The sequence below is a fragment of the Fistularia commersonii genome, chromosome 20, assembly GCF_037954325.1.
Source record: "Fistularia commersonii isolate RoL2024-O1a breed Wild chromosome 20, RoL_Fcom_v1.0, whole genome shotgun sequence".
NCBI classification, from domain to species: Eukaryota; Metazoa; Chordata; class Actinopteri; order Syngnathiformes; family Fistulariidae; genus Fistularia; species Fistularia commersonii.
The window spans coordinates 1,248,914-1,310,632 of NC_141303.1; the positions used below are offsets into that span (position 1 = coordinate 1,248,914).

The following is a 61,719-nucleotide window of genomic DNA, read 5'->3' on the forward strand; positions in this document are numbered from 1 at the left end:
AAATTTCGAGTCCGGTTTCCACGACGAGAAGATTTGAACAAGAATATTCCCCCCTTCTTCCACGTTAAAGGTAAACGCTCATCGCCTTTAGCGATGCGCGAGGACTTCCAGCGGCAGCATCTTCTCAGCCGGCCACACATAAACAAGAAACCTGTGGAAAGTTTCCCTCCGCCTTCACCTTCTCTACATTTATTTCTGTCTATCTGGCCTTCAACCCTCTTGTCTTGTTTTTTAGGAAAATTCCGCCGGCGGTAGCCGCCCCCCGGGTCTCCCACGTGACCACCTCCACCGCCACGGAAGGCAAATTCCACTTTGTGTTTGTTTTAAACAAACAGATCACTCGCCGCTTCGTCCTCGGAGGCGAGCGTCCGAAACCTCCCCGCCCCCGATCTGTTTCGTGACCGGAGAGATGTTTTTTTTTTTTTTTTTTTTTGGTGTCGCCGGGCTCGCAGGAGCGCGGCGTCAAATCAGGACAACATTGCCATCTGCAGGAAAGCAGCAAGACGAGGGAGGGAAGGTCCACGTGCGGGAAAAGGCTATAACTCTTAATACCGGCAGGCTCTGCTTTCGTCCCGACACTTAAGGGCAACTAAATGAAATCCGAATCCGGCCTCCTCCGCCTCCTCCTCCTCCGACTGGAGTCCGTTCTCCGTTCCCGGCTGCGGTGAGGAGCTGGACGGGCGCCTTGTTTGTTTAGCTAACGGCGGTGACGCCCACCCACAGGTGCCAAAGCTACAGCGGAGCGCTGGGCCAGCTGTTTACGAGCCACGCCGCCCCGCCTGAATGCCCGATCTCACGCGGAGAGAGGAAGTGGTCGAGTTACCCGGGAGAAAATTCGGGGGGTTTGTAAAAAAAAAAAAAAGCCTTGAATTCAGCAGTTAGCATGAGCGAGCTAGCGAGCGATCGTTCCTGACCGGGAGTCCGTCCCCGTGTTGTTAGCGATCGGGAAAGGGACAACGATAGCGGAGAGGACGCTACAATTCTAAGCCGGTCCAGATCCCTCAGAGGGTTCCTCTCATTTGGTGCAAGAAGGTCCCCGGTTGGAGGCTTTCCTTGCGGTTTCTCCAACGCCAAGAACATACGGCAGGTCCGTCGGAGACCCGAAATGGCCGAAACGTGTGAACGAGAGGGTGAACGGTCGCATGTCTCTACGTGACGTGTGAATGAATGACTGAACGGCTGGACGTCCACGTGACGTGTGAAAGAGCGAGCGGCTGTCGGTCTCTAGACGTCTCCGTGGCCTCGTGATCGTGCGAAGTGAACTCCGCCCGATCGCCGCAACCCCGCGCGTCGAATGAGCGCTACGGATCATGAATGGATGAATTCATCCTGATTTAATCGCGACTGCATTGTTACCCGCGGCGCAGAAACCCCCGTCTCTCTGGTTCAATCACAACACCGGCGCTTTGGCAAGCTAGCGAACACGAGCTAACGGCCGGGGGAGAAATACCTTCGCGTGCGTCGTGACGCCACGGAGACGCGTTTTACTCGGAGATGTGAAATCGGTCGGACGCGTCCCGCGTTTGGATCCCGCGAAGGCCCACCTTAGCACGGCCGGGCCGACGCCAATAAGTAATGGAAAGGGCGAAGGGGGGAGCGGGCGGCTTTGCTTGGCTTGTTACTAGCAGCACAACGGAGCTCAGTTCACACTCAGCTGTGGCATATTTGGAAAACTTCAAGCGGGGCGGCGAGAAAAAAAAAAAAAAGCGAAGGGGGGGCACCAGAGAGGAGGGGGCATTTAAATCAGTTCCACTCTCCAGTAAATTACAACCCTGCATTTTTAATTTCCTCTCTCCATACAATGTTATTCAATGGCATCCAAGGCAAACACGGGCCCCTGCAGCCCGTGAGCGGCTCGGCGGGACAAACTGTCCTCTCATGCAGCGGCCGATACCTGTCGGAGGCAGAAGAAGCCGGATCTAAATCCCCCCCGACGTGGAGGTGCGTCCAGGGTCGCTTCAGGAAGTCGTCCGAACAGAAGAAGGTAGGATTGTCGGCCACCTTCGGGGAGCTAAAAAGGGCGAGGACGAGCATGAAAAGGGCCTTATGAGATAAAACGAGGCCCGGGGTCTCGAGGACGAGCGTGAAAACGGCCTCTTTTACCGTGTTTGCGCCGGATTAAATCTTCCGGCGGGGTTTAAAACCGTCCCGACGGCCGAAACGTAACTTCAGATCCCGAGGACGGGTCCCGGCGCCGTATCGGACCCCGCCTCCCAAGACTTATTTCATGCCAATAACGTTACAATTACACGGCAGAGCGCCGAGCCGAAAAGGACCCGGCCGCCGAAATCACATTAAGAGCTCGTAAGTCTCACGGCGAAGCCCGCTTGCTTTGCCGGGGACACGTATCTAAACATCATCTGAAAACCGTGGCTCGATGTGATTAAGCCGCCTCTTGTCGCGGTGTAACCTTTCAAACGGAATTTATCCGGTCGGCCAAAGAGCGGGTCGGGTTTCGTCCCGCCGGATGTGTCATCTATGCGTTCGGTAGATGTGTTATCGTGTGAAATGTTTGGTTTTACTTCGCCGGAACCGGAGTCGGTTTCGGAACCGGTCGGTTTGACGAGGACGTCGGACCGACGTTTCAAACCCAAAGGGGGGAAACCTTTTTTTTTTTTCGGGCGCCCGGCTTCCGCCCCGGCAGGCCTCTCGCGTCGGCGTAATCCGGGGAGACACCGGAAAACCTCCCGTCGGTTTAAACGGACCGGCGGCTCCCCTCGGGCTGCGTCGCCGTCGCCGCTGGGATTTGATTTCCGCGGAATCCGGCGGGAGGGGCGGCGTCCGTCCTGGCTCCCGGCCCGCGCAAACATTTTAGCTTCCCCGGACGAAAACACCGACCTCCTCGTCTTATTTTTAACCGCCGTTTTTCTCGGCGCTTTCCTCCGAGGGGTCCTCGCCGTATTTGTGCTGCTGTTGCAGAATTCCGCCAAAATTCCTCCATTACCCCCCCCCCCCCCCCCCCTCCCCCTCCTCCTTTCTGCTCCAGTGTTGATTATTTAGCTTTTTGTCTTTTCTTTCCTCCTAAATGTGTTATTCATCCTGTTCTGTGTGTCTCCAGGCACACTTCAGAGCTGGAAATAAAATAAACACCCCCTCCGCTCGCGCCCCCGTCACCAGGCCTCGACTGCGTCTACCTGTAACAATAAACAGCGCCGATTTCTGGGCTTGTTTATACTCATCTCTTGCCGTTTCGAGGACAGAAGCACAACAGGAAGCGGCCGGTGTGTGCGCCGCCTCGCCGCCTCGCCGGGCCGGACGCCCACGGCGAGGCGCGGGGTCGGTGGACGCTACTAGACCGTGATAGAGCGGAGGCCGCTGGCAGGTAGCGTGCACTCTGTCTGGCAGCGCCCGGCGTTTACCTTGGAGGGACACCAACCATCTGCATGCTATAAGGGCTAAATTGCCAGCTTGATGTCCAGCGAGCGAGAAAAAAGCGTTCCACATACATTAGTCTGTGTTTGTCTGACTGTGTGTGTGTGTGTGTGTGTGTGTGTGTGTGTGTACGGCCGGGCGAGAGACCCAGACGGAGACAGGAACACAAAGCGGCTGGAGCGGGAGGGGCGGCGGCGCTGCAGTAGCCATCCCATTCTGCGAGATTAAATGCAGTTTCAGTCATTTTCCATTTTACCGGCTTCATTTAAGTCAAATCTACTCTGTCAGATTTGTATTTTTTTCATTAACAATGAATGAAGTTACTAGAATGTGCGTTTAATTTAATTCGATGCTTTATTGTCCGCAGATGTGGAAATTTGCCGATAATGTAACCAACCTATATTTTGGATATATCCCGTCACTGCAGCTAATATCGGCTCCGCCGCCCCTCCCGCCTCCGTCTGACGCACTCTGGCTCCCAAACGGGCCGACGGGCGCCAACCGTGGCCGATCCCGGCGATTATTTTGTTTCCAAGAGGAGCACCACACACACACACACACACACACACACACACACACGTGCGCGGATGCGCGGCGAGAGCTGGATAAGGTGTCGGAGGCGGCGCCGCGTTCCTTTGGGTTCAGGCTTCACAGAAGGAAACCTCCGCGGGTCAGACGGGCCGTTTGATACTCTGACATTAAATTAAAGCAGTGCATGCCGTCTCACACACACACACACACACACACACACACACACACACACACACAGCTGCACGACGCAGAGGTTAGCATGCTCCTCCAGGAGCGTCACCCGACATCCCGGCTTTTGCATTTCTGCTCTGTTTTCCGGGTCGTGCTGGTCTTGGTCGGCTTCCGGAGGATTCTAAGAAGGTCCGGCTCCGATCTGCTTCCAGAAGTCGCCTCCTCCGTGGAGAACTTTCTGGGTTTCGCCCCCGCGGGTAGCGAGCGATGCTAACGCCTGTGACGTGCACGTTGAAGGCCTCGCTGAAACGAACCGTGAGGAAGCTGCCGCAGCGTTCATGTTTTTGGCGGCAGGAAGAATAACCATCAGACGGGTCGGGGTGTTTTATCTTCTCCATGTGTGTGTGAGGAGCTCCGTCAGATGATTCCACACTTATTCTGGCCGAAATGCAGATGTTCCTCTGCGAGCCCTGGAAACCTGGACCTCAATTCTCATTGGTTGCGTCCATTTTGTCGCACGAAAACTTCTGATAAGTGACAATTGTTTAGCCGTTCGCTAACGCCAGACTTAAACTGACAAAAATGAGATGTTCCTCTGCGAGCCCTGGAAACTGTTCTGAAGCCAGAAGAACTTGGACCTCTTTCTCACTGGTTCCGTCCATTATGTGGCAAAAAACACCTGACCAGTGACCAAAATGTCGCTCCAAAGTCCTCACTCCTGTCTTGAACCCTGTTAGCCATTGGCTAACGCCAGACTTATCTTAACCAAAATGTGGATGTTCCTCTGTGAGCCCTTCTAAGACCAGAAGACTCTGGACTGCTTCTGTCCATTTTGTCACACGAAAACATCTGAGCAGCGACCATAGTTTTTAAAAACGGTGCTCCGCAGTCCTCAGGAAGCGCCTCTCCTGAACCCTGTTAGCCGTTAGCTAACTCCAGACTTAAATTGACCAAAATGTTGACATTCCTCTGCGAGCCCTGGAAAGTTCTCCAAGGCAAGGCAGGCCAGAAGATCTCAGACCTCCTAGTTGCTCCATTTCTCGACGCTTCTGCTCATTTTATTGCGAGGAAACAGCAGACCGGCGGCATCGCGAGAAGTTTCTGGGAAGGGTTGTGGCCTCTGAGATCCGCCGATCACCTCCGTCAAATGACTCCCTATGGCAGGGGGTCAGGAACCCGTGGATCTTCTGGTGATGCCGTATGGCTCCCAGACAATTTTGAGTTGAAAAAGAAAAAATCAGCTTGGAACTGATTTTAAAATACTTGTGATATTTCTTCATAATAATTTTAGGGTTAGATGGAGAAAGTTGATTCGCTGTGGCGACCGCTGAAGGGAAAAGCCGTAAGAAGAAGATTTCTTCATAATACTGTGTCATTTTAAAGTAAACAGAAATTAGTTTTGAAGATAAATTTAACGGGTCACCCATCGGTCGGGTTGGGAACCAACGGCTTCCGAGCACGTCTGGGTGAAGAAATTAATTTTATTAAAATAGCCTACTACTTTATCTGCATCAACCCTCGTAACGGAAAAGATGGCGACAAAGAAAAAAAAGACGATGATTATCGTGCAGACGGAGGAATTTGCATTTGGATCTGCGGTTTGTCAAATATGCTATGATAAAATTGCATCGATGAAACGGTCAAATATAAAGCAGCACTTCGAGCAAATCCATGCAGCACCAGAGGTCGCATTAAAAGTAAGACGTATTTCATTTTTTGTGCGTCAAAAACACCCCTGCCCTATGGAAATGCAAAAAGACCCTGCCAAGGAGCTAGAAGGCTTCCAGGACCTGAGAGCCGCGGCCCCTGGTGAAGAGACGGCTTAGTTTGGTGAAAAGAGCTTCACGATCACATTTACAAACATTTGAATCACGAGCGCCCCCTACCATGAGGCAGGGGAGCTGCGTGCCTCACCTAGCGGCTCACCACAGGTGTTTTCCCAACGCTCGGTACCAGAAACTAGGAACAAGCATACTGTTGTTGACGAAAAACACAGCGCGTAGGAAATGTAGTTAATATAGCACAAGCGTTTCAATATTTTCAGATTAACAGCCACCTGGTCGGCAGGTGGACCTCAATCTACGGTGAGGCTCGACAGTCCGCGGCCTCACCGCACGTCTCCGCTCTGTATTTGAGCAGTAAACGGGGAAAACCCAGCCATTTTTTATTAAAAAACAACCACAAATCATCGAGACCCTGCCTGGGAGCAGGAGCCGATCCTCCTCGAGTCCGACTTCCTGGTTCCTCGGCCGCGCAGATGCGCCAAGAAACCGACTAATTCCTTGAAAGGTTCTGGGAACTGCAAAAAGGGCTGAAGATGGCGTTTGCAAAGCGATAAACTCCATCCCACAGATCAATCTTTCCATTTCAGACAAACTTCCGTCGAGAGCTGCGGTGCGTCTCCGACACACACACACACACACACACACACACGGAGAATCACAAACGGCGTCAGGAGGGAGTCGTCCGGGGTCAGCGTGCGTCACGTGACGGAAGCCGTACGTGTAATTACGCGGTTCGACCACCGCGGAGCGCCGGCCGCCGCGTCCGCAGAGCCGCTCGTCCGAAGATGCGTCACATTTACGCAGATTCCGGCGAAGGAAGTCCGCGGGGAAACACGCCCCGATAACGCAGCTTCACAGGACAAACACCGACGCTCCAAACAGAAATAAAACCCCGAACTCGGATCGATAATTTGATGGTCGCGGCCGGAGGGGGAACGACAGAAGCGCAGATTCGGGAAAACAAATCTGTGTTCCACATCTGAGACGTTTCCAGGGGGACGGGAAGCAGCGAGGACGACAATAAACTGTCTCCGCCTTGTTAATGTCTCCTGGCACATCTTTTTTTGGGGGGTTTTACTGGAGTTTTTTTTTTTTTTTTTCTTCCCCATAAATAAAAGACAGACACACACACACACACACACACACACACACACACACACCGACCGCCTAACAACCAGCAGAATGACTAAAATAACTAAATGAAAGTTTAGAGAGAGGCAGGAAAGACGTGATCATGGCCACATTGGTGCACACACACACACACACACACACACACACACACACACACACACTGCCAGCGGGCAGTTTGGGTTAAGGTCACTTCAGCGGCGGTAATTAGGGAGGGGCTTCACATGGGATTCGCCAGCGGGGGCGGAGACACGGGGCGAACACGCCATTACGCCGACAGGATATTAACTTAGGAACCGCACTCGGGGAGAAAATAAATGAAATAAAACAAAACAAAGGCTAAACATTACAAATGTCATCCGTCACATTTAAACACAGGAAGTCATTACGAGTCCAAATTACCGGTAATTATCCGAGCATTATGCAATACCTGAGGATTTATCCGTTAGCCTGGCGTCAGATCGCCACGCCGATCTCTGTTTTTTTTATGACTTCAGAGTTCCTGCGGCGCAAAGCCGGGAAAAACCTGAGGCGGGACGGCCAATCAGAGACGGCCAATCAGAGACGAGCGGGCGGAGAATAAGACGCCGTCGTCCACCGATCACGCTTCTCGCTAGCTTCTTGCGCGTCACCTGTCGCTGCTGACGCGCAAGAAGCCCGGCAACCGGCGACCTCCTGCGTGGAGCTTCGCCGGACGAGGGGCCGCGATTGGCTCCTGGAAGCCGTGTGACCTCCGGCTCCGAAGCGCCGCCAGGCCACATGGTTCGAGTCCTCGGTTTAATTTGATTTTCCTTCCTTCGGTTTACGAGAAGCGGCGATGTCGTTACGCAACGCAGGATATTGCGGCGCACAAGCGTGGCAGTTATCGGCGCGACCCGAAACTGTCCAGACGCGTGAAGGAGAGGGTGAAAGGTCACATGACATTTCAACGAGAGCGCGACCTCTCACCCCCGACCCTTAGCGCACGATTATTGCTATCGTTAGCGAATGAATGAATGAACCAATGAATGAATGAATCTCCGATCACATGACCTGCCCTTGTTTCCCGTTCGCTGCTAAACTCGGCTAAACTTTGGCTTCGATCTTCAGGCGGGCGATCCATCACGCTTTAAGAAAAACACGCCGAGGGAACACACACACACACACACACACACACACACACACACGGATGACAAAGACACACAGATAAACAGTGTTTGGTATGAAAATGCAGTTATGCCACAGAGCTGTTACAAATTCAGTAAATCTAGCTTGGATTAAGGGGCCGGCCCACCCATCCACACACACACACACACACACACACACACACACACACACACACAGCGGTTCAGTCAGATGCACAGTGGAAGACTCATAAATAATATTCCCAGCATCTCGAGCTGGACAGCTGCCCCGCAAGTCGACTGACAAGAAAATTAAAAGCTTTCATTACCCGGGAGTCACGGAGGGGAAACGAACTTTAACAACTGAGACAATCACAGTATGAACGCCGTCTGGCCAATCCCGCGCCGGCCCCGGGGCCCTCTGATTGGTTTTCCAGAAGGATGTGGGACTCACAAGTGTGGCAGCTGCTTAAAATAAAGTGACAACTTTTAATGGGGTTTCAAACCTCAGCGAGTCCCTGCATCCTGCCAAGTCCCGAGTGATGACATGCATCCAACCCCCGCTTTTATCGAACAGGACAGGGAGGAGTGAGCGTGTTCTCTTCGCGGCGGCCATTTTCTAAACGCGCACGTTTTCGTTTTTTTTTTTTTTTTTTCCGTCCGCCGGAGCCGCGCTCACGGGGTCGCGTCGATTCTCGCGGCGCCTGGGGGTCCCCTGGCGGAAAAAAGGGGGATTTTAAATCGGTTTCCTGCAAGAGGAAAGGGAAAAGAAGTCCTCGGGCACGCACACGCCAGGGCGGCTGTAGCGGAGGAGCTAAAAGAAGGCAGGGATCGACAGGAAATGCAAATACGGCGAGCCTGAGTGCCGCGATCCTCGACTGCACCGCCAATTTCACGATGGTACCGAGTCAACGGTTCGTCGGGCTTCCCGAAGGTCGGCGGCGTTCGGTTGAAAAGGTCCCGGGCTTCAGTTGAGGAGCGAGTAGAGCCCTGCAGGGTCACCGGGGTCCAGATTCTGTCCTGGACCGGAGCTCTGGGAGTCTTTAACCGTGGCAGGATCTCCAGGTAAACACTTTAAAAAGATTTGGACCGGGGGTGGGCAAACGTTTTGGCTCAGAGGCCGTATTGACTTTTAGAATTTGACAGACGGGCCGGGTCGGCACAAGATACCATATATATATACATAAAAAAAAAAACGCATTTGTTAACGGTACATATCAGAATCATCTGACATTAGCTTGAAAATAAAACCAGCTTGGTTTTGAAGGCTCTGACATTCGCCTGCATTTCACGCACAAACCAGTTTTTCCCTTGTAGCTTCACGTCCAGCTCATTCAGTAAAGGCTAAATCACAAAGCTAATCTGTGTCATTCAGCTCAGGAAAATTCTCAAGTAGCTCCAAAAATGAAATAATCTCCTGTTTGAGCTCCAACATTCATTAATCCTATCATTCAATCATTCACATTGAGTATGAAATCTGTACTAATCTTTGGCGGGCCGGATTAAAAAGACCAACGGGCCGGATGAGGCCCGCGGGCCGTGGTTTGCCCAACCCTGATGTAAACGATGTATACATATATAGGCATATATATGTACAGTTGTCTAGAAGCCGCAGGTGTCCATGTTGTAACATGAGATATTTACGACAAATAAATGTTTTGATTCAATTAAATAGGTAGCAGTGACATCCACAAATACCACATACTGGAAATTCTTTTTTCTGAACAGCGACTGATGAAAAAGATGAGTAATAAAGGAAAAGTCCATCCATGTATCCATTTTCTTTGTCCTCCAGCTGATCGCTATCTTCTTCTTCCTCCTGCGCACTAAAACCGTTGAAGTCGTTTTCTACGGTGTCGGAATTGAACGGCCTCAGACTTTCACTGGAATTCCATTGCTCCGATGTGATGAGGCGAAATGTTTTGATGGCGTGAAGCCACGCTGGGCTAGCCGGCTCGTTAGCCCAAAATAATCCATGAATTAGCCGTATCGTTGTTTCGGCCGCGGTGTCGGGAAATTATGATAAGTTTCATTACAATTGCCTTTGGCTTCAGGTTTGTTTGACAGGTGGGCTTTCATTCATTCATTTATTCATTCATTCATTCATTCATTCACTCTCTAATGCACCCAACCTTCCCTGGTGTGGAGCCAAACCATTAGGTAAGAGGTGGGATTCACCTCTCAAGAGGGAGACGTATCACCTTTCACCCTCTCATTCACTGAAATTCAACTATTCACTCATTCATTCACACATCAGAGACATGCAATCATTCACCCTCTCATTTACATGTAAAATAGGGACATGCAACCATTCCTCCTTTCATTCATAAGTCAGATAGACGATCATTGACTCTGTCATCTTCACATCTGGACAGTTTATGGTCTGCAATGGACCTCCTGCATCTTTCTGGACTGTGAGGAACCCGGAGGAACCCCAGCAGACACGGGGGGAACATGGAGAGTCGTCCATTCTAACGTCGTCCCTTCTAACAAGACCGGAACTGACCTCTCACTTGTATGTCCTAAGACAAACGTACGGCCCGCGGGCCGGTACCGACCCACCAGGGGGTCCAATCCGGCCCGTGGAATAAACTTACATTTTGAAAAGATACATAAAAATCATCAACTACTATTTTGAAATAAAAATGCATTTCCCATATTGTATGCTAGCGATGCATTGTTTTAGTCAGCGTTAGCAACACGGCACAGCACGGCGTGACTCCAAACCTCCAGCAGATGGCGGCGACGCAGCTTCCAGGTCTGTAAATAGCATTTTTATTTATTGTTAGAAATGTAGCTGCTTTTCCGTCGGACCCGACGCCCTCATCGGCAAGATGTCGGTGTCAGAAAAGGGAAAGGTGGACATGAAGTGAAGGGTTTCCTATTTATAAGAAACCCGTATGCTCGGTGTGGATGCAGCGAGTTTCGATGCTACGATGAGACTCGTCGTGGAGAAAAATATAACAGAATGAAGTGAGAAGACACAAATGAGGCATCGGATGGTTCAAACTTTTCTTCATGAGGTTGTTCTTTAAGTATTTTTTTAATGGAACAGAACCAAAATGAGCTCGACGCCCCTGTCCTAAGACGTTTCCGTCATTTGTGGAGAACCCGGCATGAGCATCTCAGAACGTCCCCCAAGTTGATAAGAAACCTAACAGGTTTGCGGCGGTGCCGAGCAGAAGGTTCAGGAGAGACGACCCTGGAGCACCTTGGAGATGTTTGTGGAACCGTCCCAGAAAGGAGGCGCCTCCTGACAAGAAGCAAAGTACCTTCTCTCCTCAGGAGGATCTCCGCCTGATCCCGCTCACCTTTTGAACTTCCCCAAGAGCGCTCGTTTTTTTTTTTTTCCAAATCCGAGCAGACGCGACCGACTTGAACCAGAAGATAATCGTCTTTCCTTAAAGACGACCAAAGAGCTGCCACAGTCTGCAACTGAAAGATACTCATTATTAATGCTGTCATCTCTACCGCGGAGTCAGCTCCCTCCTCCCCACCCGCCGGGATCGCTTACCCGAACGGGGGGAAAAGAAAAAAAAAATAAATAAGCTGTCACACAACAATCCATCGCCAGTTCCCTTTTCTACACGGCGCAGACTTCTCGACTCCTTGACAGGGTACTTTGCGTCGTCGGTTGGAAGCCGCGGGAGAAACACGTCGACGTTTTGTTTCGACGTGACGAGCGTCTCTTCGAGAAGGGAAGCGATGAAGAGAAGCCCGGTTGCAGAATCCAGTTTGTCCTTTTGTACCTTCAAGGGTCAGTCGTGAAGCAGGTAAAGCTTCTGTGCTTGGAAGCCTCGATTAGCCCCTAGAGGACGGCACTGGCTCAGTTGGTGGACCGGATGTCCTCCGATCAGAAGGTTGACCCTTCCATCCCCAGTTCCCAAGAAGTGTCCAAGTTAAGCAAGTTAAGCTCTGCTTATCCAGCAGAGCTTAACTTGCTTAACTTGGATCTTCAGCTCCTTTCGCATCGAAGAAACTTCGCAGTTCCTTGAACCTTTTCAGAAACGAGACCCGCTTCTACTCCGAGGCTGGGTCTTTTTCCAGTTCCTTAGGAACTCATAATGTATGACAAAGGTGGTTGGTGATTGGTCGAGGTCATAAGTCACTCCCATTACCAGGTACTTCTTGCAGAGTAGCTCCCAGAACCTTTTTTACAAACTGAACTGTTTCTTCATGCATTCGGGATCACGGCTCTCAGTTCCTTGAGCACTTTTAGCTCCCAGACCAAAGCGGGGTCTTTTTACATTTCAAGAAATGGAGCGACGAGGAGGTCCGAGTTCTTCTGGCCCGCTTCACTGCGGAGGGGTTTTCAAGGCTCGCAGAGCAACATCTACATTTCAGAGGTAGCTAATGGCTAACATGGTTCAGAACAGGTACTTCCTGCGGACTGTGGACCGCCATTTTTAAAAAAATACGCTAACTGGTCAGATGTTTTTATGGGACAAAGTGGACAGAACCAGTGAGAAAGAGGTCCCTGATCTTCTGGCCTGAGACGCCTCAGAGGGACTCGCAGACGAAGGTCTACATTTTGGTCGGTACAAGTCCAGAGTTAGCTGGTGGCTGCAAGGTTCAGAAAAGGTACTTCCTGAGGACTGCGGACCGCCATTTTTAAAAACGTCGGTCACTGGTCAGATGTTTTCATGCGACATCTTCTTCGGTGGTTTCTTTGAGTTAAGGTGAACGTCCCACCGGCCCCTACCGCGACTCTTACTGCGCGCAGGAATTCAAAACTAAACCAGATTCGGGAACCAAATTCAAGCCGGACTGTTGACTGTCCAAAGGCCATCATACGTGACTTCTCCTGATAGGGAGCGAGAAGGATACATCCACACTTCCTCTGCAGCGGCGCTTACGGGGCACTCAATTCAAAAAATGTCAACGGCGTGTTATTCCCAGGCTGGAAGTGTGGAATAAACGTCTCTGCGGTTTATTGAAACGGACTTTTCATCAGATATGAGCCCGAAACCGCTCATTAGATTATGACAGGGCCGCACAATTAAGTGAAACGCAAGCAGACTCGCATCTGGCGCCGGAGAGCGCGGGGGAGGCGCGGCGTTCGCAAAGGGCGAGACGCTTGTCAGAACGCCGCGAGACGGGCGAACACGCCGTAATGACTCTAATATGCCTCCTCAAAACAAAAGCAGAGTTATTGCATAACAGTTCCTGCCGGTGTCGCAAAGGAAAGTGCCAATCAAACGCGACGGGACGTTCGCTTCGGTCGCTTACGGACACGACTACGTGGAATAATTTTCAACAAGCTGCTAAAAGCTACATAATTATTCCCGTGACAGTTTTTAATGAAATGTCATTGCCGTTCTTAGAAGTTGTGACTCTGGGGCTCTACTTGGTTCTAACACGTCGCATTGAGGCTGATAAAACAAGCAATCCTGACCTCTAGTGGCGACACCAGATGTTTGAACGCCGGGATCCTTCTGGTGCTCTGCGTCCGACACCTCCGGCACCAGTGGGGAAACACAAAGCTACAGGGTTCTTCTCATCTTCAGAGGGTGGCCACAACCAATCGGCCGCCTCCATCTAACTTCCTGTCTTCCTTCCCCTCCATCCATAAATCTCCTCTCACCAAAAAAAAACAGTAAAGATCAAAGGGACTAAATAAAGTTAAAGGTATGACCTCCTGCCTTTGCCATCGAAGGGTATCTTACATGTGCTGCCCCTCCGTCCACCTTATTCTTAGAAGGCCAGCAGGTCAAACCCTTGTCATCGAAGGTCCTGGTTTACAAGTTCCGAGCTGCTGAACAAACTTTATCTGTGTAATAATGATGTTATTACACGTTTCTGGTGTTATTACACCTTTATTACGCCCCCGTTTCGTACCAGACAGACCGACGTGGGCGGCGACCACAGCAGCAGCTTTTTTGCTTCGCGTCTCTGACACTCTGGGAATGTTCTCCAGCTGAGCTGACAGATTGCTGAATAATGAATGGCCCCTCCTTTAGGGATCCTGATTTAATATTCGCGGGTTTTTCCTCCTTACGCGTCGTAGTCGACATGTGAAGTCAAAGCCCGCTGGTTAGAAAGAAAAAAAAAAAAGGAGGAAAAACCTTTGTTATTGAAGTGGGATTTGGTTTGAACCCGTGTTTCTGCGCCGATCAGCCGAGGAACGGGAGCTGCGTCGGAACAACTCGGGATTCGTGCATTTATAATTCAGGAGAGAAGCTTCTGGCAGGTTCCACTCATTTTATCCGTTTCCCCCATTTTTTTCCCTTTCAACATTTCCTCCATAAGAACCTCCTGAGCCAAAGTTCTCATCCTCTGAACCCTCACACGATAATTAGAATTAACGGTCGGCAGCCAATCGACAATCAAAGATATGAAAATGGAAATTCGGTGGATTCCACGAATGACCTCGGAGGTCGGAGCAGCCCATGATTCGGATGAATAATACGGATGTAGGTCTCTCTAGGACGTAAAGAGGGCTGAGTGAGCACTTGTATGCTTCTACAGGTATATGACATCTTCTCCTTTGGGTTCGCCACAGTGAACCGACCTTCTCCATCTAACCCTATTCTCTGGATTCTCCTCTCTCACACCAACTACCTTGCATATCCTCTGTCACTACGTCCAAAAATCTCCTCTTTGGTCTTCCTCTAGACCTCCTCCCTATCAGCTGAACCTTCAGCAACCTTCTAACCAGATCTGAGTAGGACATAAACTGAGGAGTGTTCATGTCCAAACCATCTCAGTCATCACTTTGTCTTGGTCATACATGTCCTGCACCCTGTGACAAATTCTTCTTATCCTTTGGTCTTTTCCCTACAGGTGTCGCCACAGTGAATCCACCTTCTCCATCTAACCCTATTCTCTGGATCCTCCTCTCACACCAACTAACTTCATATCTTGTCTCACTACCTCCATCAATCTTCTCTTTGGTCTTCTTCGAGACCAGGGGTGTCGAACGCAAATACACAGTGGGCCAAAAGTCAAATCTGGGACAAAGTCTCGGGCCAACATTGATATTTATTAAAAAAAATCTCCCTCCAGATATAACAATGAACCTTTTCATATGGACCCAAACACAAGTTTGGCTTAAAAACTAAATATGGGACAAGCATAGCTTAATACTATAAAATATATAACTTAATATAGCACACATGCAAAATCCTGTTTTCTGCCTAAGAAGCAGGGTGCCAGTATTAGCATAAGATCGCTATGACTAATGTCAACAAGGGAGAGGGCGTTTATGGGTCCTGTTGTGGTTTTTGTGCCAAAACACCTGCAGAAAACCCTGGTATTTGTTGGATTAGCGGTAATGGCACTGTAGACGATACCGGCCGCCTCTGATAGTCATTTGGTGTGGCTTCGCAGGCCAAATATTATTAAAATGCCGGCCAAATTTGGATGAAGGGTGAACGGTCGTATGTTCTTACACGATGTGTGAATGGGAGAGCAAATATTTATCTATCCAATACGAGAACAAATGAGTGAACGGTTATTGACTTTTTATGATGTGTGATGGTTGTCAATGGAAACTACTGGGGCTTAAAAAAAATAAAAAATAAAAATAAAATGAAATAAAATAAATAAATAAATGAATAAATAAATTAAAAAAAAACATAAATAGATAAATGAATAAAATGAATGCATCAATTCATAAATAAATAAATGAATTAAAGAAAGATAAAATATGCCTTTGTTAGGATAAAAGCAAGAGATACCTCCAGTTCTTCTTTTTTCAAAAGGAAATCATAAATGTACAAATAGTTTCTTTCACTTGCTGTCCTTTTTCTTCTGCCGCTATGTTTGTATGTAAGGTTACGTCTCTCCTGGCCTCCATCGCTGAAAGCAAAGAAAGATATCTGTTGAAACACATTTACTCTCCCCAGGTTTCACAATAACCTCCTTGAATCGGCGTGGAGAGCCGATGGCATTCAGCGCATTGATTCTCCGGGTGAACGCGTTCACTTCGATCCGAGGTGCGTCGACTCGGACACGCGGCTTAATCGAAATGACAGAAAACCCGTAGATGATATTTGGAAATAATATTCCCACTTTCTCCGTGTTCTCCACAGATCTGCTCGGGGTTCCTCTGGGTTCTCCGGGTTCCTCCAAAAGTCCACATTGGACGTCCATTGGGATAAATTGGAGGATGATGATGGATCCAAGGTGAACCCCGCGAGAGGTGCAGCATCCCCGCGACCCTAAGTTCACCGAAGGCGGGACACAATGGATGGATATTCGGCAATTGTTGGTGTTTTATGTTTAAGAGGCACTGAGACAGCTGCGAGGAATTCATCTTGATGGAAGCTTATTCATTCCTCCAGGAGCTTTTCGACTTATCCTGCACTCAGGGTCGGAGTTCGGGGGCGAAACAACCGTTGACACTCTCATTCTTACATCTTGTAAAGACCAACAATCGCTCCCTCATCAACTCCTTCACTTCGTCCTGCAATGCAACATGCAAGCACCGCTTCTGGATCAACACATCCCGTTCCCATTCCGTTCCGACCTCCTTAAACCTGTTCCTTCACCCTTTCTCCACTTTCTCCATCGCTCTGGATTGTTGACACAAAAATATTTCATGTCTCGCACCTTCTTCCACTTGGGTTCCTCTCATTCCCCAATGTGTTCTCTCTCGCTGCCACCAACCTTCATCCCTCCCTCTCCTCGTACAATTATCGAAAAATTAATTCCTAAGTTCTGGACTATAAGCCGCTATTCTTTTCACATGCTGTGGCTTAAACAACGATGCGGCTAATTCATGGATTTTTACGGGCTAATGAGCTTCACGCCGCTAAAACGTGTAGCCTCGTCACATCGGACCCATGAAATTATTGGAAACTACGAGGCCGTCGACTTTAACAGTTTTAGTGCGCAGGAGGAAGACCAAGATAGTGATTATCTGGAGGAGGACAAAGAAAATGGATGCAAGGATGGACTTTTCCTTGTCTTATTTATGACTCGTCTTTTTCCATCGGCCGTCTTACAGACACTGTTCGGACAAAAGCATTTCCAGTTCATATTTGTGGATGTTACCACTATAATTCAATTAAAAGTTTAAAAAAAAGGTTTCCGTGTAAATATCTCATGTTAAAATGTTGACAAAGTGCAACCTATATATGGACCCTTATATTTTGTTATATTTAGCGGGTGCGGCTTATAATCAGGTGCGCCTAATAATACGGAAATTGTGGTATTCAGTTTTCAGAGCTTTATCCAAACACCCAGAGGCCTATTTCGCAAACCTAGTAAGACGACACCTCAACGGTCGAGATGAACGACCGATCGCCGTTTCACCCTCGCGTTCACTTCCTCCTGCAACGCCTTCAACGCGCCACTAGGCGGACGACGCACTTTCAAAGAGCCGACACACAAGCTCGGCATCTATCCGTCCGTCTCAAGTCATCCTAAAGTCATTGATTGAAACGCCAAAAACAGAATGATCTTTCAGAGCCTGACACCGAAAGTAATTTGCAGTTCTTCTCAGTCGCGTTTGAATCGATGAAGATAAATGAAACTAAAGTTGGAGCTGAAATCTCCAGAACGGTTACCGCGGGAGACAAATAGGAGGTTCATTGACCGGCAGTGATTCTGCGCTCCGTTCATGCAGAGTTTAGCTTCTTCCAAAGAAAAGTTTCTGGAAGACACGGAGCCGCCCAGACGTCTGGATGAGAGGGCGAGCGATTGGAGATGCATGGGAGACGAGTGTGGACGAGAGACTCTGCAGTTGCGTGTCCGTATGACGTGCACGTGGTTGCGTTTCTACATGACGTATCAATGAAACTGTGATGGTTGTGTTTCTATAAGTGTCCCTGTCATCAACTGGACACCCGTCCAGGGTGAACACCGTCTCACCCAATCACCAATTTAATGCGGACTGCAGAATTAGCTTATGTACTACACACACACACACACACACACACACACACACTGTGGGGTTTTAGTCAGGGAAACACCCATGTGACAGTGAAACGTCTGTTTAATGAGCCATAGCTGTTGTCGGCCACAGAAACACTGTTCAGCTCAGTTCCGGGTGAAAACCCCCAGAATTCATTGCACCGCAAACCACACCCACAAAATGACCAGCAACACCAAAATTACACAGAAAACAGGTATTAACATAAACCCCGACATTCGTGACTCACTACAATACATAAACATTGACACATACATAAGCTTACGTCGAGACACGCTTACGACGCAGAGTTTAAACTCAAGGCGATCGGTCACGCAGTAGAACACGGGAATCGAGAATTCAACATTAACCAATCAATGGCGCAAAAATGGAGGAAGCGACAAGATGACCTGAGCGGAGTAAAGAAGACTAAACAGAGTTTCCGAGGAACAAAGCAAGATGGCTGCAGTTGGAGGACAAACTCGATCAGTGGGTTGTTGAACAGAGAGCAGCAAGAAGAAGCGTCTCTACAGTCACTATTCCAATGAAGGCAACAGCGCTAGCTAGCTAGCGACATGAACATCAATGAATTTAGAGGCGGTCCTTCTTGGTGCTTTCGTTTTATGAAACATTTTGAACTGTGACAAATGGGAGTTGGAAATACATTGTTTTCAACGAAGCGGCGCAAATACCGGTAAGAGCTAAAAGTACGTACGGTACCGTATTGTGAGTGCACTAACTTGTTTTGGGAGTGAACGGAGTTGTCAGAACGTTGGTTTGTATTCTATTAAGAAAGTGCAACCCCAAACACTTTGGAACTTCTATTCTCTGCGTCTTATAATGTGGCGCGCCTTATATATGATTTTTTTCATTGAGGGTGCGCCTTATAATCCAGGGCGCCTTATAGTGTGGAAAATATGGTGTATATATATATATACAGGACTGCCTCAGCAAATTAGAATATTGTGATAAAGTTCTTTATCTTCTGTAATGCAATTAAAAAAACAAAAATTACTTTTTCATGATATTCTTCTATTTTGAGATAGGATTTTTGAGTTTTCTTAAGATGTAAGCCATCATCAGCAATATTAAAATAATAAAAGGCTTGCAATATTTCAGTGGATTTGTAATGAATCCAGAATGTAGGACATTTTTGTTTTTGTAATTGCATTACAGAAGATAAAGAACTTTATCACAATATTCTCATTTGCTGCGACAGTCCTGTACGGTATACACACACACACACACACACACACACAAATATATGATATATATATATATATATATATATATATCCATAAAAAGAAATGATTCACCGCTGTCTACTTTTCTTGTCGTGGCTAGTGGATTTGAAGTTTCTCCCCTCATCTGAGCAGCGTCTTCACCTCCCTGTTTACCCGCCTCTTGATTTTTTCGCTTCCAAAAGGTTGCAAAAGTAGTAAAACACAACAACAAACAAAAGCCGCACATCCACCCGTGCATTAATAAGTGCAGGATAAAGAATGAATGAATAAATGAATGAAGGTGACGGGATTCCCCGGCTTCTATCCTGAAAACCTTTTATTTGCAGAACCTTCCGGACACATGCTGAAGTCTATGTTTGAAGTCAAAAAAACGTCAATTTTTTTTTGCTGAGGCATCAGAACTCTCAAGAACGTGAGTTTGAGTCGTCCCCGTCCGACTCTGCTTTCTGTGTTTTCCTGTTTTTTTTTCAGGAATTAGAGGGAAAAACCCAGCGAGTAGTTCTTCCCGCCTCTCGTATGTGTGACCCACTCATTGTTTGGACATTTTGTTCACGATGTCAGTTTGTTGCAGGAATGAGGCAACTGGCGTGATGTGCAGATGAGGAGTTTGGCGTCCGGTGGTGAAGTAAATGAGGACGTGGACACACGTCATTTCCCAGAATTTAATCAAAATCAAAATGATCTGGATCTGAATTCCGGTAACAGGCTGAGATGGAGGTTATTATTTTGGAAGACGATGCTCGATAATGTCAGAATGAATCTGATCATAAAAAGGAGGGTTTTTAAGCGCGAGGCAGCCTGGATCAATCACAGCACCACAAAGAGACACACAACCATTCACTCTGTGGAGACATCTGGGCAAGTTCGGGTCTCCAGAGAACCTCCTGTGGGTTTTTGGGCTGTGGGAGAAACCCGGAGGAACCTGGAGGAACCCCGTTCAGACACTGGAAGAGCATGGAGAAGCCACTCAGAAAGGCCTCCTGAGGGAATCCAACCAGGGAATCCAATGAGGTGGAAGCTGAAATAGGTACCAAATGAAGAGCACCAACATTTTATAATTATATTCCATGTTTTACAAACTGTGATTCTTTTGATTTGGTCATTTGTGCTACCTCGTCCTCTTCTTCATTTCTTCCCGGCTCCCTCCTCGAATCAACCTTTGCCATCAAACCCTCTTCCCTGAATCTTCTTCGCTCACTACATCCATCTTCTCCTTGGCCTTCCTCCAGACCTCCTGCCTGGCAGCTCCATCTTCAGCAACCTTCTACCCAGATCTTCTCCATGGAACACAGAAGTGTTCATGTCCAAATCATCTCAGTCATCGCTTTGTCTCGGTCATACATGTCCTGCCCCCTTGTGACAAATTCTTCTTTTCCTTTGGTCTTTTCCCTTCAGGCGTCACCACAGGGAATCAACCTTCTCCACCTAACCCTATTCTCTGGATCCTCCTCTCTCACACCAACTAACTTCATATGCTCTGTCACAACGTCCATCAATCTTCTCTTCAAACCATCTCAGTCTGGCTTCTCTGATTTCATCTCCAGAACATCGAACATGTGCTGTCCCTCAGATGGACTCATTCCTGATCCTATCCATCCTGGTACCTCCCAACGATAACATCAACAACATCTCCAGCTCCGCTTTCAGTTTACTCTTCAATGCCGCCAAATCAAACCGCATCTCTGGTCTCGCCGCTGTGACCTTTCCTTTCACTCTGGCTGATGCTCCCTGACCCTTTTCTCAACCCGTTCCAACCTCCTTAAATCCGTTTGTTCACCTCTTCTCCACATTCTCCATCGCTCTGCACCTTCTTCCACTCGGGTTCCTCTCATCCCAAACATGCTCTCTCTTGCTGCGACTAACCTTCACTCCTCTCCTCGTACAATTATCTGAAAATTAATTCCTAACTTCTGGACTATAAGCCGCTACTTTATTCACATGTTGTGGCTTAATCAACAATGAAGCTAATTTATGGATTTTTTGGGGGCTAACGAGCTTCACGCCGCCAAAACATTTATCCTGGTCACATCGGACCCATGAAATTATTGGAAATTCTGAGGCCGACACCGAAGAAGACGACTTTAACGGTTTTAGTTTGCAGGAGGAAGACCAAGATAGTGATTAGCTGGAGGAGGACAAAGAAAACTGATGCATTGATGGACTTTTCCTTGTCTCATTTATGACTCATCGCTTTCATCAACCAAAAAAAAAAGCAACTCCAGGACGTATTTGTGGATGTTACCGGTATATATTTAATTAAAAGTTTAAAAAATGTTTTCTGTTTGAATATCTCAAGTTACAACGTGGACACTTATAGACAAGTGCAGCCTATATTTGTACTCATAGTTTTATTCTGTTATTTTTAGCCGCTGCGGCTAATATTCAGGTGCGCTCAATAGTACGGAAATTACGGTATTCAGTTTATCAAAATACCCGCAGGCCCTTTTTGACAAACCAAGGAGGACAACACCTCAACAGTTCCGAGGCGAAAATCAGTCAGACCTCAGATTGGGGGAGGGGGGTTGCAGAGACGCCGCCAACCCTGGACTTTCACTCCTGTTTTCACGCATGGAATGTGCAAAGACCACTCCGGATTCGCAGCGGCGAAGGTGCGAGGTGAAGACGACACGTCTCCGGGTCGCATCCAGGAGGGTCACAGGTTCGGTTTGCCTCTGAGTCACCGGGAAATATTTTCCAGAGTGGAAAGAGGAACACCTGGTCATGGCAGGGGAAGACTTTGGGTGGTTGACAGCCAGTGAGGTGCTTACTTCATCATAATCAGATTTACGAGGAGGAGAGGAAAAAAATAAATGGATGGCTGCGCTTGACTTGCTAACTTTAGCTTGCTGTCACTGGATTCTGCAACCGAGGAGTCCCTGGGATCACCAGCACCCCCTACCGTGAGGCAGGAGTACTGCATGCCTCACTTAGTGTCTCTCTGCAGGTGTTTTATGATCGCTCAGCACAAGAAACCAGTAACACAAAAAAACATCATAATCAGATTTACGAGGAGGAGAGGAAAAAAATAAATGGATGGCTGCGCTTGACTTGCTAACTTTAGCTTGCCATTACTGGATTCTGCAACCGTGGAGTCCCTGGGATCACCAGCGCCCCCTACCGTGAGGCAGGAGTACTGCGTGCCTCACTTGGTGTCTCTTTGCAGGTGTTTTATGATCGCTCAACACAAGGAACCAGTAACACACAAACAGTTGTTGACAAAAAAAAACACTCTCCATTGGAAATGTAGTCTATATCGCAAAAGTGTTTCAACATTTCCCGAGAAAGCAATGAGCAGACCAGCAGTCAGCCATCAGTGCGCAGTCTACGTTGAGGCTCGAAAGTCTGTAGCCTCATTTCACGTCTCCTCTCAGATTTTGATCAGGAAATGGGAAAATCCAGCTGTTTTGAATTTAAAAGATCTAAAACTGGTGAAGTAAAAAGGAAAAATACCTTTATAATGCAAATCACTAAAACACAACCATTTAATTTTTTTTTTTTTCCATTTCATTTTTTTTTTCTCTCCAGGACTGGCAAGTGAGGCACGGCCTCTCCTGCCTCCCCTGACTGCCCGTCACTCGCGTCAACCCAGCAGTACCAAGCACTTGGACCCGCAGCCTCTCGAATAGATTAATTGTTTCTGGGTTTATCTGAAGGAGGCTGGTCAGCGCGCAGACAACCTGCTACATGTTGAAATGTCAAATTCATTCCTTTGCCGGGAAAAAAAAATGGAAATCAATCGGGCTTGTTATCTGAGGAGGAGTCCGAGCCGCCCACTCGTTTAGTCGATGTAGCCGCAGTCCCGTGCACTCAACGACTCACTTGCACTTGCACTATGTTCATATCTATAATAATGTTCACGCGACCTATTCATTGTCAATACAAATCCAAATGCACCGTGGACGGCAAAGAAAAATGTCATTGTACTGGGAAATAAATTTCCACCATGACATATGACGATAAACACTAAACAATCAATAAATCTTGAATCTTGTGCTCAGTCGTCTCAGTCGATCGCCAGCTGAAACAATCGCAACTTCCTCTCTTCCTTAAAAAGGACTGAAACTGTCCGTCTCCGATTTCGTTCCAGGAACCAGCCTCCTCCAGGGGAACTCTTTAGCTAACTCTTCTTTTATTGTGGAAAAACGCCACCGTTGGCTAACATGCAATCATTTGCTGTCGCGTCCAAGCAGCTTGTCACATTGCAAACGGTAGCTGGTCTCCACTTAGAAGGCACCTTGAGGAGATCGTCAAGAAACGTTACCGACGGCAGGACCTGCTCAGGAAGCTGAAGTCATTTGAGGTTAGCGGCACTACAGGACAGGAATCGCCTGAGCGCACCGCCTTGGTCTGCTCCAAACCCATCGGCCAACCCCTCTTGACGGTCAAATATTAAAAACAACCAAAAAGATCCTCACAGATCAGCCCTGGGTCTCACACCCGGACCTTCCAGTAGCTTCTCTCTGGTTGCAAAACCCAGAGGAGAAGGGCAACCTTCGTCCCCAGAGCTGCCCGACTCCTCAAGGTCCCAGCAACCCTGCAAACCCTTCATCACCAGGCCCTCCCACTTAGTGTAATTAATGCCGCCCATGATATATTTATCATATAAATGCAGTGCAAGTGTTCCTACAATCAGCACAATATTGTACAGTAATTTATTTACCTATATATATATATATACATATATATGTGTATATGTGTATATATACACGCACTATATGGCCAAAAGTATTCCCTCACCCATCCAAATAACCGGAATCCAATCACTTCCATGGCCACAGGTGCGTACAATCTATCACCTCTGCATGCAGACTGTTTTTACAAACATTTGTGGAGGAATGGGTGTCTCTCAGGAGCTCAGGGAATTCCAGCGTGGAGCTGTGATAGGATGCACCTGTGCAACAAATCCAGTCGCTCCTAAATATTTCAGTCAACTGTCAGCTGGATTAGAAGAACTTGGAAGTGTTTGGGAACGACAGCGACTCAGCCATGAAGTGTCTGGACATGTAAACCAACAGAGGTCAGCGGTTACTGAGGCTCATAGTGCCAAGAGTTGGCCACCTTTCTGCAGAGTCAATGGCTACAGACCTCCAAACTTCACGAGGCCTTCAGAGAAGCTGAAGAACAGTGTGCAGAGAGTTTCATAGAACGGCTTTCCATGGCCGAGCAGCTGCATCCAAACCACACATCAACAAGTGCAAAACAAAGTGTCGTGGAGACGCCTTCTCTGGAGTGACCAATCGCGCTTCTCCATCTAGGGATCTGATGGACGAGTCTGGGTTTGCCAGGAAAACGCCACTTGTCTGACTGCATTGTGCCAAGAGTGAAGTTTGGTGGAGGGGGGATTATGGTGCTGCCTTGTTTTTGGCCCCTTAGTTCTGGTGAAAGGAACTCTGAAATCTTCAGCATACAAAGACATGTTGGACAATTCCACGGGAACGGTTTGGAGCTGGAACCTTCCTTTTCCAGCATGACTGTGCACCAGTGCACAAAGCAAGCTCCATAAAGACATGGAAGAACTTGACTGTCCTGCACAGAGTCTAGACCTCAACCCCATAGAGCGCCTTGTGGATGAATTAGCAGAGACGGAGAGCCAGGCCTTCTCGTCTAGAAGAATGCTCGCTTGACTTGCTAACTCTAGCTTGCTGTCACTGGATTGTGCAACCGAGGAGTCCCTGGGATCACCAGCGCCCCCTACCGTGAGGCAGGAGAACTGCGTGCCTCACTTAGTGTCTCTTTGCAGGGGTTTTATGATCGCTCAACACAAGAAAGCAGTCACACACAAACAGTTGTTGACAAAAAAACACTACATTGGAAATGTAGTCTATATCGCAAAAGAGAGCATTCTTCTCGTCTAGAAGAATGCTCAAAACTTCCCACCAACACACTCCTGAACCTTGTGGACAGCCTTCCTGGAAGAGCTGAAGCTGTTCTAGCTGCAAAGGGTGGAGCCACGTCATATTGAACCCTATGGATTAGGAATGGGATGTCACTTGAGTTCATATGCGAGTCAAGGCAGGTGAGCCAGTACTTTTGGCCATATAGTGTGTATATATATATCTCTTACTCTTGATGTTCACAGTTTTGATACTGCTACCCCATGTGCCCCCCAAATGAAGTTTTTCTGATTCTGACAATGGTGACTTTGGACTGAATGTACGAGCGGCGTTGGTTTTGTCGTTCTATTGTTTGTGCTCTTGAGCCAAACTCCAGACGGCATCACACACCCGCCCTCTCGAAGACAACCTCCAGTCGTATCCCCAAAATATAAAGCTCCAAAAAATAAAGGGAACACAATGGAAGTCCAAGTCAGTCACACTTGTGTGAAATCAAAGCGTCCACTCAGGAAGCGACACTTTTTGATTTTAAGGACATTATATCGACGTTAGATCAGCCTTGTTGAGCCGCATTTTGTAATAACAGTGCATTTTGTAATAAACGTCCAAAATGTAATAACTTTTTCATTTCATTTTGTAATAAAGCCGCATTTTGTAATAAACTGCCCCAACGCATTTTGTAATAAATTTTGCCGCATTATGTAATAAGTTATTACATATTGAAAAGATTATTACAAAATGCACTTGCAACTTTTTTATTTTCTAGGAAATGTAATAACGTGGTGCATTATGTAATAACAATTATAAAGCATAAGTTTGTTAATTGTATTTTATTTTACTTAAAAGTATTTGTAAAAGCTAGGCCTATTATTAGTATCACTGTATTAGCCTAGTAGCAGTACTTAGCAATTACTATCAGTACACTATTCAAAGGTTGCATTAACAGAGAATATTCTATAAATTCCATGTTATTACATTTCCTAGAGAATAAAAAAGTTGCAAATGCATTTTGTAATAATCTTCTCAAAATGTAATAACTTATTACATAATGCGGCAAAATGTATTACAAAATGCGTTGGGGCAGTTTATTACAAAATGCGGCAGTTTATTACAAAATGCGGCTTTATTACAAAATGAAATGAAAAAGTTATTACATTTTGGACGTTTATTACAAAATGCACCGTTATTACAAAATGCGTCTCAACAAGCCTGAAGTGTGTTTTTACATTTTCATTTGACCTCCATGGGTTCAAACATTTTGAAATCCATTCTGTGATTTTGTTGTCGGCACATTCAACCATGAAAAGAACAAAGAATATAATGATATATTTCATTCATTCAGATCTAAGCTGTGTTATTTTATTTTTGAGTAGTGTACATCGATGCGCTAAATCCCCTCCGACATCCATCTGCTTATCTTTTAATTGTTATAAGGATAAACTTTATTGAGCCCCATGAGGGAAATTCTTTTGTCACAGCAGCGCAACAGTTTTAGTATCAACAAATATGGATATAAATAGACAATTAAAAGATAGCAAAAGACTTCCACATACAAATAGACAGCAGAATTATATTTGTTTAGCGCAGAAAAATGACTTTTTATTTTTTTAAGGAGGAGTGGTAACGCCTGGGCCCTAATTCACAGATTATTCCACTCACACACTCATTTATTAGTTTGTCAATCAAATATTTGAGGGGTTTGGAAGAAAAAAAGAAAAAGAAAAAAAAAAATCTCAACCAAATCTGCCAGAGACATCACATCATGTAATTACCTCTTGGCTTTTAAAGCCGAACAGGCGGCTTTGTGCGCGTGTGTGTGTGTGTGCGCGCGCGTGTGTGTGTGTATGCAAACGTGCATCCGTCAGTTTGTGTGTAAGCTAAGTAAATTGTTTTACAGGAATGAGCAAAATACCGAACGTTTAGTAATTACAATCACCATTAGTTGGGCACGTGTGTGTGCATGGCATTTGCGTCCGTGTGTGTGTGTGTGTGTGTGTGTGTGTGTGTGTGAAAGAAGCAGTCTGTCAATCATTCGTACCCTTTGCAGTGTATGGTAAAAATAGTCGGTGCACTATATTGTGTGACACGCTGCGTTGGCCAGAAACAATATGCCGGCTGCCGGAGCAGACGCCAGGAAACATGCTCAGGTTTTCAAGGGAATTTAACGTTTTCACCCTCGACTGGACCGACATGGATGACAAGTACGCGTCCAAACTGGCGCCCGCCGTTGATTTCTGGGCCGGCGTGTACCTGCTGACGATCGGTAAGTCAAGAAATTCATCTCATTTCACTCCGTCGCTTGTCGGAAGGTCTCGACCGAACGCGAGCGGAGATCAGATTCGGATCGGACTGGTTGTTTTGTTTTTTTTTTTTTTTTTTTGGACTCCGTCGCTTCTCCTCTGGGTCTTTGCTCACGGCAAGCCGGTCTCCCAGGCGAGTGACAGGGATTTTGTTCCAGCTGCGAGAAGCCGGGTAAATCTCCAAGGGTTCCCCGCCGCCCTCTGACCCCCCCGCTAATTTATCAGCTCTTTATTTCAAACCTTTTTATTACTTTTCGATCACTTTTAAGCGCCGGTATTTCCAGAAAGCCTACAGCCTCGCCCGAAGCCGAAGACGTGACACCGGTCGTTACGTGAGCCGACGGCGACCTCGGACGGATCTACGTCTGTTAATTCAGTTTACGATGAACGTCTTGGGTCGGGAGGTTCAATGCGAGCTGCGATCAGAAGGGCTCGGATCGATGTCATGGATGAAAACGTGTCTGGTCGGATCCAGAATGTCCACCGAGTCCATTTTAGCGCGCCAGATGAGATCCGACATGACGCGGAAGCGCCTCTTCGCCCCCTCCGGCGGGGTAGACCTTCAGATCACCGGAATCGCTTGGTCTTTCTCGACGGCAGCACCTGGTCGCCTCGGCTACTATGGCGACGGAGGGGATTCGCCGCGACCGGAATTCATCCGAGCGTCACTTTGACGACGGGAACGAGGTGACGTGTCGCTTTTCTGTTTGCATATTATGATTGCCTCACGGGGAAAAGGTGTAGGAGGGTCTCGGTCATCCAGGTCGTGGTGAATTCTTGTCAAACGAGAGAGAGAAGCAGCTTCTTGAGTTCAGCGGGAGGGGAGATACGTCTCCAAGCCAGGAAATTCAAGTCCAGTTACCGAGACGAGAGGATTGAGTCTCTATGTGATGTGAATGAGTGGGTGAATGTTGTATGTTTCTGGATGGATCCGTCTATCGCCCAATGGGATAGGAATGAATGAACATCACGGAAACGATCCCTATTATTTGGTCTTTACTTTGACCGTCTTCTTTTAATATCCATAAACAACTCATTGATTTTATTTTGAAACATACCATAATATCCGGACTATTGAGCGCACCTTAATATAAGCCGCACCGGCTAGCCTATCGCTATATTGGTCTTCCTCCCGCGCACTAAAACCGTCAAAGTCGTCTTTTTCGGTGTCGGAGTTGAACGGACTCGGAAATTCCCGATCATTTCATCGGTCCGATGTGACGAGAATAAATGTTTAGTTTAGTTTAAAAAGTTTATTAGGACATTGTACAATTCCATTAATCACAGAGGCAGAGATGTTTGTACCAGATTGTAGCTCATAGCTAATTTCCATCTGTAGTCCTGGGAAGACAATACAAATATAAAACTTTACAAATAGACTATATAAAATACACAAATTGGTAATAAAATAAGTAAAACCCAAGTTGAAAGTGGAATTGTTGTGATATTATTAGTTTGGTCATCTGGGGGCCATCAGATGTTACCCAGAAGGGTATTTCTGGCTAAATACCGGTCTGGAATTGTTAGCGTGAGCATGTTTGGGGCTCCAGAATCCATTTTTTAACGCCCGTGCAAACGTGTAAAACTCAGTCGTGTTCTTCAGATTGTCTGGAAGCCCGTTCCATTCTTTGATGGCTTCATGGGAAAAGGCAGATTGAGAAAAGGCAAACTTTTAGCGGCGTGAAGCTCGTTAGCCTCCTCCCCCCAAAAAATCCATCTATTAGCCGCATCGCTATTTAAGTGGAAAAAGTCGCGGTTTATCTTCCGAAAATTACGGTAATCTTAGTTCACCGTTCTTGTAAACTTTCCAAATCTTGTAATGTTTGACACAGTCATACTTCCCATACCAAGACTTAGTTAATTCTACCAGGTAAAGCAGGACTTTAGCTCGCAAACGTCTGGAACCACCAACAAATCAGGCTACGGGCAGAGTTTTCCATCAAACCGTCATGTTGGATCTTCAGATGTTGGATCTCATGGGTTCTCCGATGAGGGAAGGGTGGGTTCGGGACGACGGGGGCCGATATTCTAGATTTGTGCCGTTTTCCTGAGCAAAACCATGTACCTGAACGCCTCACGTAATTCCCTCTGCTGTTTGAGTTGATTTTAACCAAGCGGCTCAGCTTCGTGATCAGAAACTGAATCCGAATACTTTATTGATCCCGCAGCGGGAAATTGCTTTCCAATGAAAGCAGCTCCTGCTACAAAGACAAATGGGGAAGAATCAAAATAGAAAACTTAATATAAAAAAAAAAAGAATTAGAAATAGCAAATAATAAAAAGATAAAAAGAACGGTGAAGATCAAAAGACAGTTAGAAATATGTAAAAATGTAAAAAAATATATTTAATGTCTCTTCATGTGTATTTACTAGTACATGTATATGACTATATGTAGTAATATCGTGTATAAGTAGGGGTTGTTGTACAATTTATTGCACAGAGGCAATGCATTACATGACATTGCATTCCAGTCATTTCGCTTTTATCCAAAGCGACTTCCAAAAAGTGCAATTCATTCACCAAAGATCCTAAGTACTAATTGTCGGAAGTCAGAAGCAACCATACAACCAAATAGTCATCTCAGAACCATATACATACATGCATTCATTTCATCGTTTGTTTTTTTTTTGGTTTTTTTTTGTTTGTTTTTGCCCGAAGGGTTGGAGGCTAAGTGTGATTAGCAGGGTAGTGCTTGGTGAAGAGGTATGTTTTCAGCTCACGGCGAAAGATGGGCAGCGACTCCGCTGTTTTGACCTTCAGGAGTTCGTTCCACCACCGAGAAGAGCCGAGACCGGTTGGATCGGGAGTCGGGGCTCTGAGGGATGGGGTGGACGGTCGTCCGGAGGTGGCAGATCGGAGGGGACGGGTAGGGACATGTGGCTTGACCATATCCTGGAGATAGGATGGGATTGTCCCATTCACAATGGATTGATTGCACAATCGTCTTCTTCTCAGTCATCACTTTGTCTCGGTCATACATGTCCTGCACCCCTGTGACAAATTCTTCTTACCCTTTGGCTTTTCCCTTCAGGGGTCGCCACAGCAAATCAACCTTCTCCATCTAACCGTATTCTTTGGATCCTCCTCTCTCACATCAACTACCTTCATATCCTCTCTCACTACGTCCATCAATCTTCTCTTTGATCTTCCTCTAGACCTCCAATTCCAGCATCCGTCTACCAATATCTTCACTCTCCCTCCTCTGTCCATGACCCGACCATCTCAGTCTGGCATCTCTGACCTTCTCTCCAAAACATCTACCATGTGCCGTCCCTCTGATGGACTCCTTCCTGATCCTCTCCATCCTGGTCACTCCCAAAGAGAACCTTGACCTCCAGCTCTGCCTTCTGTCTTTTGGTCATTGTTACTGTTAACAGGTCCATTGTGCATACGGAGAACTTTTGTACATGACGACTCCACCGACGGCCAACTGACGCCGAGTGTCTGACACTCCGAGTGTCCTCCTCGCACCCTAAGAGGAACTTCTAGGTCTTCATCCCTGCCTCTGGCATTTGTTAAACCAGAAAATCTCTTGTTCTTCTGCTCGAAGGACCTTGGAGTGGATTTCAGACTGTTTTTCTTCTCGACACTCGTCCTCTCAACAGGGAGCCCATTTTCTATTGGGTTTGTGAACAAGGTCTCGGACTCCTGGGTGGAACTTTGGAGTTGAAACTGCAGTGTTGATGGACCGGGTGGCTTCTGTAAGAGCGGGTGTTAGAGTTCAGACTTGTAGACAGTTGCAGCCCGAAGATGACATTGTCTGGAGACGTCGGAGAACAAGGAACAGGCGACTAACATGACGAGGAAGACGGGAGTGTGATGAAATATAGAAGACCCTTAAACAAAACGACGGCAAAGGAGACCGAGAGGAACAAGACGGGGGCTTCGAGGAGGCGTTAAGAGGAGCGAGACTGTCAGGTCTACTCCCATCAGCCGACTCCCTGGATATCCAGACAGCTAACGCTAATGTAGCACCAAAATATACAGCCATAAAAAAGCTCGTCTGGGGTATTGTTGTTCAAAACGCCGACCCAAATTGGAATTGTTTCCGTTTCGACCTCGATTGCTTCCCACGTCACCAACGGCATCGCAACTTGTCCCGTCTTTTTCAAGGCAAGCTAACGTATCCCATCACAAGGAGGCGGCCGGAACTCGGCCGGTCGGGCGGTTCGATCCCCGGCTCCTTCTGTTCAAGGGGGAAACGGAAGACGCCAAAGAATTTCCCAACGCTAGTTAGCGACAGACCGGACAGATTTCAGCTAGTGCGAGACAACCTCCCCTCCTCCATTTACCCGACTTCAAGTCCACCAACCGACAACCAGTTGAACCAGTGAAAGTTGCAACAAGTGCCGGACGCTCACATTCATTTGCTGCATTGCGTGAACATTTCTTTTTTTTTTAAGTCATTTGACTTCTCAATGTCTGACTTGTATCTAAGGTGTCCAATCACGGTTGTTCCGAGTGAAGAAGTTGTTCTAGGACCCTCTGGAAGCTAAACAGCGCAACAATCGGAGATCTCTGCAGACGGACTTTGGAAAATGTGCAGAATCCCCATGCTAGTGCAGAGCGGTGGCGATGATAATCGCAGTAAGAGGAGCCGCTCTGAGCTCGATGGCGAGTGCGAGGAGGCTTCAACCTTGACTTACAAGTTTAACTACCGAGCTCTTAACTCAATCTGCTCTCATGTCAAATTGAATTTCCCCATCAAATGAGTTGAAACGCTATGAATCCGTTCCAGCCCGCCGGGCCAAAAGCTGGTTTCAGGTGTATTTCCCTTTGGGCAGGAGTGTCAAACTCATTTTCACCGAGGGCCACATCAGCATCATGGTTACCCAAAGGGCCACATGGAACAGTAAGAGTATAAATGAAACTAAATGTAACCTAATGTAATGGAAAATAAATGTAACTACTCCTGCGTGTTAAATAACTGAATTTAACTCTTAACTCTCATTCCAATCCAAAATGTTACATAAGCATTCCCATCTTTCTTGGAACCGCCTTCCATCGGCATCAATTTCTCTCTTCCTGGACATTTAGGGATCATTTGTATTTCTCAATTCCAATGTTTAAAATGTAATTGATGTGGATTCACGTCGCGGGATGCCGTCACTTCATGGGTAACATGAGCGCCATGAATTGAGGGAAATGTAATTTATGGTCATGCATATTTTCAGAATCCAAACACAATCTAACTTTCACTGCATTGTCTTGAGCTCACCTTTTTGTACTTTCTTCTGACAACTACTGATACTTCGGCCTTCATTTGGGTCGGGATGTATTGTATATCGTATTTTCCCGACGATAAGGCGCACATAAAAGTCTTAGATTTTCTTGAAAATGTGCGGCGCGCCCTATAGTGCAGTGTTGTTGTTGTAAGGTGGACGTAGTTGAGAACATCATGAGAACCTTAAAGGGGGAAGTGATTGTTGATCGTATATAAAAGAGCAGGTATGTGCGTCAGGCAGAACATTGTTGTTTTAACAACCCTGAAAATAGCAAAGAGACACACTTATGAAGCTCAGTTTAAACTGAAGGCCATCGGCTACGTGGAGGAACGAATCGAGCAGCCGCGAGAAAATTTAAGATTAATGAATCGAACCGGCCGTTCAAAGTAAGGCCGCGAGCAGCGTGGGAGTGGAAGGCAGCGCCGGGCGAGTTAGGCCACAATTTGTGAATGGATTGGAAACGTGTCTGCTAGCACTGTTGCTCAACTTTTGCAAGTTTTTTTGCAAGTTTTTCACGGAAAGTGACTCTGACAGTGAAGAAAGTGAACCCGGCATGTTTGATGGAGATTTAGCGCAGCTGTTCAAATCAGAAACAGAGGATGAGGACTTCCACGGGTTTGATTGATGACGATTACCGGTAAAAAAATGTGAATACCGAAATCAGTTTAGCTCCCGCTCTATTTTTAAATACGTAGACTTGTATGCTTGTGTGTGTGTGTTGTTGTAAGGCTGACGTAGCAGAGGACACCATGAGAACGTTTTTGATTTAACCAGGAAAAAAGTCCCGTTGAGATTAAAAACCTCTTTTACAAGGGAGTCCTGGCCAAGAGGCGGCAATAAGTCACAGACAGAACAATATTACAAACAGTTAAAAGAAGCAATTACATTTTGACAAGTTGACCTCTAGTGTTCTCAGTTTGGTTTTAAAAGCATTTAGTGTGATAAAATAAGGGAGTTTCCAGTCTTTTTGAAGTCTGTTCCATGCAGAGGGGGCAGCAGGGGCGAAAACCCTTTTCCCTCGTTCTGTGCTTGCAAAAGGGACGTAAAGCAACAGTTGATGATGTGATGTAAGATGTAAGAGGGCAGCAGCCCGAGCACGGCCTTATAAATAAAAGTGTACCAATGCCCCGACCTCCCGGTGGACAAAGAAGGACATCCAACACGGGAATATAGTTCACAATGATGTGTTAACCATCTACAATTTGTTATGAACCTCAGCGAGGCGTGATACACGGTGTCCGCTTTATTCAGACTTTGAGCAGAGGCGTTCACGTACAGCAAATCACCGTCATCTAAAATAGCTAAAAAAGTTGCAGTTACAAGCCGCTTCTTAACATTAAAGAAGAAACACACCTTGTTTCGAACAAGAAAACCCAGTTTAAGTTTTTTCACAAGACCGTCAATATGGGGCTCGAATGTCAAAGAGTCATCAAGTAAAACCCCAAGGTATTTCTATTCATGCACCCGCTCCATGACATTTCCCTGGAAAGTTGACACCACGGGAAGATCTGTAGGGACCTTCTTGCTATTTGAAAAGATCATGAGCTTTGTTTTGTTAGCATTTAGAATCAGTATATAATGTATATGTATATGTATATAAAACCCGCGGCTTATAATCAGGCGCGCCTTATATGTGAGTTAAATCCAGTAATGGCACACATAACTGAGACTGCGCCTTTTAGTGCGGTGCACCTTATGGTCGTGAAAATACGGTACTTTTTCTATTTAAAATCTATCTCCATGGCGTGTCACTGCCGCTGTCTCACTCGAAGAATCGTTAATTCCTCTGCCGTTTGAGCAGCAGCAGGTGGACGCTCAGGTTCATTCACTACCTGTTGCCATCTAGTGGAAGAGCATTTTAATGTTCAGCCTGTCACTGCAGGCTGTCCTCGTGGAAAGAAAGACATATTATTTGCGTTGAGTAAATCATTTTTGGACAAATCGGGTGAAAGCGAACACTTTTCCACGGCACAGTGACTGAGAAACATGGGTTTAGATGATCGCGATCCAGTGCAAGGAGCATACAAGTGGAGACCGTTTACATCCCAAACTATAGCCTTTGGAGACAAAAGTTAAATAAAAAAGAAAAAAAATGCGGTTAGGGTTTTACAAAGCTGAGATTGGATGTTTGCGTCGCATCCTCCGGTTCCTCTTGGATCATTTCAATGGCGGGAGTTCTGATGTGGCTTTTGAAAATAACCAGTATTTAAATTAAAAAGAATTTTATTAGTTTTCAATTGGAGGATTATGGTGATCTTGTAACATCCAAACAAAATGTGTTAAAATATTTTTGGCGCACTTAAGTGATTGTTAGCTTGCTGCCTGTGGATAATTTCATTTTTTTTTTTTTTTTTTTTTTAAATGTTATAAATACAAGGAGGACTCAAATAGACATTAAAGAAATTGCAGAAATGTAATTTTGTTTTCTTTGCAGTTGTTCATTGATTTAAAAAAATGCAACACATTTTGTTTACACCAGACCTGGGCATTTTACGGCCCGCAAAACTATTTTCTCTGAATATTTTAATAAGTATTTTCAATCAATAATAAATTCAGGAACTCCTTATTTTTTCCTTTTGTTTAATTTTGTGTGGATGATTAAATGCGAAACAATATTTGTACATTTATTTGATCATGAATGATTTTAGAGTTGAAATAAAATGTCAAAAAATATAAATATTTGTATTGCAATTTTCAATTTGTTCAGTTTGCATGATACCTTGTTGGCCCACGCATAAAATGAAATAATAAATGTGTCCCACCGCACAAAATGATTGCTAACCCCTGGTTGAAACATAGCATAAAGGCAAAAAAATAACATTATATGCCGTGTTAATTCATTTTAAATTTCAAAAAGGTTGCGTGGCTCCTGCTTTCTTTACTTTGAGGAAACTGTACCAAGTGGCTTTTTAAGTGAAAAAGATTGTCGAACCCTGAAACGAGAGTTTCTCCCACAAATGTACCCATTTTTTTTTTTTTCAAGACCAAGGCTAAAACCGATTTAATTATGAAAACGCCATTGATACAAATTCTGCGTCGACAGCGTATTCTTACACGGCGTTTTAATTATGGCGGTGACGCGTGTCACAATAGCGGCTCTCCTAATGTTATTCCGGAGTTGAGATCATTTAAATCCAGGTTTACGCGGCATCAAAACCAGTGTCTCTTTACGCCGACGCCCCGCGTCCGTGGCCTTTGTGAGGGTCTTGAATAACACTTGCTTTGTCTTTTTGCACAAGAGCCACAACATGAGGCAGCGGCACCTCTGGCTTCGGTGTGAATGAGCTTTAACCGGCACAGCGGGAGGACGAGGCAACAACAAAAGGGTGCTGCGTACGGCATAATACAGCGTTACTGCCGCGCTCTAAGTCCTCGTCGGAGCGCATCACCGGAGGTTCGGCCTGTTTGCCAGGGGACACGACGCCGGCCACGACGGACCAGTCACATCAGACAATCATCTAAATGCTCCCCCCCCCCCCCCCCCGCTGTTCTTTGAGAAGCAAATGTACCAGAAAAGCTGCTCCGGCTTCATCAAAAATATGACAGATTTCAGCCGATGCGAGACGACCTCCCTTCAACCTCGAAACAGCCCGAGTTGCAACGAGCTGGCGTTCGTGAAAGCAAAACGTGGAAACGTTGCATTGTTCAGTCATTCGTGATCTGCACGGCTTCACGTGCACTCGGGTGTCAGCGGGCGCCGTCAACACTTCATCTCAAGGGAACATCGAGAGCAGGGGGGTCAAACTCATTTTCATCAGCATAATGGTTGCCCTCTAAGGGCCGCATGTAATGGTAACTGTATAAGTGTAAGTAAAATGTAAATAAATATAACTACTCAATGCTGGGTAGGTTTCTGGTTTAGGTTAAGACTTATAGACATATACGACAACAGAACCATTTTTGATTTTAAATGAATTATTTTATAGTAGATACAATTATTTATTACGAATCTAAAATTTGATTTCTTTCCAAAAATAATTTCTATTTACATTTAATTTGATTTTTAATTGACTCATTTACTGTACAGGACTGTCTCAGAAAAATTTGAATATTGTGATAAAGTTCTTTATCTTCCGTAATGCAATTAAAAGAACAAAAATGTCATACATTCTGGATTCATAACAAATCAAATGAAATATTGCAAGCTTTTTATTATTTTTAATATTGCTGATTATTGCTTACATCTTAAGAAAACTCAAAAAAAATCATGAAAAAGTAATTTTTGTTTTTTAATTACATTACAGAAGATAAAGAACTTTATCACAATATTCTAATTTTCTGAGACAATCCTGTAGCTATATATATATATATATATATATATATACACACCATATATATGTATACCATATCCTTTTATTATTTTGTACATTTTTCAGTGTTTATTGTATGTTACAATTATCCAAAAGTGTTTAGTGTACTGTATAAGAGTGTGGGAAGCGTCATCCATCCGTGGAGGGTTAATATATCCCTAAATACCATCAGAATTATCTCTACTTTGCGGAAATTCACTTTTGCCGGAGGGTTTTGGATCGTAACTGCCACGGAAAGTGAGAGTCCACTGTATTCACTCTTTCATTCACGCATTTAGACAATTTCTGGTCCTCCTTGAACTCAAGAACCTGACCAGGAAGCGCTAACTGCTAACTTACGTTCAAATCCAACCCAAACACTGCAGCTGTGCGTCTTCCATTTATGAATTTCTTGCGTTTGTCTTGTGTGTCTGTATTTTGTCATGCATGGTTCAGTCTTTGCAGGACGATGAAATCACAAAGACGCGGACGGTTAGCCATTTTCCCTGTTAGCCGTTCACGAAAGCTACCGAGCGGTCGGCAGGATGTTCCCGGGGGGCGGGGAAGGTCACGGACCTGGTGTGCTTTTCCACAGATACCGGGTGTCTGGTACACACCAGCGCGGCGTGGCCTTCACACTCCGATGAGTTTACGTAACCAAACATTACGTAAAGCGGGTTCAAGCCCGGGCAGAGATGTCAATCTTTTTAATGGAGCTAACATTAGCAGTAATTTGATCGTTTGTTTCCAGTTTTAGAGGCGTTTGGGGGCAAAGAAGAAAAAACATCTTTGCACTAACTCTGGTTTTTGGTGGGATTTTGCACCTTCAACACCTCCTGGGGTTCGATGGTGGACTCTACATGGTGTTTGGTGTTTGGCAGTGAATTAAAAATAAATATATCCTCGATACTTGTCAAAATCTCAAAAGTTTCTGCGACGGTGATCTGGATGACTGAGAACCTGATGACTGAGAAATGTGATAAGAACCGACTGATTTATATCGGTGATGAATTCTTTTTTCACAAGCTTAACGGCGGTGGATTCAATGCGTCTTATTTGCTTGAAGTGAATTATTAAGCGTCTCGCAGGTCTCACGCAAGCCCGAGCGCTCCATCGATCGTATCTCAGCGGCAGGTCTCAGTCGATGCCGTGAAAATGTTTCGTCCAAATCAATCATCTTAATCCCGGTTGTTTACCGCGCTTGTGTGACCGGCATCTAACAGGCTGTCAGTCAAAGGAGGCGGTTGATTTTCTCGCAAATATTTGTTGTATATCTATTTATCTGGCAGTTTATTATATACACTCACACAAGTCACGCACAGATTGACCAATTATATGGTCTATCACAATGAGGATCCATATCTTTCTTAAAGGAGCATACAAGAGGCCACCTGAGGCCCAAATAGAAATGTAGATTTCAAAGTACCTCTGCAAAACAACGGCTGTTGTAAAGGGGTGGATTTCTTAACCATTGCCATGGTCTTATAGGCGTCCCGTCAATCAGAATTGGGACTCGGGGGTTGGGATTCAGAGGCCTGTCGGTCAGGATGTGGAACAGTCCTAGTTTCACGATAAATACCGGGAAGACGGGAAATAAATTGTGACTTGAAAACACGAGGCCAAGATGAGAAGCTTATAAGTCGTAAGTCTGTTTAAGGAAGAAACATACGCTTGAAAGATAACAAAAATATCCCATTAAAGTATCGCCGATCAGATAAACTATTACGGGTGAACATAAACGCGCTATCTTCCGATCCGCTACCCGTACGAAGTAATTACATCGAAAAAGAATCAATCACCATCCAAACATGTGATGGACAAACGGACGAGAGCGGATCCGCTCAGCCTTTGAAGCTGCGCCGCCGTTCGTCTTGATAAAGCGTCCATTAGCATCCTGGCCCTCTTTCACCTTCATTTTCTTTGTTGTAATTAAATTACAGTGATTTATGACAAGCGCTCAAAGAGACACGAGAGAACCAGGCTGGAAAGCGAGTGGGCCCGGACGAGGGCCCAGAAGAACCCCAACGCAGGGAAACACTCGTTTTCTGCCCGAACATGATCACAACCTCGCTAGCTTGCACCTTCGCCTGCTGTAGTCTAACTGCATTCCTCTATATTGTGGTTTATTTTTGTTTTTGATTTTTGTTTATTTTTGTCAGCGCTATTGTCTCTCCGTTTGTGTTCCTTTCCTTGGTTGTGGTTTATCCTTATTCTTGTTGTTGTTGTCTGTTTGTGGAAGTCCTTTGCTATCATCTAATTGTCTATTCATTTATATTCATATTTATTGATACTATAACTGTTACACTGCTGTGACAAAAGAATTTTAATTAATTTTATCTTACCTTATTAACATGTATGCTAAAAGGCGCTAGCTCAGTTATCCATGTCTGTCCCAGTCGAGGCGCTAGCTTTACGCGACTGAAAATCCGATCTCGTGCGCGGCGGATTCTTGCAAGCGTAAAAATCAAGAGCAGAATAAATGTTGGAACTGAAAAGTGAACGCGAGACGTGGATCTGCCGGAGCTCCGCCGTAAAATACCCAAAACACGATTATAGGAAGAATATAAAATCAAAAAAAAGAACAATGGCTGCTGTGGTGCTGTTTAAACTTTTTGCTGCGCCTTTTAGGAACCAGAGCAGGGATCGAGTATTTACAGGTATTTCATTTACTTTTAAAATTCAATTTTAAAGTCGAGGATTACGGCGATCTTGTGACATCTAAATAAAACGTGTTTAATTATTTTACGCTCTAAATAAGCAGCTGCAAATGCCAGTAAAAGGTGACGGCACACAGAGAGAGGACGGCATTCTTGGTTTGCTGCCTGTAGATGATTAAAGTTTTTGTTCTTTTTGGTATTTTTTTCATAAATACATAAAGACTCGAATAGATATTAAGTATTTTGCTTAAAAGTAACCTTCAACCCAATATCTTTTTTGTTGGGGGAGTTCAAATGCAGAAATGTAATTTCATTTATTAATTGAAAAAAAAAAATTATACTTGATACTTTTATACTTTAGAGTTTATTTTATTATTTTTATTAATGATTATTTAATTTTTAAAAGTGTATTTTTAGCTTGTCTTGTCCTTGTGCGTCTTACTGCAGCTGCGAGACAATTTCCCGAGCATGAGTTCCTTCCAGTACATCTCATCTTCACCAAAATTTGTTTATACGTAGCATAAAGGCATAAAACCCTTATATTCCATGTTAATTTCTTTTTACATTTCAAAAGTGGCTTTTTGTGTGGTGTTTTCTTTAGCAAATGGCTCTGAGCGGTAGCGGTGTCCCTGAACTCGGCAGTTTCTTGGTGCATTAGGGTAGCCTAGGAATCAGGAACTGTGGACCTCAGTTCCTTGAACCCTTTTAGATCCTCCTCCAAGACAGGGTTTTTCCAACTCCGCTGGAACTCACAGCGTATGTTGTTGGTGCTTGGTGGACCTCATGAGCCACCCAGGTACTTCCTGTGGTGCGCCATTTTTCAAAAATGATTGGCCCGGCGAAGCGTTTCAAGTGCTTACTGAGTTAGCTTACAGTTAGCTCTCCCTTCTTCACAGGGAGAAGATAAAAAACACTGAATGTCCACGTCCGCGTTGTTCGTGTCATCATGGTTTTGTTTTTGAGTGTGGAGCTCAAGGTGCAGGTCGCTAGCATGGCACCGCTACCGACTGGTACGCTGTGGGAATGGAAATAAAGGTTCCTCTGGAGGAGGCTACCTCCTGGAACGACACTAGAGCTGGTGACCTGGCCGGTCTTCAGCTGCTAGAAAAGTTCTGCCCTGTCATTCACCAAGCGACCGGAATCAGCTCTCGCACTTCATCCGGTCCATAATTCAGCTGTGAACTCCTCCCGATACTTCCAAGTCATCAGGTGTCTTCCCCCCCCCCCCAAAGCAGCATAACTGCAGAGAAGGTTTAACATGTCCTTGGTGACACGTGAGGCTCTGGGCTTTTTCCAGCGAGAGGATATCAGATCGCCATCTCAAGGCTGCACACATGCAGACCAGGAAGCCGCCGGCGTGGCGAGCACCAAGCATGTTGTGACCCGAGCTGCACTCCCCCCGGGACGTGCCGTGTTTGGTTCACGGCACCCGGACGGCGACTCGGTCACAAACCGCGAGGCCTCTGGAGTCCGGCGCTGTCGGACAATTTTGGCACCGGCCCTCTCCGAGAAGACTTCCGAGATGCCGCCGTCATACTCGATCGTCGTCAAACGCATTGGCCCGTTCTGATTTTATTCCCCGGTGCAAAAAAGGACAGTATTTTCATCCGAAGCGGTTTCGCACGTGGAGCCCAGGCCTGAATCATTTCTGGCTGGCAGCACATTGAACAAAACTGTTATATATTTCATTCGGAGGCGGTTAAGAGCAGATGGTTTGATCACTTTGTCAGCTTCCCAGACGATCCGTGTCTGTAAATAATTAACCTGACAGCTAACAGACAAGACAATCGGACTGTTCACCGCTGAGGAAAGACGGCGGCGCAGCTGCACATCCAGCTTCTGATGAACGACCGCCATTCTTGGCTCTTTCTATATTTCTTGCAGAAGAGTCACGGGGTTGCGCCGAGCTAAACCTGATATCACACTCGAAAAAGGGAGAGCTGTTATTAGCTGAGAGCCGCTCGACTGACGGCATGGCCCGGCCAGCGACACCTGGGGATAAAAACAGCCGGCGATCGTCTAAAATTGCTCGATCCTCATCTATATTTGATTATTTGAGAGATACCATATTTTTCAGACTATACGTCGCTCCGGATTATAAGTCTCACCAGACAAAAATGCATTATAAAGAAAAAAAAAAAACATATATAAGTCGCACTGGAGTATAAGTCACATTTTTGGGGGGAAATTTATTTGATAAAATCCAACACCAAGAATAGACATTTCATCTTGAAAGGCAATTTCAAATAATAATAGAATAGAGAACAACAGGCTGAATAAGTATAGCCTATATGACGCATAAACAACCAACTGAGAACGTGCCTGCTAGGCTACGCTAACGTAACATATTACAGTAAGAGTCATTCAAATAACTTTAGCATATAGCACGTGCTACAACCAAACAATTGGTGTCACTCAATCATTAAATCAAATGAAATCTTCTTCTTCTGTGTCACTTCTGAACAACTCCGCCAACTCCGAAGGTAGACAGTGCGCTGCTTACGTCAGAGTCATCATCACTTGCAGTTCCAATTATTCCAGCCTTTCTGGATCCCGACAGGACGGCGTCTTTGCTCTGATAGAGAGGCGATGGCGTTGCATGAAGCGGTAACACCAGGAAGCTCCTCCCGCAAAGTCATTTCTATTCATCTCCTTGGCAACTACCTGGTGTGAAGATGCAACCGTCCTGTTGACAAGCCTCTCCCGGCAGCACCTTGTTCAATGTGTGAACTGGTTCCTCTAGCCGTGGCCAGCTAGCTTTTAGCCTAGCTTTTAGCCCGCGATTAGCTTCTTTAGTTTCCTTCATTTCAGTAAGAATAACCTCCGCTTTTCGCCAGTCCCTTACAAGTTTCTCACTAACTTCAAACTTTCTTTCTGCTGCTCGATCGCCGTTTTCGGCTGCATATTTCAGTCCTTCCGGCTTGTAACCTGCAGAATATGATTTTCTTTTCTGTGCCATTTTTTTTCAGCCCTTCTCAGTTGTTTTTATAAGTTAGCGCGAAGTTGAAATGATCAATTTTCATCGGTACAGAAGTCGTTGGTAGCATCTTCTGCCATGACCCGCCCCCGCTGACTTTTGATTGGTTGGCGTGTGTGTGAGACGATCGCTGTTATATTAACCACACACATCGGAGCAAGAGAGCTCAATGATTTCACAAATAAGTCGCTCCAGAGTATAAGTCGCACCCCTGAGCAAAACTATGAAAAAAACTGCGACTTATAGTCCGAAAAATATGGTATTCATTGAGTTCGACGAGCCAACATCTGTTCAGGAGTGCTACCGCCCATCTGAAATCATTTGCTACACTTCCTCAGGTTCTCTTTCTGCTGTTCTCTTGCAGCTATCTTGTCCGTCTCAGGGAATGCTGCCGTCTTGGTGAGCGCGGCCCGTCGTCTCGCTCTGCTCAAAGCTCCCGAGTTGCTCACGGTGAACCTGGCCATCACGGACATCGGCATGGCGCTCACCATGTACCCGCTGTCCATTTCCTCCGCTTTCAACCACGCCTGGGTCGGAGGCGACACCTCTTGCCTCTACTACGGCCTGATGGGCATGATCTTCAGTATAACAAGCATCATGACGCTGGCTGTGATGGGAATGGTCCGCTTCCTGGTCACCGGAAGTCCGCCCAAAAAAGGTAGGTTTGATTTGCTTTGAGCTTTACGCGAAAGCACCCGGTAAATCTTACTAAAGGTCATATGAAATTGCGAAGAGAGAAACCTGACGGCGAGGAGAGAGAGACCTTTGATTTCCCACGATGAATCCAAACGGCGTTATCCACAGAGCTCCTCGGCCATACCCTTTTGCAGCGTTTGCCAATGTGTCAAAAAGGATTACGGAGACGGCGGAGGAAATGACGAGCTGGATCGGGATTTACGGCCGCAACGTATTTTCTAGGTCGAAATTTATGAAGTCATACCTTGTGGGGAAAAAAAATTGAAATTAATTAATGGCTAAATGCCTGCTACTGAACCACGAAATACAGTGAAACTGTGCAAGTTACATTTAGCGACATGTTGAAGCAAGTAAGTTGAGCTATAGAACACCAAACCAAAAATTCCCAAACTCCTCCTCTGATACCACCAGTATTCTAAACTGATTGCCAAAGTAAATAAACTGAAAGTGAAAAGCAATTATTTAAAAGAAATATTAAAAAAAAAAAAAAAATCACAATTTATTTATTTTATTCTATTTTGTTTTTTATACGAAATTTATTGTTTAAGTTTTTTTTTATTTAAGAACATGTAAAAAAGTATTATATATATATATATGTATATATAAAATACTTTTATAAAATAGCATTTATAAAATAAAACGTTTTATACATATGTATATATATATATCTTTTTAAAAGGTGCAGGAACAGATTAATAGTGTTTAGCTTAATTTTAAGGGAAAATTTAATTTGATATACAGTGATCCCTCGCTATAACGCGGTTTACTTTTCACGGTTTCGCTACTTCACGGATTTGCATCAGGCATTGTGTTCTGCATTCTGATTGGCTAAAAAGTCACTCCGCTTCTTCTCTGCCTGTGCGTCAATAACGTTGCAGTTTAATATGTACACGTACGTAAAACAGCTTGACAAATTTACATGACGTACGTGCAAATTCTCTTGCAATTTCTCTAAAACCCATAATGTTGACAAAACGCTCTGGAGCGACAAAAGGGCCCAAAAGGCAGCGGAAGATGCTATCTATGGCAGATAAAGTTAAACTTCTGGACATGCTAAGGGAAGCTAAAAGCTATGCGGCTGTAGGTCGGCATTACGGAATGAATGAATCTTCCGTTTGTTCCATAAAGAAGGAAGAAAAAAACATAAGGACGACAGCAGCGATGTATAATAGAGTATTTGATCGTATAATAATTGTAAATAATAATAATCTTTGTTTTTCCAAAAAAACGTCAAGCACAGACGATCGGCGACCGACCCTGGAAGCTGGAAAAAAAATAGAAATAAAAACAGCCCCATAGCAGCAGACACACGAGAACAGATCATTACTCCAAAACACAGCGCCGTCTCGTCGGCGTCCGACGGCGTTTTTTCATTGAGATTCTCGCAGGCAGAAATGACCTCTGGGATCATTCAGAGGGAGCGGAGTATCTCCTGAACACGTCCACGCAACATAATGAGACTCCTCTCGTGCGCTTCCTGCAGAAACCACTTATTTATCAAGGATTGTCTCCTAGGGATTCCTCCAGGCATTTTCAGGGGGGGAGAGTTAATGGAAGGAAGAGTGCAAATCTCTGTATGGGGTTTCCAAGGTCACCCGGCAAACAGCTGGAAGATGCCGAGGCGGTGGTATTCTCACTTTAATGGCGTGAGGAAATGATTAGTCACATCGCACGCTAAGGGATAAGGGGTGTTTCTTTAGCGCGCGAAAAGACGGCGTCACGAATGACAGATCACGAATGACTACAAGCCGGGAGAGGGGAAAAAAAAATCTCATTGGAAGAAAGCATAAATATATGGAAGCGCCGCTGTTAAGCGCAGGATTCTCGTCTCTCATTGGACAATTCGGGATTTCAGTGACCCGAAGGAACGAATGAGAAGCCTCGGTGTCTCAACAAGCACCGCAAACATCACACTCCGCATAAGTTCAATGTCATCATATACATGTACTGGTCAATACACATGTATGTACATGAACGCAAAGTAGAGATGTGTTTATTTTGATGGTGTTTACTTATTTATTAAGATATATTAACCTTCGAGGAACCTCAGTCAACACTTTACCAACCTCAAGCAAACTGTTATTAACCAACCATCAACTGTATTTCACTTCTCACACTCTTCTACAGGACACCAAACACTTTTGGATCATTGTCACGTATGTTGGAACATCTAGAGCAGACTTTTGGGTAGATTCTGGACGTTTGGGAGGAATCAGACAGCAAAAAAAAAAAAAAAAAAATGGAAGACACTTTCAGAGACTAAATAGCACAAAGTGGACAGTATTGGGGAGTATTCAAATCTTTGTACTTTTTAAGACCTTAAAACACTTTATAGCCTTGACTTTGACACTTTATAGTTCTATTTGTATTTCTTATCCTCCCTCCTTCCTACTATTATTTATTATTGTTATGTTTTACTTGAAACTCTGGCACAACAATTTCCTTCGGGATAAATAAAGTTGTTCTTATTCTTATTGACGCTTAAAGTGGAGCGGGACATGAACGACACACTCGATCAGCCGATAGCACGTTCACGATGCTGGGTATCTTTGTTTGGCAAAGGATTTCATTTTGTTTATCAAATGAATTTTAGTTTAATTTTAAGCCATTTTTTGCTGTCATTTTCCTCTTAGGCGTGAATCCCGCAGAGAATCGGAAAGCTAAATCGCAGGAACCGAATTACAAAAAAAAAGCCGAATATTCTGTATTCCGATATTCTGATCTGTCGCCCCGAACCTGAAGCTTCGCCCCGTCCCCATTTTTCCAGCTGGTATATTCGATTTAACCAAGGTTTCAAAATTAAATCTAAAATGATAAAAATCACAGAGCATTTGCAAACTGATGCCAACTTTCACGTCTGTCCTGGCTCAGGTATCAAGTTTAAGAGGGGAACCATCAGCATGGTGATCAGTGGCATCTGGCTGTATGCGAGCCTCTGGGCCCTTTTCCCCTTGATGGGCTGGGGAAGCTACGGACCAGAACCTTTTGGACTTGCCTGCTCAATAGACTGGACGGGTTACGGGGAGTCCCTGAACCACGCCACCTTCATCATCACCCTGTCCGTTCTATGCACGTTCCTCCCCTGTCTCACCATCTTCTTCACCTACTTTGGGATCGCCTGGAAGCTGCACCGAGCATACCGCTCCATCCAGAACAGTGACTTTCAGTACGGAAATGTGGAGAAGAAAATCACCCTTGTAAGTATTTCAAACTCTCACATCGTGTCTCTCGGTTATAAAGTGACGAACTCGTGCGGCGTAAAGCACGTCCGAGCCTTGACTTACCAGCGCATCAACGGAGGAGTTTCCGACGGCTGTGTGGATTATTTTTGCTTTGTGATACCGGACTAGTGACTAGGTAGTCCAGAGAAGATCATGGAGGAACACATGCTCTCTGTTCCTGTTGTGGACTCAACTTTGAGGAGATGCTGGTGGGATACCTTCCCCGAACCCTCGGTCGTTTTCTCCTGATCTTCAAGGCCCCTAATCTTCATCTTGTCCTTTGGGCTTCTCCCTTCAGGGTTTGTCCCAGAGAATCCACCTTCTCCATCTAAGCCTACTCTCTGGATCCTCCTCTCTCACACCAACTACCTTCATATCCTCTCTCACGACATCCATAAATCTTCTCCTTGGTCTTCCTCTAGACCTCCAGTTCCAGCATCCGTCTACCAAAATATTCATTATCCCTCCTCTGTCCATGACCCAACCATCTCTGACCTTCTCTCCAAAACATCTACCGTGTGCCGTCCCTCTGATGGACTCCTTCCTGATCTTATCCATCCTGGTCACACCCAAAGAGAACCTCAACATCTTCATCTCTGCCACCTCCAGCTCTGCCTCCTGTCTTTTGTTCATCGTCACTGTTTGAAGTTCATACGTCGTCGCTGGTCTCACCTCTGACTTGTCCACCTTCCCTTTCATTCTGACTGATAGATGTTCTGGATCTGTTTCTTCACCTCTTTTCCACACTCTCCTACGCTCTGGACCGCGACCCTAAGTACTTGAAATCCTCCAACGTCTTGATCTCCACTCCCAAAGGCACATGTGTCAAACTCGAGGCCCACGGGCCAAATGTGGTCCACCGCACTGTCTTAAAATAACTTAAAATGCTTGCATTGATCATAAACTACGTTTCCAAAAATTCACGTCGCTGATTAGATCGCAGTGAATCCACATCAATCCCATTTTCAACAAGTGGAATTGAGAAATACAAATGTTGATGCCGATGGAAGGCTGTATCAAGAAAGGTGAGAATGCATATGTGACATTTTGGATGTGAATGAGTTAAGAGTTAAATTCAGTTATTTGACATGTAGGAGTAGTTACATTTATTTTCCATTACATTAGGTTACATTTAGTTTCATTTATACTGTTACCGTTCCGTGTGGCCCTTCGAGCGCAACAATTATGCTGATGTGGCCCCGAGATTGACACCCTTAACCCAGAGGAAATACACCTGAAACCAGTTTTTTGCCCAGCTGGCAAGAACGGACTCATTGCAATTCAACTCATTTGATGGGGAAATTCGATTTGACATAAGAGCAGATTGAGTTAAGAGCTCGGTCACATAGCGGCTTAAACTTGTAATTCAAGGTTTGAACCTCCTCGCACTCGCCGTGGATCTCAGAGCGTCTCCTCTTGTTGTGTTTATCACCGACTTTGCCGCTCTGCACCAGCAAAGGGATCCTAATCATTTTCCAAAGTCCGTCCGATTGATGAAGACATTTCCGATTATTGTGCCGTTAAGCTTCCGGCGGGCGCTTTGACGGATGACTCCAAACAACTTCTTCACTCCGACCATAAATGATTTGAGACCCGGGATATACGTCGGACATGGAACGGTCAAATGACGAACATGGTTCAGGCGATAAGGTCTGATGGAGCTCCAGCCTTCTTGTCATGCCCTCGCAGCAGAAAAACGATTTCACCTTTCCCAAGGAAATAACGTCTTTCGATGAGAGTGCGCCGACCTCTTATTATGAAGTGTCTGGCAGAACGGGGGGTTAAAGTCAGACACAAGCGGTGCTGCTGGAGTCTTCACTCCGTCCACAGGGAAAAGTGCAGCGCTAATGATAGCGCCTCCAAGACCCCCGAGGGTCTAAAAACGGACTCGGCTCTTGCGGTTTTGTTTTGCGGGGGAACGATTGGGCACTTACTGATACGTAAGAGCGCAACTCCGATCTCAGGGAAAACAATAGCATCTGAGCTCGTGCAGGCGAAGGCGCCGCCGCGACAATCTTTTCTTTCTGCAGAGGTCGGCAGGAAGTCGCTCAAATGGGTGACAAATTGGGAGTTTAGAAGGAAAGTTCAACAAGTCTTCAAAATCTTTGCAAACTTTTTCGATGTAAGACCCACAGTCTGTGGAGTCAGACTTGGCTGAGACTTAAAACTCTAAAAAATAGTCTTTAGATGGCAGATAATGGTTTTATAGACACAACCAAGACTTTTCCTGTGCAGATGAGGGTCCATCAACAGGAGGTGACAATCAGTTGTAGACAGATTCCAAACATACCGTCTGATGGCGACACTGAACCTCCTGCTGAAACCGTCGCATTCGGGGTTCCCGTCGATCACCCGCATCCCGATGCAAAGTTGTATTCAAGAGATTCCAGTTTGCTCGAATGCTACGAAAGGTGCTTAGCGATCCTGCAAAGCTCGGACCGATGCCTAGAAAAAACAAACTTCCATCGTGTTACTTTGAAAAATGGGATTTACTGTAATTTCCAGACTATTGAGCGCACTTGAATATAAGGCTAAAAAGATAAACAAATCTGTGTGTACACTTATAAGTCGCACTTGTTTATAAACCGCAGGTGTCCACAGCGTAACATGAGGTGTTTACACGGAATCATTTTTTTGATTTTTAATTAAATACATAGCGGTAGCATTCACAAAAATCCATCTCTGCCTCATCTAATCTTGGTCTTCCTCCTGCGCACTAAAACCGTTAAGTAGTCTTCTAAAGGGCCAGAATTGAACGGCCTCAGAATTTCACGCTTATTTCATCAGTCCGATGTGACGTGGCTAAATGTTTTGTCGGCGTGAAGCTCATTAGCCCCCCAAAAAAAATCATCATTTAAGCTACAGCGTTCAAATCGTGTGAAAAAAGTTGCGACTTATAGTCCGGAATTTACGTTACATTAGCAGTGTGCCTGTACAGCAAAGTATCCGATTAGTTGAACGTAAACTTATTCTTGAAAAGGATTTAAAAAAAAGAAACGGAGGCCTAGAAAGAGATAATATTCATAACAACTAAGTTAAAATGGTTAAAACTGCCGCGCTATCAAACCAGCTCCATCCACATGAGATTGGAGGGGACGGGTTACCGATAAACTGAGGAACAGAATTCTGCCAAACTGCCTCGGGCCGACTTTCTCCAGGCTATTGAGGAGAGACGAATAAATACAAACTCGCATGCTTTCGAGATAAGAGCGCCCGGCCGGGCTCGCAAACACTTCCTGTGTTTATCCGCAGTCTTCGGCCTTTGTTTTGTCAACAGAACATGTCGTGGATTAAGAGCGCACGGACGAGGGGCTTTGCGTTTTGTTATCATGTAAATGCGTTCAAACTAGCGTACCCACACTGTAAATAACGTCTGAGGGTTTTTTTTTTTTTTTTTTTAGATTCGACTGAAAGTCAAGTCGAATTTTCATTACGTGGCACTAAATCACCTTTCATGTAGCAGGTATGGAAGGAGCTTCTCAAGATGATCGACAGAAACGCAACATTCCACCGGGAGCGAGCCAGGAAACAACGCTTTTTCACGGGCGCAAAGTTCAGATGGATCCGAACTCAATGCGGGCGGCTTTCTGCCTCAACCAGTTGGGTTTTCAGTCAAAATGAGAATGATTGAAAGCCGGAGTGTGATAGATGTTCTCGCATCATTAATAGTAGTGCTAACGTGGGTGTGGAGGTTTTCAGTCATCTAGGTTATGGTGAATTCTCATCAATCTTCTTGACTTAGCAACTGGACTTCTTCACTTGAAGACATCGCTAACGTGCTTCTGGCTAATATGCTACAATAATGGCTGAAATATCCACAAAAGTCCCTCACGCTAGTTTTCAGTAGCCGTTCGGGGAAATGATTACTGACATTTTCAGGGGGAACGTTCTGCGCAGAGACGTACCGTCACCTCATTTCAGAGGTAATGGTGACGGTCATAGAGGTGATGGGCGACAGGCAAGAAAGCGTCGGGAGTCGGCGCCGTGTCACCATAAGAAAAGCTGACCTTTGGCTATAAAGGGACAAGACGGATGTCAATACGGGGAGAAAGTTGCTGGCGAGGGATCCGTCTGCTAATCACAGCCCTTCTTCTGCCCGACAAAAAAGTAAATGACAGCTTTGACCTCTTATTTTATGTGTCAGTTGCTCTGTACGGGAAGAAATTCGTCAGATAAGATTAGCAGGAATAAATACATAACGATCATACTATAAAGAAGTGGCTCCAAGATATAAGATAAATAAGTTACAAACAAATGAACCAGATAGACGGTGAGATGAGAGGGTGAGGCGGCGTGACCTCCTGGGACGTTCGGTCTGCTGTTCTATCAGCTGCAATCGCTCAGCAGGTCACAGAGGGTGAGAAATGTTTTAGAATCGCCCTCATCTCGGACTGCATCTGCTCGCCACCCCAAAGCCCATAGCCTCAATGGGCTTACGCCTTCATTTATCAAGTCTGTTCGTATCAGACGCCATCAGGCACGGGAGGCTCCGAAACATCGGCATCGGCTGACGCTGAAGGAGGCACAGACGCCTCTGGCCCTTCTTGCAGGTCGCAAAAGAGTTTTTGTCCGGCTGGGTTTGCGATCGATGTGAACGCCCACACGATTATGTCTAATTACAGTTGGGGAGGGCGAAAAACAAACGTGGAGCTTTCCTGGCCGATCCTTCCCACCCCTTGCCCGGCGGGCTGTGACCGGTGGGCGGCTCATGCAGCCGACAGCTCATCCCACCCCGGTGCAGAACTGAACGCTTCAGACGCCATCAGACTGCACAGCAACAGTCTAGACGGCACAAAAACTCTATCCGTCTGAAATTTTGCTACCACGACCTCACTCCCTAAAGTTCATCTTATCTACACTGCCCACAAAATAAAGGAAGCACTAAAATTACACATCCTAGATCTGAATGAATTAAATATTCTTATTAAATACTTTGTTCTTTCCGTAGCTGAATGCGCTAACGACCAAATCATACAATGGAAATCAAATGGAAGCCATGGAGGTCCATGGAAGAACCCATGGACTCCAAATGAATGTCTTTAAAACAAGTCAAAATGAATCAGTGTTGCTTCTTAAGTGACGGAAGTCCGATCGACTTGGAGTTACCTGCGTTGTTGAAGTGTTCCCTCTATTTTTTGAGGTGTATATTAGAGCAAGATCCGAAAAAAATACTTCACGTCCCACAATGCACTGCCAGTGTGTTAGCGTACCGAACCCCTTGCTTCACCAGCAACCTGATGGACCTTTTCAGAGGCCAATGCTCACAATCGGTAGCTTTTCATGGTAGGTTGGAGGCAGTGTTTGTAAGAGGCAAAGTTGTGTGTCTTCTGTGATGAGACAGTGTTGCTGAAGCAAAAGGCTAATGACTAGCTCTGGCTAGTGAGCGTCACTGAGCGGCAAACTGAGCTTTAACGCATTATCAGTTTGGAATGCAGTTTCATTTTTCTATTTTTTTTTTCCCTCTTGCTACTGGAGGACAGAAGGAAATTGTTTTGGCTGCTGTTTGCCTGCTGTCACTTGGATCTACTCTGGGGAAGTTGCAGATACACACAAGACATTTATCCGATCATTAATCTTGTTTCAAAGGCTTTGTTAGTTCCAAGGTTCAATATGTGCGATGAAGTCATTCCGATAAGAGTTCAAAAATCTGCACACAAAGTGCTCCAAGACTAAAGAATATATTTTACATACAGTATAGATCACTTATTTATGACGTTTCAAGCAAACATAGACTCTTCCTCAGATGTTTACCAGAGATATGTTATTGTGCTATTTGTAAAGGGAATGATCAAGTTATTCTCAATCGAAGTCTTTCAACATACAATATAAAATAGACTACACATCAGGGAGTAAGAACGAGACAAGCAGAGAAAACAAAACAGAGCAGAAATGTAACGAACAGTCCAAAACGCTGCTCCACTTTTCCGGTCTTGGGTATGGCGATGGTAGATTAGCAGATGAGGCAAACGCACTTCAAAAAAACATAAAAAATAAAAAAAAAAGTCCCTATAGAAGTGCTAAGTTTTTGACTTCCTGCTTGGTCTGGCTCCCCCACTCATTTTAATACCCTTTCATAGGTTTAAAAGAAATAGTGGAGGATAACTAGGTAGCAGCACTTGTATGCACGTGTGACCAATGTGTCAGAAAAGGTCAGACGTCGGACTGGCTGCCCTGTACAGCAATGAAGGGGTCGGCTGACGTCTCGGCTACGCCTTTGCGATCGACATATAGGGCATCCCTACTGTAGGCTTCCAGACCTACAAGGGTACAGTTCTGCTCTTTGGTACCCACAGGAACAGGGTTACAAGACGGCGAGTCCACCACCTTTCCGATCACCCCACACCTTGTCGTCCCCATCAGCTTGGAAGGGGTAAAATGTAAAATCCGGGGACGGATGTTCTCTCAGCATTGAGAAGATTTCAGAGAAGCGCATCACACTACATTCCCTGAACTGCGTTGTCAAGTCCATCAAACTTGTTTCCCAGAAATGTTTCCCATGAGGATAGATGGGAGACTAAAAGAAGCCAAAAAAAAAAAATATATAGGTAATCAGCTGCATGTGCATTGATATGCTACTCGTTGGCGCAAAATCTATGAAAACCTTAAGTGTGGCCAAATTGAGCTCATCCAAATTTTAGATTTGAAATCGTATTGATGTCGTTCTCAAAGTCCAACTGTCACAAAGAGGGGGTGGAGAGGAAGCTGAGGTGACCTTCTGACCAGATTCATTCCTTTCCAGATACAAGCAAAATGAACTCATCCTGCTGAGGAGGGAAGTTAGGTGATGTTCTGTCGGAGGAAGAAGTAATACGTCTGTGAGCAAATATTAGCTTATAAATACAGTGGCCCCCTAAGATATGAATCACATTCGATACAATTTCCAAAGATACGAAGCACGATTCGAAGCAATTTTTATGTCTTGAAATACAAAAAAGAAAGATCATGAGAAGAAGAACGAGAAAATCAAAATTTGAAATTCTCTCGTGTGGCAACATTTTAGATCTTTATCAGAATCAGAAATACAAAATTTGTCCCCCAACTGGTAAACTGGGGGGCACATGGGGCAGCAGCAGCAAAGTTATGAACATCAAGAGTAAAAAACAAAAATTAAAAAGGAAAAAGAGAAAAAAAGAGAATGATATATATATATATATATGTACATATATATATACATAGATATATAGACATGGTCTGAGGTTATGTAAGAGATTAAGGCCTTTTCCAGCTAAAAACTGGAAAAAAAAAGTGATTCAATCCTGGATCATCAAGCGGAAATGGTTTTAGAGTGTCGGCTGAGAGCCATCTGACATTTTTGATCATCGCATTCATATTTTTATTTGTTTTTTGACAGCCTTTATACGAATATGAGCGCAGGGACAAAAAAAAAAAAGCATTAAAAAAAAAAGTGTTAAAATTATTCTGAATTACCTTTTGTAATTGCGGCGCATTATATCAGGAGATTTACGGTTCATCTTTTAGACACATTAGTTAATTTCCAGAACACTGTTTGCTTATCTAGTGGAGCATGTGATGTGATAAGGTGAATAAAGCCTCAGACACCGGGGGATTAATCCGCTCACACACACACACACACACACACACACACACACACGGGCTTACATTTCAGGTTTGCATGGAAATTACTCTGTTGAACCACATCGCTTATGTTCAGCTCGCTTGCAGGAACCTTGTTTTACCGCGTAGCCATGGCAACGTGGTCTTCCAATGACATGCGTCCAGTTTCTCGGATGCATCAAAACGCGGAGGAATCAGCCAAACGCAGCAAAAAGCGCGTCCATCTCATGGAATCCGCCTCCACATAGCGAGGGTCGAAGTCAAAATCACCAGCGTTGATAAAATATAGTCTCTGACCAAGTAATGAATCAGCTTTGAGCCTTTTCGCTTAGCTTTTAATTCCCAGCTTCCCCTCAAGAAAGGAATATTTGACTTTTCTGACATCATCTTGTATTTCCATAAAAAGTTTCAGCCATAAATGCCGATAGAATAATATGATCAGATGTAAATTATTGGCTTTTACTTCAATCCACGCCTCATCACATGGCAGCTGGTTCACCAGGAGCCCACGGAAAGACCAAGAAAGTGCACCTTCTGTCGGTGATTTGCAGGCAATCAAGTAGGAATATATTAAAAGTAGTGCATCCAGGGAGGAAAAGGTTATTTAAATGAGGTAACATGAACACAGTTGAGCTGCAGAAGTGCTTTGAGAAGCATGAAGGACGGGAGGAGTTCGTGCGGCGGCGGACGTCGGCGTCGCGCGGTCGGCAGCCATCAAATTTAAACTCAGTTGGAGTTTAAAGTTGGAACTGAATCGTCAGGTCTTTTTTTCTCCAATCTATTCCAAAAGACAGATATTTTTCAGCAATTTGAATAAAAGTACTCAAACGTCCCTGGCTTAGACACTAGCGCCGCATTACAAGCTTTGAAAATAAAGTAAAAGCAGATCGCTGTGCTCAGCTGGTCATCAATCAACCTTCTGAATCGTCCCGAGATTTCCAAACGCGTCACAGAAAAACACACAACCAGACGTCCTTGTTTCTTCTTTCAACGACGATTGGAAAGTAAACGCGGGGGCAACTTTGAGAACGCACACTCAAGGCTTTCTCCATTCACGCACAAAAGCCCAAAAGCCCAAAAGAGGAGATGTGTAGTGTAGCTGTTCAGCCCGTGAACCAGCCAGGACCTCCTGAGGGACCGGGGTGGTCCATCAGAACCAATCCGGGGAATCCCACAATCTGGGCAAAGGGTCGCCGCAGTGGCCTTTCGGCACTACGAGAGGCAGCTAATGCTAATGCTAATGCTGAAAAGCAACAACTATCTAATAGGAACAGATGTGAACCTCGCATCGGATCTGATCCGGCCGCCGGCGGGAGGCGTGACGAATTCAAGGATGTTCTACTCACCGACGTGTCCTCGCTCCCTGATGACGCCGCGCTCTTCATGGGCGAGCAGGTGTCACCAGACCGAAGAGTCCTTCATCCTGATGCCCGGTGGTGAGAGGCTTCCAGGGCCGGGGGAAACTCCTTCTTGACAGCTTACATCCAAATAGTCTCTCCGTCGCAGGTGATAGAGCTCCCGCATAATATCCCGTGTCCAAACCGAGGCCTTCAAGACAATCGTGGATCTGCTGATGGCGTTTTGGGAGCTGGTTGAGATGTCTCTCCAAGCAGGAAGTGTTTGGAGGCCTCCTCTGATCCACCAAGGCCTTCCTTTGAGGGGTAAAGTCCGAGGAATTGTAACTTCAACTTCCCATCCCTGAACTTGGGGAGCGGCTAATGAAGCTCCCATTGAGGTGATTTCAAGCAGGATAAGAACGGGGTCACGATAAGGAACGCAGGGATACGACAAAGCCGGTAGGTAAGACGAAACTCAAGTGAACAAGGCCCAGGTGCAACACGTTAGGAAGGGGCGGGCAGGAAGTGGATGTGAAGTCAAAGAAGTTACCAAAATAAAGGGACAGAGTCAAGTCACAGGGCTTGAAGAGAGTTATGGGGGAAAAATCCATTTTCTTTAAAGTCAACATAAGAATTCATGTTTTATGACGTTTTACATCGGTTTGTCGCCACTAAGGTGGATTCAGCGGGACTTTGACGGCTTGAAATTATACGGCGCATTTGAAGAAGATGTACAGCGAAAAAAGAGCATCTCTCGTTTAGTGGATTCTTTCTTGTTAAGAGTGAGTGGGTTTTGACACTTTCATGGACGCCGCTGTCCGTGAAGTGGAGTTTAAGAACAGTCGGACGCACCGCCAGCCACGAGGTAGCCCACGGAAAATCATGCGGCGGACTCAACCGTGAAGTTGTTTTCAGTGAGATACAGTGAGCGACGCCATCATTCGTGACAAAGCAGGGGACATTTATGAGGATTTGGTGCAGCAGACGGGAAGAACATCACCGGATGAGGCGTCGGAGGAGTCGTTCAAAGCCGGTCCGGTTTGATGGTTTTAAAAAGAGGAGCGGCGTTCACTCTGTCCATGAATGACGTTTAGCTTTAAAGGATAGCAAAGCTTGCAAGTTACATTGGCAACATGTTGTACCTGTAAGCGTGCAGTCAGTAAGTTAATCTCAAAGGTAAAGACACTTAATAAACCCACTTTATTTCTTTGCAATCTTTTTTATTATGTATTTTTGGAACAAATTAAGAGCATTTCAATTCATTTTAACGGAGAAATTTAATTTGATACACCGGCAAATTGAGGTACGAGTACAGAGCAAATCAAGGTCCACCTTAACGGTAAACAAAAAGGCTTTCGTGTTCTCGTCACAAAAAAATAGCAACTACCACATTCTCTCAAAATTATTATTTTATCGCCACAACTCCCAAATTCTTAACCTTGGTGAATTCTGGGGAATTACAACTCTATCGTCCACTCCAGGGTGGAACATACCCGCCGTGGAGGAGTACATGTACTTGTTTGTGACTGCATGTGTTAGACGCCTTACCGCTTCTCCTTTCAGATGGCCGTGATGATCAGTATGGGTTTCCTCATCGCCTGGACGCCGTACGTGGCCGTCAGCTTCTGGAGCATGTCGCATTCCCACAAGCAGGCCCAGATGGCGCCGTTCATCACCCTGCTGCCCTGCCTCTTCGCCAAGAGCTCCACTGCGTACAACCCTTTTATATATTTCATCTTCAAGTGCATGTCCCGCCGCTAGCACCTCCGCCTAGGACGGGGCAAACAGTCCACTCGGTTCTGATTAAAATGGGTTTCCTCATCTTTTTTGACTACCTTCCCCGAAAACGTGACGGTCAGAAGTTGTGTTATAGCTGCGCTTTGCCGAAGAGCCAATTAAAATCATCACGATGCCAGCCAGCTAGCCAGCCGGCCAGCCAGCGACTTAGAAGGCATTTTTGCCGGTCATACAGGCGGCTCGCTTTCCCAAAGCCTAGATTTTAATATTGGAGATGTGCTAGAGAACCACCTCCTGCATCCATGTGATGAATTTGTAAGAAGCAGTATGGCTTCATGCCTAGAAAGAGTACTATAGATGCAGTATTTGCTTTGAGAATACTAATAGAGAAGGTCAGAGGGAACTGCATTGCGCTTTCGTAGACATACGACAAGGTGCCAAGAGAGGAACTGTGGTATTGTATGAGGAAGTCTGGAGTGGCAGAGAAGTACTGGTGCAGGACATGTATGCTAGCTCTGAGACAGTGGTGAGGTGTGCTGTAGATGTAACGGAGAGGATCAGGTGAGGAAGGACTCCATCGGGGATCGGTTCTGACCCCCTTCTTGTTTGCAGTGATGGACAGGCTGACAGATGAGGTTCGACAGGAATCTCCATGGACCGTGTTGTTTGTGAGCTGTAGGAAGAGGAAGGAACAGGTTGAGGAATGCTAGAGAAGAGGAGGCATGCTCTGGAAAGGAGAGGAATGAAGGTTAGTCACGCTGAGGTTACAGGGAGTGGAGCTCAAGAAGTTGGAGGATTTCAAGTACTTGGAGTCAACAGTCCGAAGCGCAGGAGAGCTGTGGAAAACAGGTCAAGAGACGGGTTCAAGCAGGTTGGAATGGGTGGAGAAAAGTGTCAGGGGTACGAGGAGATCGGAGACTATCGTCCAGAATAAAAGGAAAGGTGAACAAGACAGCGGTGAGACCAGCCATGCTGTATGGTCTAGAAACAGTGACGAAAAGATGGGAGGCAGAGCTGGCGGTCGCAGAGATGAAGATGTTGAGGTTCTCTTTGGGAGTGACCTGGATGGAGAGGATCAGGAAGGAGTCCATCAGAGGGATGGTACGTGTCAGGGAAGCAAGACTAGTATGGTTGGGTCATGTACAGAGTGAATACATCGGTAGACGGATGCTGGAATTGGAGGTCTAGAGGAAGACAAAAGAGAAGATTTATGGAAGATTATAAGTGAGAGTGAGGAGGATCCAGAGAATAGGGTTAGATGGAAAAGGTTGATTTGCTGTGGCGACGCCTGAAGGGAAAAGCCCAAAGGAAAAGCCCAAAGGAAAAGAAGAAGAAGGTGAGAAAGGTGCAGTGGAGACAGGTGCGAGAGGAAGGAAGCCCGGCAGCGGAGGAGAAGCAAAATATCTTCAAGAGCCAAAGCTGGTCCGGTTGCAGATACAACTCCTCGGCTGGTCCTGTGTGCTGAACGACCAGGAATCTCCCCTGACATTAACAAGGAAGCCGACGCCGCTTCAATTAAAGTTGGTCCTTGATGTTGTAAAACAACCTCATTCTGATTTCTCAACAGCAAGCGTTAAAGCATTAAAGAATGAACGAGAACATTCAAGAATGATGCCTTCTGGGGTTTCCTCCACAGTCCAAAAACATTCAGGTTCATCAGAGCGTCACTGGAGACCCTAAATTGCTCAAAGGTGTGAACGGCTGTACCGGTATGTGAACAAGTGAGTGAATGATTATATGACGCCTTGGTGAAAGAGTGAATGGTTGTATGTCAAGATGTGACCTGGTGACCAGTCCAGGATGAACCCCCCTCGCGTCCAAGAGCTGCAGGGACAGGATCCAGGACCCACCGCAACCATGAGTGTTGGATAAGCAGTGTAGATAATGAATGAATGGTGGACAACCTTAATTGATCCTAATGTAAACCCAATGGAGCACCAGTGGTTCTCGAGTTTTCCGTTTACGAGGTCCTGGATCTTACGGCGTTTCGAGTTTACATCTCCATCCCCCATAAATGTATGTCTTGTTCCATCAATCCTGCGTATGCCACAAAACAAATTTTGTGCAGGAACTATTCGGCGGTCGGAGCAGAAGAATACATCATCACGGCTTTGCTAGCGTCCATCTCAGGATCTCAGAGATCCTCTGCGGGTTCTGTCATTTTACAACTGTGGTAAGATCAGATCAGATCAGATCAGATTAGATAAGATGAGATAAGATAAGATAAGATAAGATAAGACAAGACAAGACAAGACAAGACAAGACAAGACAAGACAAGATAAGATAAGATAAGATAAGATAAGTCTTTATAGATCCCGAAAGGGGAACTTTGTTTGTCGCAGCAGCGCAACAATAACAATGAATATGAATATAAATATAAATAGAAGAGACAATTAAAGGGATGAAGACAACAGCAAGGATAAAACCAGACAACAACATGACAACAACAAGTATAATAGCTAGCAGAACGACAACAACAGGGATTTGATATACGGAACTTTGTCGAGGTTCTGACTATATTTTTCAGGGACACGAGGCAAAGTGGGCGAGCTGAAATATTAAAAATGAAAAAATCGGAAACTAATTATAAAACCGACTTTGAGAACGACTGTGCAGCACCTGGTTCTGTTTTCAACGCCGCTTTGTTTCCGTGACGACGCGTCGGCATCGTCATCGTCACAATAACTTGTGTTTTTCTGCGATAAATGGCGGCGGATCTTGTTATTTCCTGCGTTGTGATGCTGTAGCCTGTTGATAAATGTAACAATTAAAACCTCTTTGTGTTTCCACTTCCTAACTGGAGCCCTTTGTCATTCACGCCAGCGATTTTACACAGATTTGCCAAAAATAAATGTAATTAAATCTGAGGGACGGGTGGAGAGAAGTGTCAGGAGTGATGAAGGCGTGAAAAGGAAAGGTGGAGGAGACGGAGGTGACCCTCCTTGAAGCCCCTGTCTCGTTCTTCTCGTCTTCCTTCTCGGGCCATCGTTTTGTTCCGTCAAATTCACGTCTTCCTCGTCGATTCATTCACCTGCATTTTGTTCTCCAGAGTCTCCACGCTGTTTTCTTTTGATTCCGAGACCTTATTTACACGTTGAAATGAAAACAGGCCGTCTGTGTTGAGAGGACGCGTGTCGGAGAAGAAAACAAATCAGCTTGCGTCATTCTGAATAGCACTTCAAGGTCCTTCAAGCAGAAGAACAAGAGGTTTTCTGGTTCAGAGATACAGAGGAAAAATGCGGGCAGAGATGAAAATCTGGAGGTTCAGAGAGGATCAGGAAGGAGGCCGTCTGAAGGACGGCAAATTTTAGATCCGTGTCAAACTCAAGGCCCGCGAGAACATCTTGAAAGATCTGACTGTCTTAAAATAAAGACGTCATTGACCAAAAACTACATTTCCCACAGTGACTCCCGATCATTGTAAGTCGGTTCGGATAAAAGCGTCTGCTAAATGACTGTGTCGTATTGTATTGATCATGTTAAGAAATACCAATGATCCCTAAATGTCCAGGAGGAGAAACGTTGATGCTGATGGAAGGCAAGGAAGATGGGAAGGCCAACACTTGTTTGGGCTTCAAGGAGAAAAAAAGGTACGTCTTTTGTGTGACGAGGCAGTGGTTGTCAAAGAGTACAACCTACGTCCAAACATGGGCCTAAGTATGCTATGCTAAAGTTAGCCATCCAGACAAAAAAAAAAAAAGGTCCAAGAATGAAAATCCAAACCAGGATGTCAGCAAGATGTGTTCACCAAAGACACAGTTAAAAACATTGCAGCAGTGGAAGCTAGCTTATTAGCAGAGCAGCTAGTAAACATCATTATTTTTACATCTATGCAAATGCATATGTAACATTTAGGATTTAAAAGAGCAATCATTTCAGACTTATTTAACATTAAGGAGTAGTTACATTAATTCTAAATTACATTTCATTTATACCGTTACATATCACAACCATGATGCTGATGCAGTGAAACCACCCGTGTCAAACTCATGATTATCACACCACTTTGTTTAGGCCCTGAAAAATAGCATTTGAGCTTTCAAATTTCCACAGGTTTACCTTTGAGTGCGTTTGGTCTCTAGTTCATTCGCTTGGCAACCCCACGGGAATCGGCTGTTGGGGTTTAAGTCGGACTTTTTTTTTTTACATACAGCTCTTCTTTTCTTGCACCGGCGAAGAAGAAGCAATGCAATCAAGAGTATCGTATGACAACTGGACCTTTCTGGTAAAAACTGACGAAAATGATCTGTCAATATTAAAGGAGTCCAATTTATTTTCAAACCCTTCTCTGAGCTCGTTCATATGAATCTGTTATCTGCTTGTGTTACCTGACCAGGCGGAGCAGATGGTCTGGTTGGGGCGAATTTTGAAGGATCTTGCTTGGCGCTTCCAGTTTTCTTCTCAGGTTTACAGGAGGGTCGTCGGAGACCTTAAATTTCCCAGATGTTTGAAAGATTGCATGTCCATGCCCAGTAACAGCTGGGATCCTAGCAACCCTGAGTGAAGGATAAGATAATATATAGTTGGATAGTATAAGATGAAAATGGTGACGAATGATTCTAGGCAAAAAACACCGTCAGCTTGAAATGACATGCTATTTGCTTGATCTCATCTTCCCCCTTGTCTTCAGCTGAAGCTCCCTGATGCTAGACAATGAAAAGGCCGCCGACCTTTGACCCGC

General features: G+C 45.5%; 1 protein-coding gene across 1 annotated transcript; it reads left to right on the forward strand.

Annotated features, from left to right (window-relative positions):
* Positions 1–27,174: 27,174 nt before the first annotated feature.
* Positions 27,175–57,127, forward strand: opn8a (opsin 8, group member a). Its single transcript, XM_086167370.1, has 4 exons — positions 27,175–27,286; positions 42,837–43,130; positions 46,040–46,365; positions 56,865–57,127. Exons 1-4 carry the CDS (start codon positions 27,214–27,216, stop codon positions 57,060–57,062), a joined length of 891 nt encoding a protein of 296 aa, XP_086023496.1. The 5' UTR covers positions 27,175–27,213; the 3' UTR covers positions 57,063–57,127.
* The last annotated feature ends 4,592 nt before the right edge of the window (positions 57,128–61,719 follow it).

What these genes read in the sequence shown, in the direction of transcription:
- opn8a (XM_086167370.1), top strand. Translation starts at nt 27,214, where the DNA reads ATGGATGACAAGTACGCGTCCAAACTGGCGCCCGCCGTTGATTTCTGG. An exon ending in CGTGTACCTGCTGACGATCG is followed by an intron (nt 27,287 to 42,836) that starts GTAAGTCAAGAA and finishes GTTCTCTTGCAG; the next exon opens with CTATCTTGTCCGTCTCAGGG. An exon ending in CGGAAGTCCGCCCAAAAAAG is followed by an intron (nt 43,131 to 46,039) that starts GTAGGTTTGATT and finishes GTCCTGGCTCAG; the next exon opens with GTATCAAGTTTAAGAGGGGA.